The 69,584-nt window shown below is 49.2% G+C and overlaps 3 protein-coding genes across 6 annotated transcripts; 1 reads left to right on the plus strand and 2 right to left on the minus strand.

Moving 5' to 3' along the window:
* Positions 1-1,912: 1,912 nt before the first annotated feature.
* On the minus strand, positions 1,913-30,685 carry LOC118176787. Of its 2 annotated transcripts, XM_035344020.1 has the most exons (11): positions 30,561-30,685; positions 29,236-29,292; positions 26,810-26,877; positions 24,913-25,043; positions 7,043-7,223; positions 5,249-5,436; positions 5,095-5,154; positions 4,546-4,854; positions 3,796-3,871; positions 3,507-3,593; positions 1,913-2,804 (listed from the first exon to the last, which is right to left on the minus strand). In XM_035344020.1, exons 6-11 carry the CDS (start codon positions 5,421-5,423, stop codon positions 2,360-2,362), a joined length of 1,152 nt encoding a protein of 383 aa, XP_035199911.1. In that variant the 5' UTR covers positions 5,424-5,436; positions 7,043-7,223; positions 24,913-25,043; positions 26,810-26,877; positions 29,236-29,292; positions 30,561-30,685; the 3' UTR covers positions 1,913-2,359. The 2 variants fall into 2 exon arrangements, with proteins under 2 accessions (XP_035199911.1, XP_035199910.1); XM_035344019.1 differs by lacking the exons at positions 24,913-25,043; positions 26,810-26,877; positions 29,236-29,292; positions 30,561-30,685 and adding an exon at positions 7,393-7,606 and having other exon boundaries at positions 3,507-3,641.
* Positions 30,686-31,788: 1,103 nt separating this feature from the next.
* On the plus strand, positions 31,789-33,472 carry NPBWR2 (neuropeptides B and W receptor 2). 2 transcript variants are annotated; one of them, XM_035344022.1, is made up of 2 exons: positions 31,789-32,837; positions 32,874-33,472. In XM_035344022.1, the coding sequence occupies exon 1, from the start codon at positions 31,824-31,826 to the stop codon at positions 32,820-32,822; it is 999 nt and encodes a 332-aa protein (XP_035199913.1). In that variant the 5' UTR covers positions 31,789-31,823; the 3' UTR covers positions 32,823-32,837; positions 32,874-33,472. The 2 variants fall into 2 exon arrangements, with proteins under 2 accessions (XP_035199913.1, XP_035199914.1); XM_035344023.1 differs by having other exon boundaries at positions 31,789-32,387; positions 33,092-33,472.
* An 8,296-nt stretch (positions 33,473-41,768) lies between these two features.
* On the minus strand, positions 41,769-60,523 carry OPRL1 (opioid related nociceptin receptor 1). Of its 2 annotated transcripts, none has more exons than XM_035344018.1 (5): positions 60,402-60,523; positions 55,962-56,078; positions 53,222-53,488; positions 45,040-45,395; positions 41,769-44,777 (listed from the first exon to the last, which is right to left on the minus strand). In XM_035344018.1, exons 2-5 carry the CDS (start codon positions 56,006-56,008, stop codon positions 44,254-44,256), a joined length of 1,194 nt encoding a protein of 397 aa, XP_035199909.1. In that variant the 5' UTR covers positions 56,009-56,078; positions 60,402-60,523; the 3' UTR covers positions 41,769-44,253. The 2 variants fall into 2 exon arrangements, with proteins under 2 accessions (XP_035199909.1, XP_035199908.1); XM_035344017.1 differs by having other exon boundaries at positions 53,207-53,488.
* Positions 60,524-69,584: the final 9,061 nt, after the last annotated feature.

Raw genomic sequence — 69,584 nt, forward strand, 5'->3', positions numbered from 1 at the left:
CTCCTCCTCCTCCTCCATCTTCCCTGACCCCTTCATCCCTGAAGGGATGTCACATCCCTGTGCTCTGATCTTCTCTCTCGAGGCCGATTAGCCGGAGCTGGAGTTCAGGGAGTTGTGAGCACCAGCTTCCTCGTGGCGCCGCTTGATCATCGGGGTCTGCGAGTGCTCCCAATTAGCCTGCAAATGCTGCCTCCACTTCACAAATACCTTAAAAATGAAGTTTAACGAAAAGCCACCTGTGTAGCCTTTCTTCAGTGCTCTCTGCCATATCAAAGCCTCTGAAAGCGGCTAAGGACAAGGTTTATTGCCTGGAAGGGTCCATTTGAGCATCAGCTCCTTTGTGCCGAGGCTGCTGCATGGAGTCGGGGAGCAGCCAGCAGCCCGTGCCACCAGCCCTGATTTCAGGGAGCTCTGGCTGAACATCAGTGAGGGCATGGGGCTGTGAAGTTCACCTCCCAGGGAGCCACCAAAGGAACTTTCAAGCAGAAAGGTTGCCTGGCTCGTCTGCTTCCAGAGGAGCTGATTAAAGACTTGTTTCAGGAGCCGTCGGTACCCACATCAAGCCCATCTCTACAGCCTGATTCTCTCTGCTCATGCAGTAATGATCTGCAGCTCGTTGGAGGGGGCTCGCTGGGGGAGGAAGGCAGCAGCCTGCTTCACTAAATGACGTTTGTGAGGCTGCAGCTTTGTGATGGATATGTTGAAAAGCCAGGAGGTTGGATGAAGGCGAAACAAGTGCCCAGGGAAACGGCACATAAACGGCACATAAACGGAGGAGAAATCAGAGTGGGTACAAGGCAGCATCCCCACCATCACGTCTCACTGCCAGGGTGCAGCTGGGGAAACTGGAAACTGACCCTGCAGGGAAGGTCTGCAAAGCCCCAGGGGCTGACACCAAAGCCAGCACAGCAGAATTGAGCCACCTGTGCCTCTACAACCTTCCTTGTGACAAGTCACCATCCAAAGCACCCCCTGGGTGCTTCCCTGAGCACAAACAAAACCACCACGGATACTTCTGCATGGTGGAGGGTTAGGAGGGGCATTTGCATTGGGAAAACAGAAGGAATATCTTCCATTACTGGCTCCAGCAGTCTGGCATGAGTGTTGAACACATCTGATGAAAACAGCGCCAAAAACATTGGCAAGCATATCTGCCACCAAAATCAACATGCTGCACGGTGTTAACCCTGCTTAATGGTTTTGTTTTTTTAATTAGAAATAAGGGGGCAGGGAGGAAAATTCTGCAAATCACACATTTCCTTTTGCTTTTCCAAAGTAGCTCAGTGTTTTTCAGTTCATCCATTTTTCACTATTATTTCTCCTGTAATTGTAAAGAAATTAATTACTTGAAAACAGAGCAAAACATATGAATTAAACCAAACGTTTTGATTAACTCAAAACCAGTGACACTTCCTTTCCTTAACAATTTCAAAATTAAACTTAAAAAAGTCTTATCTGAGAAGCCTCTTTAAAAGGCAATGTTTAGTATTTTGTGGCACTTATGTTAGGTGGACAGCTGCCAGCATGTTACTCTTTCCATGTTAAAAATACTTTTAATGGACGCAAACTCCAGCTCTAAGCTATTTAGAAAGGAAAATAAATAAATAAATAAATAAATAAAAGACAAACAAACATGTTTTTCTAGTCCTTCTCCTTAGACTCTCATACAGAATAAAGCCAGGTTGTACCTGGAAGTTCTTAGCTAAGATATAAATACTGTATTTAAATTATAATGACTGCATTCACAATACGCCTGCTCTTTGAAGGAGAGGCGGAAAGCTGGAGCTGCACTGGGACAAATTTTGTTCTCCCCCTCCTCCCCACCTGAAAACGTACAGGATTTCTCCATGGAGATAATCAAGTGTTGAAAGGAAAATTCATGCCATGTAATTTCCACGGAAGACTTCTTCTCTTCAGCAGATTTTGTTAGTGCAAACGCTTCAACACTTCTTCCATACAACCGCATTAAAACAAGGGGAGGGGAAAAATGAAATAATCCTTCTCTGCAGGTTTTATGGCATTGCTTTAATGAGTCTGCCCTTCTGTTACCCTCAAGCTTTTGAGTGTGTCCACCCAAAAGTCCTGGAGATCATCGTGCAGACAGCACTCTGAGGCTTGCACGCAGACCACAGGGGAAGGGGCTTGTAAAGTGCTAGCAGATGTGCAGAACTCTAGCCAAGCTGGGCAAAATTCCCTCCAGATTAATGCAGACAGACACTTGGGAAAGGTCTGTGCTGTGCTGAGCACCCAGATCTGCCGGGTGGGTTCCTCCAGGGGAATCAGGGGAGCCCTGCATCCACGTCTTCCCTGGGAGGGCTCCTCAGGTGCACCGTGAACAGAGACACCGATCCCCCCCATGTCAGAGGCATTCTGTCTTAAATTTCTGCCTCAGGGCTTTCTGCACGTTCTGTATCTTCTCCGTGATCACCGTGTCGCTGAGGTGATCGCCAAATTTCTGTTTCAACAGCACCCGGATGATTTTGATGCAGCGTTCGTCCATCATGGGCTTCGCCTCCCGGAAAGTGTTGCCCCTCCGCCCCGTGATGGAGTGGCTCTGGATGTAGTCAGAGGTAAAGAGCTTGTAGAGCAGAGTCTTGCAGGCCGTGCTGATTTTCTGGTCGAAGCGGATGGCCTCTTTGAGCTGTTCCTTGGTGTAGCCGTTGAAGAGCTCTACCACCTCGCAGGGCGGCCGGTGGGGCTCCTCCTGGAAGGACAGGGATTCCAGCCGCTGCACCTTCTTCTTCAGAGAGAGGACATCCTGCTGCAGGTCCAAGACCATCCTCTCCAGCTGCTCTACCTTCTCCCTGAAAAATTAAAGCCAGAGTATAAAATGGGCAGAGGGAAGACAGCCCCATGGCTCTTGCTAAACCCAAGCAGCGCTGACATGTGTCCTGCAGGTGGGCCCAGGACAAGGTCTTTGTCAGAATGCCTGGGTGAGGAGCAAAAAATGATGTGTTCAGGGCTTTTCAGAAGCTCAGAAACATTCAGAGTTTAACTCTCAACCCCACCTTGTCATGCGTGCCTGGCAACTTTGATGGCCAATTTTCTTTCCAGTTTTAAGGAAGACACAAGGCCAGTAAGTCCCAGGGGACACTTATCCGTGGTACGAAACAATGGGCATGCAAGAAATGACAATACCAGTGCTGTAACATGATTTTTGGTACATGTTTCTTTGCAGTAAAACCGTCCCTAGTAGCTACTTCATCACTGGGTACTTGTCGTTAAAGTAATGGACAATAAAGCAAGCAACACGCAACCATGTTCAAACACGATAGGTGGCATTTTGATGGTTATAGGCAAGAGCTTTGCGGTTTCTGCACTGTTTTAGAGTCTTCCTGGATCTCTAGCGCTGAGCCCTGCAATCAGAAACACCTGGCTCTGATTACATTGAGATTCAGCAGCTCTTGGCTCTAAGATTGCACCATTTTGTCACCCAGCTGTGGTCTCAGTGTTTTCTGTAGTGAGGAAAATACAGTTAAGAACAAGTGCCTCCTTTTGCTAATTACCTTTCCATTTCACCAGGACAGATTTTTTTCTGAACTCTCCCAAAGTCATCAGTCCCTTGCAAAGCATCCAGCTTTCGCTCTTCACAGCTGGAAGAAACAAGCAAGTTAAGAAGCACTGCCACCAGCTCCACATTCCTGTTGCATTCATTCCTGCTGAGAATTGTCTGGAATTTAAGGGCTGGCAGCAAAGTCAACTCTGGTTTCATTTAGAGCAAACCCAAAACATCACATGAAATGAATTTATATGGCATGAGACAGTCAGGGGCCTCACCATGCCTCCAGGTGTTACCTGTTCAGACAGACGTGTTGCTGGCACTGGGACAAGATGCCATCTGACTTCCTCTTCATTGCCAGGGCAACATAATCTAGAGGCAGGAATGGGGGACAAAATGAACAAGCCTGCTGTTGACCAGGCCAGCACCTGAATCCCTTTGTCTCCAGGACAAATTATCTTAGCCCTCGTGCAGGATTGCATGGCAACACATGGCACATGGTTCCCTTTGCGTAACCAGAATGACCCAAATGTGCTTTCCAGGACTGAATAATGGGGATTTTGTTTTTTAAAAAGGTGGTATCTCGAGGCCCGCTTCTGCTTCCATCTCAAAAAAACTGTGGGCAAGGGAGGAGGAACCAGTGTGTCTCTGACCCTGCTGTTAGTCAGCACACAGAGAATGCACCCATGTATTTCTAGAACTGCTAATTGAGGGACAGGACTTGTGGGTGTCACGGTTATTCAGGCAGGCTGGATTGTTTTTTTTAGCTTACAGGGGAAGAGCTGCTAGCCCAGGAGAATAAGTTGGTGCCTGGCAGAGCAGATACCATTTGCTGTTGCACATGCATCTTCCTGTAGACAACCCTCCGGAAGATCTCACAGGTGGAAAGGATTTCATCTCTGAATTTTTCAGAGAAAAATTTCATCTCTGACCCTTGTGAATCTGGAGCAAAGTGGAGGTGTCCTTGCAGCCACGCAGGTTCCCAGCCCAGCCCACCCAGCAGGAGATGGCTACGAGTCAAGGTCCTCATTTACAGCCCCGTTTACCTCTGGTAGCAGTGCCAGCCCTGTCCTCTTCACCCTGGGATGTCCCCGGCATGGCGAGGGTGACGAAAGTGGCTGGGGGGGTGAAGGCACTGGCTGGGTGGGGTGGCCCCAGGGCACGTCTCTCCTTGATGATGGAGGAGCTGCCAACATCACCGGGCAGGCCGGCCTCGGCTGCCCGTAGCAGCGGCTTGCTGGGGTAACTCCTGTCCCCATATTTCCTGGGGGCATTCCCTGGGGTCCATTTCGGGAAGGTTTTCCTGGATTTTTTTGGCTGGGGTGGCATCACGCTGTGGTTGGCCGGTTCATCTTCTGAAAGCAAAGGGTGACACTCAAGACGTGCAGTTTGGGGTCGGTGCTGTGCATCCCCCACCTCCCGCTCACCCCTGCTCATCCTGATGGTAGGGCTGGGAAGCGTCATGGGACAGCACCACACAGAGCAGCTTCCCAGGAAGCCCCAGGGAAGGTAGAAAGGTGCTATCGTCAACTCGTTTCTCTCCAAACCCATCATCCTGCTGTACTAAAAGCTCCAAAAGCCAGAACACTACTCACTTAACGTCTCCAAGAGCTGTCTGTCTTCCTGCAGCTTCTTCTCCAGGACATCTTTGTGCTCTGCGGGAAGAGAGGAGAGGACTTTTCAGCACCGACCTTGATCCCTCCTGAGCAGCCCCAAGTAGTAGCCTCCAAGGACGGGGCCCTCACTCACCGCTGATGCCCTCCACCATGCCCCAGTAGAGCCCGCTGAAGCCGGGGCAGCGGGCCAGCACCTGCTCGCCCACCGCGTAGAGGTGGAAGGGCTTGCGGGGCTCCTTGATGTTCTCGATGTTGATGACACGGCTGCCGTCGGGCCAGCTGATGAGGACATAGAGCTTGGTCGACATCGGGGCTGCCCACCTAGAGCAGGAGAGCGGGAGGGGAGCATCATAGCACGGCTTCGTGCTTGGAAGGATTCACGAAGGGGGCTCTGCGCCCCATAGATACAAAATATTCCCCCCCAGGTCTTTTCTGCCTGTTGTTTCTCTTTCCCCATCCCTCCCCTGCTGTGCTTGTCTTGTCCTAAATCCTTTCCCTGTGGTGTTGTCCTGATCGGAGCACAGCCCCACGAGCTTTTAGTGTCCCTCGGTTTAATCTGAAGAACTCCAGCCATGCTGGTGTCACCTGGGGTCAGGCAGCGGCTGCTCGAACCTGGGATGTGTTGGGCAGACCCTGGACAAGCCACTGAGCAGGCATAGACTGGTTCCTCTGCCAGCATGGACCAGCACAGCTCAATTGACATCAATGGGGCTATGGCAATTTGCTGCAGAGGGGGATCAGATCTGTGCGATATCAGGGCAGGACAGAGAAGAGACTCGAAAAGACCCAGGTGTGTTCCAGGAAATGCTCTTTCCTTCACCTGTACAGCTATTTCCTTCAGTAAATGTCAAACTGCTTTGCTAAGGAGGGCATCAATTTACCTCTCTTTCACACAAAGGGAAACTGAGGCACGGAGCAGCAAAGAAGACATCTAAGGCAGCCAAATAGTGGGGCTGCAAGGAGCTGGGCCCCTGGGTTCTGGCCCATGGCTCTGCCCACTGAGACACCCTGCTTGGCCCCTTAGAGCTGCAGCTGAAATCAGGGGAGAAATGGGAGTGCTCAGCCCCCAGACAACAGCCAGGCTGGTGGTGGCTTTCAAACCCTCCCGAGCCACAGGGGCAGCTGAGGACCAGGCTCGGTGAGGATTTCTTTCCAGGTTTCATCCCACACATCACAGATGAGCACAAAACCAGGGAGAGAAGCGATAGAGCAGGGACAAGCTGGCCAGACAGGAAGCTATGCCCCAATTTATTGCCATCTCTCATTTTGTATTCATATCCCCATTAAAGTTGAGCCTGGCCATGATTCCCCTCACCTGGGAGGTTCGGTTCACCCTGCACAACTTTCTCCTTCCCCCCTCCACCATCCAGCAGCTGCAGCAAAGCTGCTTGCAGGAGCTGTAACGCTCCCTGAACATGCCAGCCTGCCCTGCTGGCACAGACTCACATCTGGCTTGCTCCAATCGTTTTCCCCTGACCGAGACACGCCGTGCCATTTATTTTTATAAGGCAGCACCATGCAGCAGCTCGCCATGTGCTGACAGCTTGCTCCCCACATCCCGCTGCCAGCCACGGAGGCTGGATGCTCTGCAGCAGGCGGCTGCACCCAGCCCTCTGCATAGCCCCAGGAAGGGTACCGAGACCAAGCAGAGTGGGATATACAGAGAGCTGAGACTTCTCCCTCCCCAAAACACAGCTGTTTTAAAGAGCAAACAACCCCAACACCCAAAATCTCCCTACAGGGGTTTTCCTTTCTGAAACATTTAAAGAAAAAAGCCCTGATCTTCACTGCTGCTGCTGCTCCTTCCTGCCCCGCTTACCAGGTGCTCCCTTACCGAACACAACAAAACTACACAAATGCACAAACAGAGAAAGAGAGAAAGAGAGAGAGAGATCAAAATCCTGATAGCAACAGAGCTCGTCCTTGCCTGGTTAGCACTGCTCCAGGTGTTGAGTCTTGCAAAATGTCTCCTGGCTATGCAGATCTCAGCTGCCTGCTCCAGGAGAGGAGGTGGCCGGACAGTCCTTTGCCTTGGGCTTGTCCCTTCACCACAGTTCCTTCTCAGGTCTCCTTTGTCTGGCTTAGAAAGCTCCCACCTGCTGTCCCCACTGCATTACAAAAAGAAGGGAAAAAAAAAAAAAAAAAAAAAAGGGGAAAAAATAAAAACCCCTTTGCTTTCTTTTTTCTTGATTGCTTTGTTTCAGCATTGTTATTCCTGTTATTTTTCCATATACATATATATTTTTTTCCTTAGCTTGTTTCAGGTCTGTTTCTTACAGGGAGAGAAAGCAGAAGAGAAGAGAAAAAGCCTTGGATTTTTTGGAGCATGAATAAACCTTGCATTTCCATGAGTTATTCATGAATAATTCATGAAAATGCATGATTAATTCAGGTTCATGAATTATTCAGGAATAATTCTCGAACATTCCTGGTTAATTCATGCTCACACAGCGAGTGAGTCAGGCTCTAGGGCTTGGCAAATTCCTTTCTCCCCGAGACAGGAGAAGAGAAGCTTAGAGACGGCTGCATTGTGCACTTCCCATTTGCTGAGCCTGAGAAGCAAACATTCTGCAGGCCCTTTTTTTTGAAACATGGGCTTGAAGAAGAGATCTGAAATGCCTGCAGCCTCCTGGCCACAGAGGAATAACACAGCACCAAAAGGGAGAGAGAGAGAGAGAGAAATTGCTCTTGGAAGGAAGCCTGGCAGCAAGGTTTTTTCCCTTTCAAAGCATCTTTTGGACTGACTGTGCCTTTCCTTCTCCCCCTGCCTCTGGATCTCTCCCTGGTTAAGATGCACACCAGCTGCTTCATTTGTTACCTGCTAGGTACAAAAAAGGACAATACAAGCAATCTCTGCTTGAGGAAGCAGAGGGACTCCCCTTGCCACTCGCCCATCTGTCCCCACACGTGTGTACAAACACGCTCAGCCCCTTGGCTGCTGCAGCCCACGCACGCACGCTGGTGGCAGTCAGCTCTGGGGGGGAACCGTTTTCCCCCATGGTTCATCACAGGCATCAAGCTCGACAGGCATGGCTCAGTCTTTGAGAATTTCTCCCCAAAATGCCACCCCTGCAACACCTGGGGTTTGCTACCACAGGGCTTTTTATCGCTGGTGCATGCAGGGTCACAGCCTGCAGCCAGTGGGGTGGTCCCAGGGCTGGTGAGGGCAATTGAGGCATTGCTGGGGGCTGAGGACAGCCCCACGGCAGCCCAGGTACTTTACTGGGTTGCTCATTAACAATCAGTTATCTCAATAACCAGGAGACAGCCACCACAGCAACCCCAAATCCCACTGACTAGCTCAGCCAGTGGTTTAGTGACACAGGTTTTCAATACCTTGAGCTGCTGGTTCCCAGAAACCCAGCTAAAATATAAGGCATCAGCTCTGTCAGAGCCTGCAGTGAAGAAAAGCTGCCACATGGCATCCAGCCTGCCATGGTCTGGGCTGAACCCCTGCAGGAAAAGGCACAGGGACTGGGACCACCTCAGCCCAGTCCACAAAAGCTGCCATGGCCCCTGCATGACATGGAAATACAGCACATGAGTGAATAATTCAGCTGGGCTGTCTGTCTTGTCTTAGCCAAAAGCAGCTTTGGATGCTGTGGAGACCTCAGATGTTCGGTGAGATATCAGAAAAGGACCTCATACAGAACCACAGGGCAAGAAAATGTCTTTATCCCTGAATGGTAATGTTCACAGCTCAAAGAATACAGCTGTCAGCCCAGGAAAACAAGATATTAAATAGAGATCCAAGATAAGGAAACATATCACTGCAGATAAAACTGTAAAAGCAGTGGTATTTGAATTCTAAGAAGTTCTGAATGATGTTGCTGAAGGAGAATTACACGTGAAGAATTGAAAAAGCAGTGATGAGCAGAAAAATAATAGGCACATGACAATAGATATGAGATTGGATTTCTCTTTTTATGCAGGATGTGGTCCAATAAAATCTGCTTGCAAAGTGGCCTTGCTGAAGCAAATATTGTTCGGTTTGCTTTGAAAACCCATCAGTATGCAAAGCTCAGAGAACGACTAGCCCTGGGGGCAGGAGTGGGCAGGGGTTCCACTGCAAGTGGTGGGAGAGGAAAGGTTGCAGTGACCACAAGAGGAAGACTGTGGTCTCAGCAGATAAACCAAGAGTCCATTTGTAAACATAGCGTTACTGTTGAGTTATTCCAGGAAAATGCAAGCCTGAAGTGAATCCCAAGCGTATGAGTTCATGAAAATTAGCAAGTCCTGATTAGCTTTGCTGTGCTGTGTTTGTCTACAAAATCCATTGCCAGACTCTGGCTGGGAGCTGTACCAGAGCTTCTGTTTTGGGAACCTCCGACTGCATTTCCTGGCTCTTTCAAAAACAATCTCATCCTGGCTCCCCAGGCACCAGCACGTTTCCACCCTGTAAGCCATATGTGGTGAAATTTACATTTCAGCTGTGGCAGAGGGACAGCAACAGTGTCTTTGTAGTCTTGTCTAGAGAGGCACTGAAGGAACCGTGTTCAGCATTTCACAAAACTGAGACCAGTGGCTGTTTGAATGCTGCCCCATCTTTATCAGAATGATCATAATTGATGTTTAATGGGATTTAAATAGCAAAGGTAGGTGTCTTTAATCTCCCTTTGTGTTTTACCTCTGCAATGTTCCTCTTCCTTCAACTTAGCAGCCCAGATGTGTTTCACCACCTCAAAACAGAGCCGTAGTTGGATAATCGAGGGACAAAAGCTGCACAGTTCATGATTCTTATTGCCATAAAGCAACGATGTGGGAACCACAAAGCAGTAGGGTTTGGTGGCAGCAGACCTGAGCACTGCCAGGGCACAAGCTGCAAGAAGGACACAGGCGTTTAGTGAAGCCCCCTTGTTCTCAGTCCCACTTGGGATGGCTGCTAGGGCTGCAGGAGTCATTAGAATGGATCTGGGACGTGATTTTGTGGCCATCTGCATGACAAACACTGTGGCATAAGTCACTGCCTGTACCAGAGAGACCACCTGGTGGCATTCTGCATTTTTAATGACAATAAGTACAAGTCCTGTCTCTGCTGGTGGTACGAGAACACCGAAACATGATCCAGGCTAATCAGGCTGGAATTAAATGCATTTTCATTAAAGACTTGTCTCTTTCTTAATAGACTAGAAACAAGTCACTCAGAAATGGGGAGCAAGGCAATAGTCCCGGGTCAGCAGTCACTTAGTCTGGTACATGTAAATCCTACCACTGCAGTTTGTCAAATGCTTTTCTGGACTCGAGCATTTTGATATTATTCATCATGTGGCAGAGAATAGCAAACAGTGAAAAAAAGCAGGACCAAACACTCAAGGCACAGGTCTGGCTACAGAGGCTGTGTATGCTCCTGCAAGTCCACAGGCCTGGTAGAATATCTTGCAGTTTGGCAAATGTAAAGCCCTTTCTTCTTTTTGTTGCCTTGAATTCATCGGAATATTTTTCTGTGCAGAAAAGAGATTCCCCTTTGTAATTCCATTCAAAAAAAAAAAAAGCCTTTCTTTTCACCTATTCAACTTTGCATCATTCTCCAATGCCTATTTCCTCAGCTGTCTGTATTTATTTGACCTTTGCGCTCTACAACATCTGTTTCCTTATCTGCTTGGCTGGCTGGTTCCCTCGGCTTCTTTTGTGAGCCTGTCAGGGAGAAAGCACAAGTACAGCCTGGCAGGGGGGCATGCAGGGCACGAGCACCCAGGAGGAGGGCAGGGTGGCTGCCTCCAGCCCCCCCCACGGGATCCAGACAAAAGAGAGCTCTTGGCCACAGCTTTGCTCCACTGGGGTCGTTTCCCCCCTTTTCTTCCCCTTTCTGGCAGAAAGCACAAAGTGGGCTCCAAAGAGCAGTTATTTTGGTCAGGGGGCACAGACACAGCACTGCAATGAGGTGCCACGGGGACATCACACCCCCCACTGCAACATCCCCAGGCACAGCATCCTGAACACCAAAACCTGCAAAATCCTCTGCTTTCACTTTACATAACCACAGCTGCTAATTATTCTTCGCAGGGCGCTTAATATTGCTGAATAATTCATCAGATCCCTTCCAACATGTCACAGCGCCGAGTGAAACAGCACCTTGCAGGCCCCGCACAGTTGGTACCATACAGGCCCCAGAGATGCCACCACAAAGGGTCCCAGGGGGGTCCCTCCAAGCACCCCAGACACAGGGGCAAAAAGGGAAAGGGAAATGCCAAACAGGTTTACAGCAAGACACTGTAAAATCAGACAAACAGAGAAATTGTCCTCAGACAGGTGATTCTCTTGGCCTCTTTTGTGAACAATCTGTCAAAATCCATGGCTCTGCTTAGCAAGGAGAACAACCCCACCCCAACCCTGCCTACTCAGTGACATTATTTTGGTACCTGACTACTTAAAAGGTGCAAGCATACTCTCTCTAATTTGCTAAACTGACAAATTTACTCCTCTCAGGAGACATCCTCATCTCCATCTTCACCCTCTTCAGCCTTATACACTCGGTTCAAAACATGAAAAGGTTTTTCCTTAATTTCTTCTCCAGGAAGAGGGAATTGATCTTTTATTTTTAGCATGACAGCCACAGTTTAAATTGACACGTTGACTGCAAAAATCCACTGCTCGTCACATCAAAGGCTGATTCAATAGTACCTATTACTCCGGTAATGGAGGTCTTCTCAGGGAAGAGTGAATTAGTACAAAGAGAAGCACGAGTAGGAGAGAGGAGCTGACAGGACCAAAGTGGATGGGGCCTTCTCTCTAGAGAAGCACATCTGTGTAAGGAGGCAGAGGAAGGAGAAGCTGAGAAGACAGCGGTGGTTTAAATTAGGATATTTCTTGCACAGGGCAAGACAAAACATGACACACTTCTCACCTTGTCAATGGATGCAATTCAATCCTTTCAGCTCCAGCTGGGGAAATGTAGGGCAGGGTCCAGTCCTCACTCGCCTGGTGAAGGACAGAGTCAATCGGAGCTCAGCCCAGCTTTCACCACATGAACTTCACGGCCTTCCACAAGATGCAACTCATGTTTGCAACAAGAATAACATTACCAGTGGCAGGGGAAGGTTTTCCTCTTCATTCTGCCTGCCATGCAGGTAGTTTTCTAGTAAAACACTGTAGTCTGCTCCGCGGGCCTAAGCATAGATGTAGGACTTTGTGTGCTCCAACAAACCAGCAACCAACTCATCCCATGGCTCTGCTGCTCAACACCATGAGTTCTGCACAGAGCAGGCAGCAAACTGGCCTCTGTTTGCATTGCCCATCAGTTTTGGAGTGGGAACTACAGATCACCATCAAACTTCAAGTATTTTCGAGTGTTAAGTGCTCCACATAGCCCCATCTAAATTTTGGACGATGGTTTTCGGTTAATCCAAGGCTGGGTTTTTGGCCCTGTCCATCAGAGCTCAGGTCAACAGGCACCCATCAGTCTGGGGCTTGGCCTCCCTCCAACCAACAGTAAATGAAAAAATCTACCAGGGACGTCATGGAAAACCTACACAAAGCCTCAGGTGCTTGCTAAGGAAAAGCTCACTTCTTGTTTTTTGGGACCAAAAAGGTCTTGTTTGCTCAGCTGAAAAGTGAGACAGTTTGTTTCTCATACCTACTCCACATGGCATCACTGATGTACTTTTGACTCAGAAATCTGCTGATTGTCTTCTCCTAAATAGAGAGCTGTTCCTGCGAGTGACACCGTGGTGCGGGAAATGCAAATAGGCTGTTATTCAAATGCCATTTCTGAAGGGATTGTGCTCTGCTTTCAGATAAGATTAGGAGCTCAGTTACAGTACAGAAAAGGTCTTTCATTAAAAATTCTTTCATTAAATCAAACATAGAACATAATAAGGACAAGTTGCAAAGCTCTTCAGAAGTACATCTGTGCCAGACTGCTGGGTAGCGAGGCCTGACAGAGGGAGCCTCAGCTGTTCCGCCTTCTTTCAAAGAAATGAGTCCCACATATCTCATTTAACTACATTTTTGAGGAAAACACATAACCAAATACCTCTGGGGCACCGAGTTCATTGACTGCATATCTTACATTGGTGGAGAGGACCAGTATAAGCAACTATTCACTCATTTTAGATGTGCAATAGCACGTTCAGATAAATCGAGTAAAGCCCGGGAGCTCTGTTTCCAGTTCCAGCCAGGTAGCAGGAGATCAGGTATAGATTTTAAAGATTTGTTTAAGCCCAGTGTCTAAGGGGAGATGTTGGATAATAACTGGATAATAAGCAGGTGTTGGTGAAAGAATGACCATTCCAATTTGGAGCCCAAAACAGAGATTCATTGAAATTGCCTTTCAGAAGAAATCCCCAAAGCTCATAATCTGTTGAAGAAAGCAGTCACCTGGAAGGGAAGAAACAGCATTTTTCAGCAGGTTTCACAACTTAGGTAACAGCCATCCCCATCAATCATTAGGGTTGTAATTCCCACACCAAAAACCCTTTCCCACACCAAAGATCTCAAAGATCTCAAAAAACTTTCTTGGGACAAGTCTGAAAAGTGATCCACAAAGGCCTAATATTCCCATCAAGGACAGCACAAGGAGAGCATGTGCAGAGCACTTCAAAATTCAGACCTCACAGATGAGAAGGGATTAAATCCCGACAACTGATTATTCAGGAAAGGGATTAAGCCATGAGCGAGGGCTCAACAAACAAGAGTGTTCATAACAAACCTTTAGTAAGTGTACAGGGAGTAAGAGAAAATACGGCTGAACACATCCTGAAGTTCCTCCTTAGGCTGACTCGATGCCTAGTGCATGGGGCAGTGAGTCACGGACACCTGGCTCAAAACATGCCTGGCAGAACCAAAAGGCTACTGATAGCAGTGGAAAGAATTAAAAGCACACATAGAAGTGAGCATGCTGTTTAGGACTGAAAAGGAAAGAAAAAGAGGCTAGACATCATACAATAATTTGTATAATGAAGGTAAAATAGATCCTGCTGTTCGTTATGTACCAAAAGACTGACAGACCATTCAAAGGAACCAGAAAACAATGCACTGCTGTCATTGGAAAGCTGAATCAAAACCAACCTGGAATTATAACCAGCACAGCAGCCTTCAGAGCATCTTTGATCTACAGATTTATCAGCTTACACATAAAGGGTTAGCTATCCATACAGATATCACGATATCCACATCGAGCTGGGCAGTAAAGGATGCAAACTTACGCTTTCTGAGCTACAGAAACCAGAAAAAAATAGGAGAGGGACAGCAAAGAGACAGAGCTCATGCTGGCAGTCTCCTTGCCCACCTCTGCTGGGCTTGGAGGGCATCCAAGAGGACAAGCAGCCTGAGCCCCCTTGCCAGCACTGCGCTGAGCCCCAGAGGAGAAAATCAGCATCAGTCCCAGGGGCAGAGCAGCCCCTGCCTGCCTGCTGGCTGCCTGCCAGGCTCTGCTGCGTAATTACCCCAGCACAGATGGCTAATGACTTCGTCCTCTCCTCACTGATGAGCCGGAGAAGGACTGAACAAGTTTGCTCGTTAGCAGCGTGACCCTTCAGGCTGCCTCGTACAAAGGAAAAGAGGCTCCGGGCACTCCAGCAGCACAAAAAAGATGGACGCTTTCCAAAAAAACATCACTTTGGGGAGCAGACAGGGCATGCTGGGCATCTGTGTTTAGTAGCAAGTCGTGGTTTGGGCTCTGCATCCATCTCCTGTTCACTGACACATCCTGCCCTCAGCCCTCCGCTGCCCTGTTGTGACACCAACACGCTGTGGTGGGAGGGGAGATTTCTGCCTTGCTCAGAGGCAACTGCCAAAAAATAAAATAAAAATCATTCTGCTCTTCCCACGTTGTGTTAGCACACAGCTCCCTGCTCGCCAGCTCCTGCAGAAACATTGACTTTGTGATGTGACCCCAGTGCCGCAGCATCTGGGCACGCACGTGCAAAACTCCACTACAGAAAACATGCATCACCACTCCTCCAAAATGAGGTTGCCTTTTTTTTTTTTTTACCAGCTTTAAACTCCCCCAGAAAACACACAGTGCAGGGCAGCCAGGGAGAACCGACTGATGCCTCTGTGAAATAGTGGGCTGGTTTAAATTCTTCTCATTAGGTTGTTAACTGCTGGTTTAATTAGGCTGCCTACAGACAAAACATAATTGCTTAGTGGCTACTGCACAGTAAATAGCCAGTTGGGTTTATTAACGTTCTCACAGCTCTGAACTTGCCAGATAAATTCTTTTAACTATGCCTTGTAAAGTTTGTTCCTTCTCAAAGAACACGGCAGGTGACCAGTGTTGGGAACGCACCCCCATAAAGGTGTTTTGATGCAGTTTGATGGCACCTCTATGTACTCTGCACTGAGATCCTGTCCCCAAAATCCAGGTAAATCTTTCTCATCTGGGGCTCTTAGACATCTCTGGGGAGTTATAACTTTAGCATTCATTTCACAGGAGCTTTTATAGCCCAAGAGTCAAGGCCAAGGCCATAAAACTCTGCTCAAGCCCTGAGCTGCCTGAAGCTGCTGGGCACTCAGATCTGCAGGTCTGTTCGGAGCCAGGTCTACAAAGTCCTCTTCAGTAGAAGCCCGTTTTAAACCTTGGCTCATGCTAAAGACAGCCCCTTAGCTTAATTTACTTAAATGTTCCCCTTAAACTGACATAATTTATAATTGCTCTGCTCAAACTCATGGCTCATCCACTCTTAATTTACTCTGCCTATTTGCAGGCGAGCGAGTTATAGCAGCCCTCAGCACATCCGCACTCCTGCCACACTTTGATAGCTCCCATTTAACTTATTACTATGCAGACACACATTAGATTCAAGTTTACCTGAATGAGAGCTTTATCCAGATCCTGCAGGAGCTAATAGAGAAGATATTTCAGTATATTCAGTGTGGCTATTATCTCAGAGAGGGGAGAAAAAAAAAAAAAAAAAAAAAAAAAGGATCTTGCTCAAATAAGAATAAAACTTCTGCCCGAATGAGTATAAGACTATTCCTTTGTTTCACCTAACCATTCAGTAAAAGCCCCCACTCAACATCTTCTTATATTATTTCTAGCGTTCACTACATAGCCTATTATTAGAAGAGCTGTGGACCTGTGCTGCAGTTAATAATGGTCTCTGGCACTTTTTTTAACGCCTTTTTTTTTCCTCCCCTCTCCACATTTTCTTCAACAATAGCTGACTAGGTGCCTTCCTATCTTTTTATCTCCTGTTTAATCGATTTGCTCTTGTCTTCCCATGGCACAGCGCACGATGTTTCTCCAGCACACCCTGCTCAGGAGCAGGCACTGGTTGCTATTTTATGATTCACCCACCGCAGCCTCTGGCTTCCCACCTCTTCAGCTTCCCCTGGGTAGGGGAGAACCAAGGTCAGCCAGATGCAAATGACGTATTTGAAGCTGAAGTGTGATTGGGGAGTGGGGGGGTGTTTTGCTTCATGAGCAGAAGATGAGAGAAAGGTCTTGGCTGTGCCTCATTTATTAAATCACCCTCGGTTGTGCAGGGAAAATTAAGGACAGAGCAATGATGTACCTTTGACCAGCTTCCCGCTGTCATCGTTACTGTCATTAAGGCAAAGACAGGCACATCCTCTTAGTCTGACTCCTGCTGTGATGAAAACATTGCAAAAAATAATAATAAATCTGGGATTTTCATCACATGAGCTCTGCCTTTCCAGCCCTCATACAAAGGGGGCAAAGAAACGAGAAGGATCCTCAAATTCTCCAAAATACCATTATTATTATTTTTTTCTGTATAAGCTTTGGCAGCCTAAGCAAAGTGGGTTGGTTTTTCAGATCCTTTCCCCGCACACGTCTCACAGGGGTGCCTGATCCCACCGCCCAAGCACCCCAAAGCAAAACCCCATGGTGCAGCTGACCCAGCCCCAAACCCCGAGGAGCTGCCGCCATCCCACCAAGCCTGTGCGCCTCCAGCAAGCATCTCTCTGCCAATCTGAGCCAGATCGTCCCCGAAATAATGTGACTGATGTGTCATGGAAATGGAGGATAACCGTATTCCTGTCCTTGCAAGGAGACTCATTGCTTCACACCTATAATATTCACATCAAGGCTTTTTCCCACCAGAGTTGTCCAAATACGTGGGCAGCTTAAAGGCATCTCCGTGAGATGGGACTGACCCAAGAGAGCTTCTCAGCCCCTTGCAAGAGCTGGCTGAGGCAGGCAGTAATGAATTAATTGATACGCATGTAACTGACACATAACAACCACAAGGCAAGTGGGATTCAGAAAATGAAAGGAATACAAGAAAATAATAATAATAATAATAAAAGGTCAGGAAAGCACATCACTCCAACAGGATGGAAAATTAAGGTAAACAATTTAAAGAAACATGGGGGAAAAAAGAATAACAAAAACACCAGCAACTAACAAATAGCAAGCATGATGCCCAGAGCAGAAACAAGCCCACAGAGATGATAATGAAAGAGCTGAGCATGCGCTGTAAGCAACACGAGAAGTGAAGGGAGTTTGAGTGAGAGGGGAGCAAGAGGAAGAGGCAGCCTGAGGAATACCTCCACCTTTCCTAAGTACCTAATCCATTCCCTGCCCATTGTTTTTGTAGGTTTTGTGTTTTGTTTGGTTTGTTTTATTCATAGGTTCTTGTATTACAAGGTAGAAATCAAGAAGAATAAGAGTAAAGATGAGGAGAGGTGTGGCTTATTAAGAATAATCCTGCACGGTACACAAGGCAAAACCTTGTGCAACAGCAGGGCTGTATCTGAGAGACACAGTATCTCAGAGATGACATAAAAAGTAATAGAAAACAGGAAATAGAAAGAAAATAAATCTCAAAACCAAGGTAAAACCCCCAAAACCTGGGAAAGAGAAAGCCAGCAACTGTCACGGGGGCAATTTGCTGCCCACTGGCTCAGCCCTTCGTGCTCACAGCAGGTCAGGGACACGCTGCGCTCTGAGGCTCTCAAGGCAGCAGTCTCGTCTCCAAGTGCTGAGGCTAACAATGCAAATAATCCCAAGCAGAGCTCACGTCTTTAATTGCCTCTTTCCCTCTTCCCAGGAAGCCCAGTCGCCCTGGTTACTACAAGCCCTATTTCCTTTCCCTCCCTGCCAAAGAACAAGCCCCCTCTTGGCGAGCGCTCCTGGGGTAACCTCGCACTCATCACACCCATGCTCCGAGGAAGGCAGCAAGTTCATTTGTCAGTAATTACACTGATTAACTTCCACAGCCGCCAAGTTCAAGAGCCATGGAGTGCCTCGGGTTACAAATGAGACTGCAGGAGGAAAAAGCTCCTCTGGATTATGCTGTGGATGCAGCAGTCCTGGCAAAAGCACCCGGCCACTCCTTGCCTGCTCAGTGCCAACATCCAAAAGTTGGGGTAAACACGGCCCAGCACCATTTGATCCACCGTACAAAACAACCCGGGATATTTGCAATTCTCCTCTCAAAGGCAGCATCTCAGGAAAACAAAGTGTTTGTTCCTCCCAGAACTAAAAGCATACCACGCTTACCAACAGCCTCAAAAATATCTTTCTATTAAACATCTGCATTTTTCATAGAAAGGAGCACACCGAGCCTTTTTTTGGTCTCTTCAAAATCAACCGGAGCTCTTCAGAAAAGGCTGCCACCCCACCTTCTTATTTTTCCCCATTTGGTGGAACGTTTTCTTTCTGTTGTTGTTTGTACCGGTGTATTTATACAGCTGGCTGAGGCTGCTTAAAATAGTACGACGAGATACCAGGGTGGCAGGGCTGGCAAATTCTGTGCTTACACATCCAGTGTTTCTGCTGTTGGAAGCCTTAAATCCACCCCTCTGGTGGGATGAAATAGATGCTACTAATCCAATTTCTAAAATATCAGGCATCAAGATGACACTATTTTAGGACTGAAAACAGCCAGTTTAATCAAACCTCTGCTATTTTCTCTTATTTTTTTTCTGTTTCACAATTTATGATGGCACACAGGAGGGGGAGATTGTTTTGGGAACGATGTTTTCAGACCTCTAAAAATAATATTAAACTGCTCTGCCACGTTCTGAGCTGTTACACCCACAGCCCTAACACACACTCCATCACCTCGTGCTCCTGTTTGCTTGAAGCACTGCAGAATAAGGTTTGTCCTTTTTCTTTTGTTTGTCCTTTTGTGTTTATTCAGCTATATCACACTGTTTGGATAGCTACAGTGACAGAGGTAACAAGAAGCCAGATGCAGGGTGAGGACAAAGCAGAAAATAAATTGAGGGTGGTGAATAATTATGTTATTATTTTAATTATAAGTATTATTATTATAATTATTTCAGCTGTTTTCACTACTGACTATGAGAAAGCGCATTGGTGTTTCTAATACATGGAACTGGAAGCCGACTGAAAGCACAGTCCTGAGTCTGTGATCTGTGAGGGAGGCTGCTCATCCCTCCCAGGAGGATGGATTGGTTTGACACCCTCTGTTCTCCAGCCTTCCCCCGTGCCTTTGTCCCAGTGCTCATCCCGCACATTCTGACTCCATGCACAGACCAGTACTGGGAGCATCACAGCAGCTTTCAGACCCTGAGTCTGATCCTCCTTAAGGGAGGATTGTACTTATCTAAGTGACAGGGAGGTGGAACAACAATCCAGGAATATGATTTCTCTATGCCCAACTTCATCCACTTGCATGAACAATTGCACACAGGAATAAGGGAGTTGAAGGAACCCAAAATGCTTCACCGTATACAAATAAAGTCCTGTTCGTGGGCAGAAAAAAAATCTTGCAGACTGAAAACCTCCAGTGAAACCTGAGGGGACCCTGAGCTCTATCACAATGCTGGGGCTGAAGATGCTCAGGACTTTCCATGGATACTCAGCAGCCAAAAGGACTGGGCCTGAATCCACCTCAGGAAACAACATCGGTGCTGTGGGGATGATTTATAACACAGCAAGGTTGTGCAAGAGGCTTCCAGCAGGAGCTGGTGGTGTACAGGAGCAGGGGAATGCCAGATCCAGCCACCCGATGCGCCTCTTTCACCCCAACACAGCTGCAGCTCGCTGCTGCTCATCACTTTTTATATTTCTCCTGTCAGGTTTCTTTTTGAACAGCTGGTAAATGTGGCTTTCTCGCTTATCCCACAGGAATCAGCCGTACACAGTCTGCAATACCCACACAGCTAGTGCTAACAAAAACCTCCTTTTTATATATTTTTTTTTAAAGAAACAACCAGTGAAGTTTACAATGCCAAACTCAAGAAAAGGTAAACCAGGCCTGACTTACCCTAAGTGACTTTTGGCAGGGTTTAGCTGCATCCCCAGCACAGGTGGGCTCAGGTCCACCAGTACACTTGCAGCCCCATCCTCCTCTCCAAATACAGAAACGTGGGTCAGCATACAGACAAAAACAGCAAGAAAAATGAGACAGCGTTAATCAGCTCAGCGAGCAGGGAGAGATCACCACACCATCTGCCCCTCTGCTTTTATTAATCTTAGGCACCATGACACAAACCTGGGCTGTCATTTCCCCTTTGATTTTCTTATACTAGTTGCCATCCTCCAGCCTCATTTCCTGCTTATCTAGCTCGCTGTCATTCAGCCTGGGCAGAAAGGATTTTCTCCTCTTCACCAGGTGCCAGAACACCCACTTTCTGGCCCCATGAAATGTGGTTTTCCACCAAAAAAGTCCTCACACCCACCTGGCCCAGCCACCATTTCCCACCCTTGCAGCAATCTGGGCACCCTCTGTACAGAGCAGAAATCAACCTGAAACAAAATCTCTAGGTCTTCTCATCCACAACAAACATGGGTCGCACAGGTTTGCTCCTGGATTATGTGTGACGTTTATTAGTAGGTTCAGGACTTCAATATTGTTCCCAGCTAAGCTGCGCAGATAATATTTCAGAGCAATTGAGATCAGCACAGCTCCTGTAACGTGCAGGAAGAATTATCAGATCTGGTTATTCAGGCCATGCAAACTGATGCTTTTTCACCTTTGTGCAAAGATAATTATTAGTCTGTCACTGACATGGCCAACAGCCCCTCCTGCCTGGCCCTTGGGGGTCACACCCCAGTCCCGGCTCCCAGTCGGTCCTTGGCAAAGAGTGGCACGAGGCACTTCAACCCTGCTCTCCTGGAGCCTTCTCCTCCCAGATGTCTCCTGACAGGCTGTGTGGGCACTGCCAGACGAGCCGACAGCAGCAGCATTAAAGTGTCACCTTGTTGACACTGAGGTGCATGTCACCATGTCACATCAAGTCCCACGCAGCCTCACAGGGACGCACACGGCTGCGACTCCAGCACAGGCGAACCCAGCCAGGGGCACCCAAGGGGTGAGGTGGGACCCATGGGACCCAGCCTGAACACGGGGCAAGAGCTGGGCTCTGGGGTCCCTGCCCCACTGCCACTTCTCCCAGGAAATATTTTCAAGCATCGGAATGGAAACCGGTCAGCATGCAAGGAATTTGTGAGCAGATTAAAGAGACCAAATCCACAAGTTTTTCATCATGAGCTGTTTGCCCAGAGGTGCAGCTCCTTCCTGAGCCCTGCAACACCACAGCACAATGAACAGCCAATAAATTACTTTACATTGTGCTTCCCTTCCTCATCACTGCTGCAGGGTAGCTCACGGGTGATAAATGCCCACTGACCAAGGAAGATCATCCATTCACTGCTGAGCCCCACATGCTGTTACCGAGAACAAATGGGAGGGCAAAAGCTTGCTGGCACCAAAGGTGCTGGGCAATGCTGTGTCCTCAGTCCCTGTGTGGCAGGGAGGTGGCATCTGCTGGGGACAATGCTGTAGCTTAACACTGACTTAAATACTGGAAGATAAAATTCATTTTATTTTCTGTATAAGGCAGTGGACATTAAGGATAGGGAAATCAAAGGCTGGATTTTCCAACCATTGGACAAAATTCACCAAGTTACCCCTGGCAAACTCCTTCGCTTCACCTGTATGCCATCACTGAACTGGAGCTAGCAAGTCACTGGGTGCACAGCAGCTCTCCATCCACCTCCTCTTGTTGATGGCCAGGAGTCCCTCCTCATTCCCAGCCTGAATGCCCAGCTATTCCCAGCCATCCTTCAGCAAACAGTGCTTTTCATGCTTAATTTGCTCTCTCCCTGGGATGCATCTGTATACACAGGGTGCCAAGGCACAGACACTTCCATGGCTGTGAGTTATGTCATTTCTCCTTGCTATTTCCCTCCAAGATCATTGCATGGTTTGGTTCTGGCTCAGCACTTGGAGCCTTGATACCACAGAGTCAACAGCAGCTTTCCCATCGATTTCCAGAGGCTTTGGATTGAGGCCATAGAAAGGAAAATACAGCAAAGAAATTCCAAGCAGAGGCTCTAGGAAAGTTAATAAAATGCCTCATGCCTGTGCTTGCTGCAGGGAAGGATCAGCTTTCCTGTTTAGTGCTGCTTATTAAGTCATTACAAACAATTAAAGCAGCAGAGAGGGGGAAGACAGAGCTGTCGTCTCCAGCTCCCCAGCCTGCCTCTCTGCCCCCGGCATGAATTTCATGAGACACAAATCTCCCAGCGGGAACCTCTCAGCAATCGATTTCCTGCTTGTGAAATCCAGCAGGAAGACATCCTGGTTTTCCTGACAAAAAAAAAAAAAAAAAAAAAAAAAAAAAAAGGACATGAAAGGGGAAAATTTGCCTCGATTTTTTCTTTCCAAGCAGCACAGCTGCGGTGACAAACCTGCCCACTCAGGAGGCCCTGGCAGGAAAAAACCACAGCACCCACGGGACCCCAGAGGGCAGGAGCTCATCCAAACACATATTTTCTCTGCCATTTCCTCCAAACAGGTGATCTCCCAGCCCATTTTTCTCTTCAGCTATTCCACCTTTCTCAAAAGCTGGGTGCCTGGGATTGCTTGGGCGTGAGTCAACAGCTCCATCACAGCTCGGGAAGCAGCAATTTGAGCAAAACACCCAACAGCCAAGACAACGCAGAGCCACTTATCAACCCATTCTGACATCTCCTGGACTCACCTGAATGCCCAAGAGAGTTAAAAGAGCCAACCTGTTTTCTAAGAACAGGCTGCGTGATGGCAACGTGGCAGCCTGGGACGTGCAGCAGCGATAAAAGCCTGGTGCACAGGGAAGGAGCCAGCACAGCAGCACATCAGAGCAGCTCCATTACTGACAATGCTGCCAGCTCAATTGCTGCTGGCTCGCCATTTGGGTCACTTTTGTTGCTTTTACGTTAACTATGTATCATGCACCGTAATTGTGTTTTCCCTCCCCATGACCACATGAAAAGCATCTGCCGATTGCCTGTCTGTCTCCTACCTTATGTTTTCCTCCCTATAAAATGGGTAAAATTGAGCTTGCTTTCACACTGGAAACAAGCCTGTAAGCTTCTCAATACAAAAATAAATAAATAAATAAATAAATCCATTATTCAGGTGCCCCAGGGCAGCAAGGAAAGGAAAAGGGGGGACGGGAACACCAAGAGCAGCAGCCTCAAAGAACAACGTGATGGAAAGTGCAGGCTGATAAAAAGCCCCAAGGCTTATTTTCCTTCATCACCGTGGAGTGAGAGACTAGAAATAATTGAGGAAAGCCTTAGTCCCCAGACACAAGCCTTAGTCCCCAGACACAACCTGTGTGCAGTTGCTCCCTGCAGTCAGGCGCATGGCACTTCCCTGGCTTTTTTTCCTCCTCTCCCTTCCTGCAGAACTGCTGGAGGGCCAAAGGTCTGCTGCAGAGAGCAAATACCTGAGAGCCAACTGCACCACGAAACGAGAGGACAGCTCCCTTCGAGGAGCTTCCTACAGCAGGGTTTTTCTCCTAACGGCTTCACAAGTGGCTGCTGGCAGCCTCCCAGGCAAACTGGTCCCCGTGCTGCAGCTGAGCTTTACCCGCTGAAGTTTTCTTGCATCAACTGAGCCTCCTGGGTGCTAACTCCAAGCACACAATGGCATGTCTTGTCCCACGTAAGTTTTTGTTTGTTTGTTTTTTAAACCATGGTTTGCATGAGTTTGCTATCCCTTGTGCTTAGAGGGAGCAGCAGGCACACTCGGTTAGCCCAGCTGCTAAGCCTGCAGCCCAGACAAGCTGGCATTCACACCACAAGGACTGATGGTTTGCATCTCACACCAGTTTCCCTCCAGCCCAGGACATTCCCCCAGCCCTTTCAGCGCTGTGGCAGGATCCTACCAGCTCCACATCATGTGGAGCAGACCAAGGAGTGCTGCAAAGCTGCACAAAAAATTAGAAGAGATGTTATTGCAGACCTACAGCTTCCTCACCTTCACTCCTGGCCACACGTCAGGGACGCTCAGTCTCAACCCCCCAGAAAGCAGCACGCAGAGGTTGCCAAAACCTCTATTCCTGCTCAGTCCCAGCTGCTGCACGGTTCTGCTGAACCCACGAACCTGCCAGGGAGCAGCACTGCTAGCGAGGAGTTCATCGCATCCTCCTGGTAAATTGGGATGTTCTGGAGGACAGAGGAGTAATTGATTGCTAAGTAACCTGCAGAGACATGGAACCGCTCAGCAGTTATCTAGTACTCACTAAGCAACACAAAAAGGTTATTGAAGCAGTTGGGGAGTGTTTCTGTACGGCGTGCGCTCCCGTTAACTCCTGACATCCGAGGCAGAGAAACGCATCACTTAGCATTTACAAGCAGCAAGCAATTCTTATTACAAAAAATCAGCCTCCCGGCAAGGAGCCTCGGTGAGAGCCTGCAGAAACCAGTGGGAATGGATGGTTTACAAGGAAAACCTTTTTGTTCACCTTCAAGGGAAATTGAGGAGCCAGGTCTCACAAAGCTCACATGCGGTCTGTGCCAGTATGATGACCCTCCGATATTACTGAGGGACACCAGTATTGTGAGTGGAAAGATTTATTCGGTCCTAACACAGCCCTTCAACACAGAATGCCTCCTCCTGCTCCATCAGCTTGTCTGGAATTACTCACCTGGCAGGAGGCCTGGCCCCAGGGAGCTCCGTGCTTCAGAAATTGTTCTCTATGGAAGAGAGATTTGGTGGTTTTTCCCCCCATTGCTTCGCCTCCACAAGAATCTGAAACACCTTCTGTGATTTGATTGCCTAGAATTCAAGTTGCATCAATAGGATTTCAGTCTGGGAGCAGTTTCCCCCCCCCACACACAGCGTGCAAACACCATGCTGTAACCTGGCAGCCTCATTTCCCCGGGGAATTTGATTTTAGTGGGGGGTTGCTTTGTGGCTGCCTGGGATTTGGGGTCCAAACCAGGTTTAAAGGGAGATGAATCAGGTCCTACTGATTTATGTTTGCCGCTTTTTTGGTTATTTCTGGCACACATACTAAAACCATCCTTATCTTCATTTTCTTGGAGCCAAATGCCATTACATCCATGCCCATAGGGTGCACATGAGGAGGGTGAAGCAACCTGAAACCTCAATCCGCAGCAATGCCTTTGGGTGTTTTGTGGTTTTTTTTTGGCATTTCACAACACACCGTTTCCTACCGAGGCTCGCCTCTATTACACAACTTTCATTTGCTCCATCTCATGCTGAAACTCAACAAGGATCACGCTTTCAAGAACTGAATTATCATTAGCAGGTATTTGCCTACACGAATTGCGATGCCCTAGTGAGGCAGGCACAAGCTGCAAAAGTGAGCTGTAATAAATGATTTTCGTTCAAAGCCATAGAGTAATGTTTGGCTACGCTCAAATCCAGCCTCCTGCTTTCCCCCGTCCCCCCCCCCCCCCCCAAGAATAATTGATGGTATCATAAACTCATAACCTGCTATCTTGGTTGGCCTGAAGAGCCTTCGTAGAAAGGTGCCAGCTCTGTGCAATCACCCTGGAATACATTGTGCCAGAAGACAGATTTCACGTTTTTAAAAAAAAATCTGAACAATGAACATTGTACAAAATATTAAAACATTTCTCTAAAACATGGTATTAACATGGAGATGAGTCATTTCACTGTCATAACACCAGTGGGGAAGGGGAGCTGGAGCGAACAAAGCAAATTCATTCAGAGGCAATTTGCACTCCATAACCCTCCGATGATTAGCCTTTTAGGCTGGACGAGCTCCGCTACTTAAGCGGAAGAGGTGACACATTTCACTGTTGCTTAGAGATATTGGAATATATTGCACAGAGCCTGCTCCCCAGCGAGCATCCCCAAAGAGCTCTGTGCTGGCTTTCTGCGGACGCATTAACCCCATTGCAACGCTTGGGCTTGCGGTCGCGCAGCTCTCAAAGCAAGACCAGCAGTGACAGAGGGTGACCTCCCAGAAGTGACATTTTAGATGTATTTTAAAAAGTCAAGGCAGCAACTTGTACCACCTGAAAGCGGCTCAGAGGCACCGAGTGCCATTAGCAGCTCTGCAATAAGTAGTTTAATAGCAAGTAAATGAGGTACAGTTCCTGCGCGGGGTGCTGGTGTGCAGTGCGGTACCAGCCAGCACGTGTCCCACTGAACCCCAGGGCTGCCAGCAGCAGGGCACCAGAAAGTGCCTCGTGGATGAGGAGCCAGGAGAAGAACAGCAAAACTCCACCTGCTCACACCCATTTCTTTTCCAGCCATACTTAGGGCAGTTAGCCTCCTTTTATTTCTCCTTCTGAAGTGGGATTCTAGTCCTTTTAAAGTAGGGTTGATTAAAGTAGGGTCCTTGCGCCTTGCTCACTACCTCTGCAAACCAAACGGTGCTGGAGAATCCCCAGATATGCCAAGCTGGGAGGAAAACGTAATCCTGTTAACATTTCAGTGGTAATTGATAGGTTCAAGGGTTAACAGCATTCCAAGATGACTGCGAAAGCGAGGAATTAGCTGTACCCTGGAGCACCCCGGCACAAGGCACTGTCACACGGTGTTTTTACCTCGCAGGTACAGGTCCTGAAGCCAGATTGCATGAGAGCCACGACTCACATGGGCTGACGGAGGAAACCTGATAGGGAACAGCGAGAGCTCAAAGCCCAGAAGATAACTCCCGTCCTGCAGAAGATTTGGGGTTTATCAAGAGCCGTGAGGAAGCTCCTGGCCACGACAGCCCCGCAGGAAGGAGCGGGCAGCTCCAGCCGCCCACCACCTCCCAGTTCTGTGCCTTTTATCCCCCGTCACCGCTGGCCTGAGGAAATTACTCACACAGCATTTATCTTAATCGCTCCCCTGCGGAGGCAGCTATGGAGCAGTTATCGATAGATCCCTCACCTGACAAGAACAGGCCATTTATAGGACTCATTACTCCTTTTATTTTTTCAAAACACCTCCAGTAGTACTTTGCAGCTGCCTGGATGTCAGCAGCTGCTGGATCAGTCACAATTGTATCACCATTCAGAGGCAAGTCCTTGACCCCCAGCTCACCAGTTTCCCGATGGAGATGCCTGCTCCATCCCCCAGCAGAACCAGCACCCTCCACATAGCTTCCCAGGGGCATCCCATGAGGTGGGCACCATCACCCAGCCAAGCCAACCTGATTCATTTGGGCACAGAAGGGATGGGAAGCTGCTGCAGATGTCCTGGCTCACGGTCAAGGGCAGAAACACCCAGCATGTGAGTGACAAATAAGCCTGGATTTCTCCTTTTCAGCTCACTCTAGCACTCACCAATTGCTCCTCTGCCAAGCCAGTGCCACGCCGAGGAGGAGCAGGAGCTTACTGGGGATAATGGTGCCCAAACCCCACAAACACCCAGGCAGGGACCAGTGCAGCTCAGGACAAGCAGCTCCAAGGTGTCCTGCAATAAATAACCTCACACTGTCCTGGCTCAGCAGAAGCCATCGCTTACAGATGGTTTGACATAGCCATGTTTGGGATATTAACCTGCAGTGCCACAGCACCTCATACAAATAAATCACCCTAATAACCAGCGTCTGCAAGACAGTCAGCAGAGAACATTTTGTTTTGGTGAGCAGCGTATTGATTGCACATTTGTGTCCTTGAGATGAACTTGGCTCTTTGAAAGCAGCCGGAGCCCAGTGGAACAGGATCCTGTCCCCAGCAGTCCCTCAGAGGGGAATTGAATCCACCTTATCAGGTCAGGAGCAGTTCCAGGACTCCTGGTGGCTGCAGGAGCTCCAGTCTCACCCCAGGGCTGCTGTTGGGCAGACGCCGAGCCCAGCACTGCACAAGCCCTCCTCTTCCAGAGCTGGGAAGTGAAGACGAGGGGGGAAGCAATCCCTTCAGGTGTCCAGGAAAGCAGGAATGATCCAAATCCCCATCTGGTCTGTGTGACTACACCTACCTTGCAAGCCCCATCTTTTCAGACATTTTCTTCATCACATCTTCGTAACTTTCTTTCCCTTTGCACTGCCGACTCAAGCTGCACACTACCAACACGAGTTTCAAAAGGCCAAGCCCGTCTCCACCACATGGATCTAACAGGGCAGAAACCCTGTCCCTCTTGCACCATGGGCAAGATGATGGGGCTCTTTGCACAAGGATGCGTGCAAAGAGCTCAGAGGGACCATGCAGCTTGCATCCTTTGTAGCAGCAACTTGAAACTGGTGCTTGGTTTCAGAGAACAAGCCAATTCCAAGGTAAGAGTGAGGGGATTGAAAGAATGGCCCCTCAGCTCTCCCAGATCCCCGTGCTTCGTGCTGGAAAATCGAAGGATTTTTATTGCAAACACAATCTTCTGCCCCGAGGAACAGATCAGGATCTCAATACTTCTGCCTTTCTATAGCAACAAGCAATACCTCTGTCCTCACATCTCTCTGCATCACCTTAAGGTACAATTTGCAAGAAGGAAGGAAATTTCACCAGCCTCTTCCCCCCGTGGGATGTGGTCTGTGTGTAAGGGACACCCTGACCGTGCACTTTGCAAACAGCTGCTCTCAGGTCAGACGGATAGCAAGCACAAGATCCCCCATATGGATTTTGCTTTGAAAGGCTTGTTCAGACTGCCAGCCTCTTTTCTGGGAATGAATTTGGAGGCAAACAAGTCACACCCAATAAGAAGAGACGGTGACACTGCCAGAGCTGCATCAGCTCCTCCATTCCCCTCTGCCTCCCAGCACTCATGGGGCTCCCCCGTGTCTTCATCCAGAGAGAATTATTCCTCAAAGCGTTGGAAATGAAGTGAGCCATAACTCGTAAAGCAGCAGCAGGTGCTCTCTAATGAGGGAACCGTGTGTCACAAGAAAGTTCAAGGTCAGAATCCAAGGAGTGGGACCAGGCTCATCCCCAGGATGCTCCCAGGCAGCCTGGCAGTGTGGGTAAATCCAGCCCCAGGTGACATTCCCACAGTGACAGGCTCACCCAAACATCAGCAGCACCTGCAGGAGCCCTGGGCATCCTGCCCTTACCTGCCTGCACACACTGAGCTCAGATCTGGACTAGTTTCTGACAAGCTCAGGTTCCTCCTGTTAGAAGTGTTTTTCCCCAGAGAACCTCTGTGCAAACAGCAAATTTGACATCTCATTCTCCTGAAATTCTGTCTTCCAGTATTTCTTTTTCCTTGACAATGACAACCGATTCCGCCAATTAATGCCTTCCCACTGCAGACCCATCCAAACCCAGCTTCCCTTACAACTACTTACAAAAACTTCCCCAAGAGAACATGAGGGCAGCTCTAGGGGTTTATTATCAGAAGTAACACCCCTATCATTCCCATGGATATTTTGTGAACCAACTTCATTTTGTTTAATTTTGCCAGGCTCTAATGGCTGGTGGGATTTTGGTAGAGATCCAGAAAACATCTGCAAGAGCTGTACACCAGGCAAGGAAAAAAAAAAAAATCAGTCTGCTGAAAAGTCGGTCATACCCACGGCCTTTAAGGAGGTACTTCTGAGCACAAAGTGTTTTGTTCATCCCAGTTACTGCTGCACAGGAGTCTTGCCAGGAGAGGGTAAACACCCACATAAAAAGGAACAAAGTCAAACACAGCCCTTGGCTGCAGGGCTCACTGAACCAGTGACCGCCTGGTTCAGGAAGGACACCGCACGCTGGCAGGCACAGCCCGGCTGGATGCCTGCATTTCCTCTCCCCTGGTTCTAAAACAAAGCTCAGGCTGCCTCCAGCTGGGTGCTGAATTTAAAAGGCTAAAGGAGAGCCAAGATGACCCCCTATTTCCTTTTTACGAGGACATGAAAAGGAAGGGATCTTATGCTGTTCCTGGCTTTATTTAACCTGAGTGTGTTTCTGCCGGGCTTTGCAGGACCCCTGCACCTCACCGAGCACATCCCAGGATTTAGCTGCTTTCCCAAGCAATGGACCCAGCTGGGGAAAGTCAGCTGAGCTCCCCCAGAGCAGCTGAAGCCAGCAGGGATCTGGCAAGGTACGTCTGTTTATTTGTTCATTATGAGCTCCGTAATGGTGTGTACCCTCCTCCCACTCCCTCCCTCCACACACATTTGTGCATCTTCCCTGGTTAAAAACAGCCAGTGCTCCCTGGTGAAACATTTTAACACACACACACACACCAGCACTTCACACATCCCTCACTCAAACAGCCACAGCGTGACAGCCCCCGGGTGCTGCCTGTGCACCCCAACCTCTCCCCCATTCCCGAGGAGAGCCGCCCTGGCGCAACAGCTGCTTGCCAGCATCTCCCTCATTCCCTATTTAAACAGCCCAGCACGGACAGAACTTTCTCCCCCTCCTTCCCTTGGTGAGAAGGAGCGCTAATTACTCCGACGTGCGATGCACACACAGGCACCATGTCGATATGATTGCAAGGACTGGTAACGTCAGCATCCCGGGGACCCTCCTCCGGCTGGGAGCAGAGGGAAGAGGCTCAGCCGTGCGGAGCAGCAGGTGCCGGAGGAGGCAGCCGGAGCCGCTCGCCAGGTAAGGGGCACTCCGAGCCCACCGCTGCTCTTCCTGGCTCAGTTTCTTGCCGTGCCGCTACTAGTGGAGCGAGGCACTTCTCCCTGCAGAGCCTGGGGACCAGTTGCCAAACCTTTGATCGTGGCAGGGGGTCGGCTGTTTGCTCGCTTCCCTGCGGAGGAATTCTCGGAAGCGTGGGTCAGGCGATAGCGGTGGAGGTGTAAACAGAGAGGGGGATTCTTGCTTTGACTCTAAAGACGACTTGCTTGCAGGGTGCTACCCCCCCTTTTCAGTCTGGGTAGCCCTGAACTTTGGAGATTCACAGGTCTGCCCGTGCGTGCCAAGTTTCGTGTGCTGCCACAAATGCATGCAGTGAGCATGGTCTGATATCATAACCTATGCTTGAGCTAAAAAGTTACTTTAAACGTACACTAAGCCTCTCTAAATTAGTTTTGGAAATATTCCTTCAACTCTATTTTTCCCCCCCTTCCTTCTCTTGCTAGGGGACCCCTGGTGTGAGGAGCAGCCACACCAGAAACTCCCTCCCTGTGTGTGCAGTCTCAGCTGGAGAAACAAGTTTGAGGTCCCCAGCACAAAGAGAGCCATTAATTAAATACAGCACTGCTTCTGCTCTGACATGGAAAAGAAAGCCCTGCAAGTGGGAGAGCAGCCAGCCCTCAAGTCCTCCAAGGGCTGAGAGAAGCCGGCCAGGCACAAAGCTCCCTCCCTGCCCTCCTCACTCCTGCAAGCCCCAGGACCTGAGCTGCAGATGGCTGAGCAGGAGCCACTTCACCTCCCCAGCAGAGAAAAGCCACGGCTCACCTGCATGCCCTCCAAGAGAGGAGTTGTTCGACTTGCATAGGGAGATACAATCCTTATTTGCTTTGTTCATGGAGCCCTCTGCATCATCCATATTTTTTTTTCCCTGCTCATTGCAAAAAATCTGACTTCTCCCATGGTGGCAAACAGAGGTAAGTGAGGTTAGCCACGCTGCCTCAACTCGCTTTTTGGAAATAACCTGATCCTAGATGATACAGCAGCCTTTTACCACACAGGAAAAAAGGTTCTCCCTCCTGGGCTAGCAAAGCTTTCAGTGACTTTGGAGGGCAGCCTGTGACCGGCAGGCATGGGGAACAGCTCTCTGTGGGATGGTCTGAACAGCACGTGCAGCAACACAGGCAACAGCTGCTACCTGGACAGCAGCATGAGGTTCAATTTTTCCTTCCAAGAGCAAGCAGCCGATTTCTATGTTGTCCTCCCTGTGATTTACTCTGTGATTTGTGCTGTTGGGCTCACAGGCAACACCGCTGTTATCTACGTGATCCTCAAGGCTCCTAAGATGAAGACTGTGACAAACATGTTCATCCTGAACCTTGCCATAGCTGACGACTTGTTCACACTCGTCCTGCCCATTAATATCGCTGAACACCTCCTGCACTACTGGCCCTTTGGAGAAGTCCTCTGCAAGGTCATCTTGTCCATAGACCACTACAACATCTTCTCTAGTATTTATTTCTTAACAGTCATGAGCATAGACCGCTATCTGGTCGTCCTGGCCACAGTCAAGTCCAAGAGGATGCCACATCGTACATACCGAGCAGCCAGGATCGTCAGTTTGTGCATCTGGATCCTAGTCACCATCATAGTTCTCCCCTTCATCATCTTTGCTAACGTCTACGTAGATGACCTGGAGATTAAGAGTTGTGGTCTAAATTTCCCCAAGCCCGAAAGGTTTTGGTTCAAAGCCAGCAGGATCTATACCCTCATCCTTGGCTTCGCCATTCCAGTATCCACCATCTGCATCCTCTACACCATGATGCTGTACAAGCTGAGGAACATGCACTTGAACTCTAACGCTAAAGCCCTGGACAAAGCCAAGAAGAAAGTCACTATCATGGTCTTCATCGTCCTGGCCGTGTGTCTCTTCTGCTGGACCCCCTTCCACTTGGCCACCATCGTGGCTTTGACCACTGACTTGCCCCAGACCTCCATGGTCATTGGCATATCCTACTTCATCACCAGCCTAAGCTATGCCAACTCCTGCCTGAATCCCTTCTTGTACGCCTTCCTGGATGACAGCTTTCGGAAAAGTTTCCGGAAGATGCTGGAATGCAGAACTTCTTAAGCACGGGGCTGGGGCTCGCAGATCCCTCCCCTCCCTTGGCTCTGCAGGGGTAACTTTGCAAACTTAGGGGAACACTTCATGAATGCACAACCCTTCTCTTTAGTTTACATGTCACACGTGTATGTCTATCATCACTCCCACATTTTGTCCTGCTTACCTGCAAGTCTTGCATCTTCCCCCTCCCTGCATCCCCAAACATCTCAGAATCGCATCGCTATGTTCTTATTTTTAATCACACTCCCCAAAGCACTAAGGACAGAGCTTCCCTTTTAACGGTTTGTTTCTGCTCCATGGCAGTCCTTTATTGCCACCTACTGTACAGCACAGAGAAGCTAAAGAGCAGCTCTCAGATTAAGGGGTTGTTCGCTTCTCAAGAGCTGTTATCTGGGGGAAGGCTTGATGCAGAGCCAACACGCACTTTGTGTCATATCACCAAAACAGACAGAGGACACAAGATGAGTATTTGCAAGAGTATTTCATGTCCATGTGTGCACAGGTGTTATGGCCTTGGTTTTGACTGAGGGATGTCTATTCCAATCCCACAGCCAGATTTCTTTTTCCCTGAACTGGTAACACAAGATAAATTTAAACCAAAAAGCAAAACCTGTGTCTTAAAAGTGGCATTCAACACCATATAAATATTTCAACAACTGTAGTTATTTGTGTCAGAAATTATTTTTAAACTAATTGTTTCTGTTAAATGTCAAATATATATTTATTTAAGAGTGACTGATGAAATAAACTTCATGGGGAAAAAACTGCTCCTTCTTTCTCTGAAGAAACCCTGTGCTACTTGTCCCAAGACACCCTATATGTATTGCATTTTATCTACTCTAAGTCACCAATTTGTAACAAATCAGGTGTTTTGTAAGCCACAAGCAGATCAGATGTTTCGCTTCCCTCACCATGGCTTTCCTCCAACCAGCTCAAAGCACGGGTGAATATCTATCCATATAATATTAAATACCTATAAATAGGTACCTCACTTGCCCCAAAATACCTGTGACCTCTTATCTAGACCCACGCACGAGCTTACAGAAAAGTTTTTATGCACGTTTGTGACCAGCTTCCAGCACTCACACTGCTTCAGTGTTTCCCCTACTTAGGGGGTGAGGGCGGCGACCCACAGGACCACGGTACAAGGGAGCAGCGGTGCAGCCACCAGAGCACCTCATTAAGTGGAAGTGGAAGTTTTCAGCCAAAGCAATACTGAAAACACACTGCACTCATCACTACCCTAAAAAACACCTGATACCAGCCCTTGTGCTAGGCACAGCACTCACTGTCCTGCAGTAAGGGGACTGCCTGGGGCAAGCTAGGTCTCACACCCCTTAACAGCCATAGGGATCTGTATTAACTGGCTTAAGTTAAAACTTGCAAAATAAGTTCTTCTAAATAAAAATAAAAAATCTGGTCTCATTTGTAACAAGACACACTTAAGCTTTTTCTCCTCAGCTTTTCCTCACTTTCCCATCTTCAGCTTGGGACAGGGAAAGCTCCCCAGTTCTACAGGCAACAGGCTGGGCTCTGACCTGTCTGCACCCCACCAGGAAGGGAAAAACGGGTGAAGCAAAAGAACAGGGGCCAGAGACAAGCTACAACACACCTACCTGAGCCCATCCACAAGAAAAGATACCAAGAACATAGGTCTTTCCAGAAACCAAGGACAAAGAGGAGGCTGCATCCCCAGGTCCATCCAGGAGACCACACTACAAAGGGAGGGCTCTGGTGGCAGCACCCAGCTTAAAAGGGCTCCTGGAGGGGGTGGGGGCTTGGGGCAGCCCCCAGGTGAGGCCGCTCAGGGTGATTCAGGCCTATGAGTGCCCTCAGGGCTCTGGCACCAAAATTAGCACCCTTTGATACATCATAAAGGCAATTCCGCGTTTCCCTTGTAGAAAACTGAAATACATTTGTGAACGTAAAATCGTTGGTGTTATTGAACATATTAAAAGTGTTAATTTTGGAAAAATTTGGAGGGTTGGGGTGTTGCAGGCAGCTGATTGTGGGCAGAAAGCCGGGGGCCGTGTCCCGACCACCTCCCGAGGGCAGGAGGTGGGTGCTGGCAGCAGCAGGGTGCTGGGGTGCCCCATGGCCCCTCGGAGCAGAGACAGGGCACCACAAGAACCTGGGCTGCGACAGGCGCCCACCGCTTCAGCACGGCTGCCATCTGCTGGCAACAGGCTCCAGAGGGGGGAAAAGCCTGGGGGTCCCCAAAGCTGGCTCCTGGGGTGCCACCGAGCACCTGGATTGTCTGTTTCAGTTTCAAATATCTCCAGTTTCAAATATCTCCAAGCATGGAGAAGCCACAGCCTCTCTGGTTACTGCACCACCCTCGCAGCAGGGTTTCTTTTTCCTTTACTTGAGCAGAATTTCCTGTATTTCAGTCTGCACCTTAGCCTCCTGTCTGAGCGCCACCAACAAAGATCCCATCTTCTCCGCATCCTCCAGCAGATATTTGGCTGAGTGGTCCCAGCGGCCCCATGCTGTCACCAGCATCCTGCCTGCAGCCCTGCTTTTCTCCATCAAACGCTCAAGGCAGGAGCCTGAGCTCCTCTTTGCTTCCATGGGGTGCCCCAGGGGAGGAAGGGGTTGCTCTGGCCGAGGTCTCCCATATGTTCAGAGGATGTCCAGCTGCCACGGGTGCAGGAGATGGTGGTGTGCCTGCCAAACAGCGCCCTGTGCTGCAGCAGCCCCGCGGCACTAAGCGGCACTCTCCGCTTCTTTTTGCAGCTCCGGCAGCTCCGCAGCACTGCTGGGCTGCACGCAAGGGAGCTGCCGTGCTCGGGCAGAGCCTCTGAGCACGCACCCGGAGCCTGGCTGCTGCTGCTGCTGCTGCTGGGAGAGCAGAAATCAGGGTGGAGGGGATGCTTCCCTGCTCTTTGCACTAGTTCACCCTGCAGGAAACCCTAATTCATTCGTCTGAATCACATCAGGCTGGTTTGCTGCAGACGAGCATTAGCTGTGCCTCAAACACTGGAGGCAGGGAAATAAATGCCTTTAAGTCACCTAATAAATCCCTGGCTATCACTCTGCTAACCCAAGCATCCCTCCCGGGGTCCCCAGGGTCACAGGGGTCTCCATCAGCGACCCTCCCTCCCTTCCAGCCCCTTCCAGCTGGCCGTGCATCAAGCAGGGCAGCCGGCTCAGCCCCAAAGCCGAAGATGAGCTTCCTTATGGGATGCCTGAATGAGTGCGAAGGCGCTGGGCAACCTCGCAGCTCCCTGCCTACAGCAGGAGCTGGGGGCTTTCGGGTTGATCCTGCGTGCTGCAGCAGGTGGGGAAAGGCAGGGGCTCCTGCCTGTCCCCCACTGGGGGACATCACCCGCCCCTTGGGGACTGGGGGACTGTGCTTCATCAGCCTCAAAAGATGGAAAAAGAGCCATTTTCCACCCCAGAAACAGGAATTAGGGCTCATATTCCCACCACAGCCGTTAAGTGCAGGCACCTGAGACGTGGAGCGGGGATCGGAAATCGCTGTTGCTTTTTAAGCCTTCATGCTGCAGCAAGAAATTCTGTTTGTCTCGGTCAATTGTGCTCGCTGGAGTTGTGCTGTAGCTCGTTCCCCCGCGAAGCTGTAATCCCCTGGTACCTGAGCAGTCTCGCGCTGTCTCCTCTGCTGCCGGTCACGATTATTTTGGGTGAGAAACGAAACAATTCTCCAGCGAGGAATGAAGGCCCGGCTCTCAAGCATATTTAGATGAAAAATTTAAATAAAAAAAAAAAAAAAAAAAAGAAAAAAAAAAACTGAGAAGAGAAATTAAAAATGGATGAGCGAAAACTCAATATAGAGGAATACAGAAGATATGAAGCAGAAGGGCCTGTAGATGATACTGTTAAAAGCCAGCTGAGGGAGATAATTTGTCCCTTTTCTGTACAGCCTGGTTTGTCCAAAGCATTTGCATTGTCACCCACAGGATCCTGGGGGCTCCTGGGGGACATCTGGGTAGGGACAAAAGGTGCTGATGTGCCACCAGCCCCCACTTCTCCCACTGCAAACCCAAGGAACCAGTGAGCCCCCCACGTCTGCTGCTAGTTTGGGGAAAAACGAGCCTAGTTTGATGCCTTCAGAGGGTCCCAGCTCCTCGAAGCCTGGCATTCCCACCCTCGGCTCACTTGTGCTGGGAGGAAGGACAGGAGGGAAAGAAAAACACCAAGTGCAGTGGCAGTAAATATTGCCAGGAGTTAGTCGCTGGCATTTGCTTTTGGTAAGTAAAGATGCAGAGAGAAAGATCAAAGCTGTCTGAATAGCTTTTAATTACGAGCCTCAATTGCTCTATTTTCTCTCAGAAAAGTATTACAATTATCTAACAAAGCTCTTCGAGTGGAATTAGGCACTAGCCCGAAGCTTCAAGAGCTGTTTAGCGGCTATTTTCCCTTTAAAAAAAATAATATTTGATGTCTAGATAAAAAACAGGCACTCCTATAAGTGCCTAAAGCCAAATCCAGTGCTCACTGCATAAAGAGGCAGCTGGAAAGCTTTCCCAGAGTGGAGGTGATCGTGGCTCTGGAAAGCCACCACCCCCCGCCCGTGTCCCCTCAGCACCTTCCGCATGAGCACAGGGAGTCCCCAGGGAGGGCAAAACAAACCACAGCTTTGTCCCAGCAAAAGACCTTTGACAGCTCCCAGCAGGGACATTCCCCTCCCCATTTTCAGCTCCTCGAGCTGTAATTTATTTTTCCCTCTTTCACCAGGGCTTCTGTACATCATCATCTGCCCCTGCTCTGCAGCCTTCCCCGGACAGCTCACGGCTGAAGAACAAGGCAGCTCGGGAGTTTCTAAAGCCCAAAACATCCCCCGGACAAAATTCAATAAGACAGATGAACAAGGAACGCGGAAAAAAATAAGGATTCGATTTCATAAACTTAACCTTCAAATGAGATCAGAGGCTGGTAATTAATAAAGTCAGATTTCAATGCAATGAAGTGTCCCAAGGGACCCAGCCTGCTGCTGCCTCATATCGATGCGATGGATGCGGGTGTAATTACATTTCTCTGCGCCGTGGAGAAGGAGGGCAGCTCTGTGCAGTGGGCTGAGCTCAGCAAAGCTCCTTCCTTCCAGGCTGAGCAGGAACCAGGCAGAGGAGGCTGGAGGAGCAGGCATGAGACAGGTCAGAGCCCCGCCAGGCTCACTTCCATCCCGCAAGGTGGTTTTCCAGGCAAACACATTCAAGCTAAACCCCAGAGAAGATGCCAAAGCAAACTGTGGGGAGAGCAGCCCTGCTCGGCTTTCCATCCCCACCGCCGCAGGAATGCAGGGAGCAGGGATAAGTGCTAGCGCCAGAGGTTGGGCTCGATTTCTGCTCTTTTAAGCTTAATCCCCGGAGGCGAGTGATTATCTCCAGGAATTTTCTCTGTGGTTAAGCAAAGCAAGAGCAGCGCAATGCCAGATGAGGGGAAGTCCAAAATACGCGAACAAATGACCTGTGCACGTGGAGAAGTTGCCATTAATGCCTAAAATTGAGCAAACGTTAAACAGCCGAGTCACAACTCAGGATTCATTTCGCATGGGGGAAAGTAGGCTGAAAAGCCATTAATCTTGATTACCTATCGACTGCATGGCTTGTGTTTTTGTTCCTCATTGCTGAATGAATCAGCATGGCACGGTCCTTTCGGAGCACTTACTGCACATGGCAGACTGAAAACACACACAAAAATCGATGTTTATGGCCTGGGTAGAGCTGCTGCAAACTTTGCCGGGTCTCCTCTCTGCTGCCAGCAGAAAGGTGAGCTGATGCAACCAAGGAGCGGATTGTGGGAACGTGCTAATTCTGCCAGCGGTTTCCTTGGGAAAAAATAAAAAATAAAAATCAAGCTTCCTGCTTAGATTCTTGCCAATTCATCCTTCACCTCACCATGCTCAAACTCTGCTGTTTGGCAGGGCTGGTGCTGCTCGGCTCTTGGCTCCTGAGCACGCTGCCAGGCTGGATGCCAGTGGTGGATGCACACAGGCAGGAGGGCTCCTCGCAGCCCCCCAGCCCCACGGGAGCCACAGCCCCTTGGCACCGGTAACATGCACCAGAGGAAAAATGCCTTTTGCTGCATTAATGGGCTGGCCTGCACAGGTCGAGTGCTCCCAGAAACTGGTGCCAGCATGGTCTCCGCAGATCGGATTTGCCACCCAGCTCCTATATACCGCAGGAGGAGGCAAGGATTGGGGAGTAAAGCAGGAACAAGCAGTGAGGACATGCATAACACCATAATGGAGCCACAAACGATCCAGCCTGCTCATTGCTCAGGAGCATCCCAAGCAGTGACAGCACTGAGCAAGGGGATTTGTTTCCAGAGGCCCAACCAGCAGCTCAAGGACAGCAAATACCCTGAAAACCAAACAGGAGAGGCGTTCTCCTAGGGTGAAGGTGGTCCTAGCTGGTTTGGGGTATTATTGTGCATTTTCTACTCCAAGGAGTGAGTTTTTTAGGTTGCTGAAGCAGAAACCTTGCCTGCAGTCGGAGAGGCAGCGGCTGCTCATAGAGCAAGGCAGGGGAAAAGGCGGTCTGGGTGCCCCAGGCTGCAGAGAGCCCCCATCACTCCTCTGCAGACAGCTGGGACTGCGCTGCTTTAAGGGAGAGAGAGAGCAAAGTCAGCTTACATGGCTGATTAACATCATCGTTGCCAAGATACTTAACGGTGTTTTTCTATTTATTGATCATTTCATTCTGTCGTGCAATTTATCCAGGGTTCGGGGTGGTGAGGAAAGGAAAAAAGGGAGTTCAGGAGCTGTGGGGCTCTTCTTGAAGTGTACCCACCCCGTTAGCAGTCCTTCCGCATGTCTCAGTGCTCAGAAAAATCCTGAAAGTCCTTCTTTTGGAATGAGTCCTGGCCTTGACCTGTATGTTATTATGTGTTTTAAGCAAAGGAGGCATGTAGCTCCGGTTTAATGGGAAAGCCTGGGGCATGCAGCCACTCAAAATGGATATGCATCAGTTCAGACATAGCAAGGAGGGGCTACAAATCCTCTAACATCACCTCCCACCCCCAAAAACCCTATGCCCAACACCAGTTGGCATCACAGCTCTTATTTCTTATAGCCCTTATATTTCTGCTCCTCACACAGCACCGTGACTCTCGGTTTACCGGCCGATGCTGAAACCTCCAGACCTCATTTCATTTTTTCGCCCTTATTCCAGCCTCGGGGCACGGCTCAGAAGGGTCAAGTCGGGGATGTGAAATGCCCCGGAGGAAGAGGAGTGAGTCCTGCAGCGCTGAGTGCCAGCACTGCTCGTTCTGCACAGTCACGGTGACGGATCCGCAGGGGAACACGGCGTGGTGGGGAATGCACCATCAGGGTACAGCCCGGGAGCCTTCCAGAGGAGGTTCTCCTTGCTGGGGGAAGGAGAATTCTGCTCAGACATAAATACCCACAAAAATAGCTGAAGGGAAGCACGGGGAAATGAGTGGGAAAGCAAAGCATAGCGTTTCTGGCAGAGGCTGCTTTGCTGCCAGGCTTTTCTTCTGAGCAGGTAGCAAGGGCTGCGCCAGCACCAGCTGCTTCTGCAGCCCCCTGGCATTAAAACAAGGAGGTTCCAGCAGCACAGCACACCCACCTCCCTACAGAGCAGCACGGGATGGGGGGCATCCTGCTCCAAGCACCCAGCCACGGCACCCCAAGTACCCAGCGAGAGATCAGAGCCCAGCTCCAGCTCCTTAAGGAGCTAACAAATCTTCCTCCGGAGGGGGAAAATAAAGAAATAAGTAAAGAGAGAGACGTATTTACAGCCTAGCTCCTCACAAAAACATTTCGGAAATATAGCCTCGGCAACCTCACAGCATTAGATAACGTCTTTATCGGGGCAAGAGTTGCAGATGCCGAAGGGCTTTGTGGCTCCCAGGGGCAGTGGGCATTAGGAGGGTGACTTCAAGTGAACACTTACCTGACCCAGAGACCCTCAGTCTAATCTGCAGCTCAGTAAAAGGCAGCTCTGCCCCTCCCCAGGTAAGTTCTTCCCACGGCATAAAACCACCTGAACTGAAGCGAGGTGCAGATTCGGCACCTTATTGCTGCTTTTAGAAATCGTGGCTCGTACTGGGGGAAAGTCGTCAGCAGAACAGCGTAGGCAGAGGCAAAAGGAGACGTGGCGCCGGCACAGCGAAGCATCCCTCAAAAGCCAGAGCTCTGCCCGGAGGTGCCGGTGCCGTGAGCCAAGGGGAGTCCTTGGGGAGAGCTCAGCTCATCCCTCCCTGGGCCTCCACAGCCAGCAGCAGCAGGGAGAATGCTTAGGACGTTAATAAATTCCACGATACTGCATAAAGTGTTTTATTTTATGGCTTTGCCATAAGAACTCACCCCTGGGTACTTATAATTAACTGAACTAGAAAAGCAATAAAGATTTCAGTTTTTTTTTTTTTTCCTCACCGATTTTCTCCTTTTTAAAAAAATAAAAAAAATAAAAAAAAAATCCCCACTGTTAATAAAGAAACCTCTGCTGATATTTACCTGCCCGGGTAGGAATATTGATCTCCATGCAGAGAAGACACTTTCCTTATTGCACATCTCACTAGATAATCCATCTTTGCAGGCTGCCGAATATTGCTTTGGCTTTGTTTTCAGAGCGGTGTTGTAATTCCCCAGTCTGCACGGTCCTGCCCAGCCCTGTAAACCCAGAGAAGAGGCAGCAGGGGGTTGGGAAGGGCTCGTTCCAGCCCTGAACCCTAACAGTCGGTGCCCTGTGGGACCTGTCTGCACTGGGACCCAGAGACTGCGGGGTGTGGGCAGCTCACGTCCCTCTCCAACCACCCTTTTTGTAGCTTCTTCACATCTTCGTCTGCCTCCAAACAAAGCCAGCGTAATAAACATCCACACTGACCTCAGTAAAAAGGGACTGGGCGCTTCGGTGGTGTCGCATGCCCTCAGCAGTGGTTTGGGCTGGAGGAATAAGCTCAGGTGCAGGCACCCCAGCAAGCAGCCCGCTGATCAGCTCAGGCTTCCAGACTCCTCATCGTTCCAAGTACATGGGGTTTTATATTCCTTTATTAAAGCACACAAGCAGCCACCTAGGAAATTGTCACTTACACTGCGGTAATTGTAAAATCATATCAACACAACCATTTCAGAGGGGAATTAAAGAGCCTGTGCTCCAGCCGGCCGGCCGATCACAAGCCTTTAACTCTGTAGGCACAGTACAATAAAGCTTTTGCTTCCAGGTTTTGTTGTTCATATAACAAACTCCACTGAGCATTGAACAGAATGCCTAAACACATTCACTGCAAGGGCCACAGAATTACCCAAAAGCTCAGTAAACACACATTTATTGGGTACTTGATTACGCGGGATTGTTGCAGCATAGTCATTATAACAAAACCCTTATAAAAAATGCCCAACACTGGGATATCTTCAGAGGACATAAATCTATTTAAAAACGCAACCAGGAATTACAAAGAGAGCATGGCTGCTGCTGAGCCTGAACTAAGGAGCTCCCTCCTGCTCCTTCACGGCTCTGCAGGAGAAGCCCAGCAGCCTTGTCCCAGCTCCACGTGCACCCAGCACCCCGTGCCAAGGTGATGCTCGATGCTCACTTTGCCGCAGGCAGAGCAGCGTGGTCGTGGGCAGTCTCCTTTACATGCCCGGGGGCTGTACGAGATTTCCTGGCGAGTGCAAGGGGACAAACATCCATCGCAAAGTGCTTAAAGTGCCCAGAGCTCCTCCTCTCCCTAGGTTATTCAGGGGAAGTGCTACTTGTAAAGTTTTCTCTGGTACCCCTCCAGATTCCCAATCAAGCAGTAAACAGCGTGAAAATCCTTCCAGCTTGCACAATTTGCAAGGGGTCTGGGTCCTATCCATGGGACACTGGAATTGCATCTATAATTTATATTTTAAGCCCAACCATAGGGGAAACACTCTACATAGAAATATAACATTGGATTCTTTTGTACAGCATATATAAAGAACATGACAGCATCAAAATATTGGCAAATCAATACATTAAAAATACAGAATCTCATAGACCAGAGCACAAGAAATATACATTCAGGTGAAATCTGTACAGTTTGGCCGATGCTGCCGTTTCTCGTGTTGGGGCTGACCTCCCCTCTCCATGCAGAGGTTGCTGCTTCACTCCCCCATCAGCACCACCAGCCACCTCTCCTGAAGGCTCCCCGGGGCTGTTGTGCTACAAAAACACAAGTCTGCTGTCCCTGCCAGAGCAGAGGGCGTTCAGTGGTTAAACTCTTCGGGAGTATTTCCTGAATTTCATTTTACACCAGGCTTTGGGAGAGGAAAATCAGTCTGGTTGGCAGGAGGGGTGGTGCCTCGGCAGCGTTTCCCCAACTCTCTCAGCATCACGTATGTCATTTTGATAAAAATAATAATAATAATAATAAACTAACTGCTTTTTGTATGGTCTGTACACTGTTTATCTGACACGGAGCAGGTGGGACTGTTTTAGGCTGCCCTTCACACCAGAAACACCCCTGTCTCCTGGAGGAGCTGCCGGTCTGATGCTCTGAACTTGCTTTTCCCAATACATAAGTACATGTATATATAGGCCACTTCATTCCTCCCCCCTCTCAGCGAGGAGGGTCACCAAGGCATGCTTGGCAAGCCAAAATCCTATGCCATAGCTGCACCCATAGCAATACAGAGATGCTTACACGTATATACAGACATTCTGTCCATTATTACAATGGAAATACAGTGCTAAAAAAAAAGAAAAAAAAAAGTGATAGCAGCATGTGTGTTTATTTCATCTGTCTTTTCTTCCTCCTCTTCTGAGCTGTGCTCGTCAGCTTTGACAGCCCCTCCTCATCGTCCCGTTCGGGCAGAGGGTTTTGCCGCAGAGCTCCGTCCCCAGGAGCTGCTCTTGTCCACCCGAGGCTTCGAGCCCCGGCTCCTGGCAGCTTGAATTTCCCTTTCTGCCAGCTCTGCTCCCTCCTCTCCCTCCCTGCAGCCTTCCCCTCATGGTGACTCATCCTGGAGATGATTTTGGGTTTGCTCCGACAGCCGTTGCCCACTTTGGCTTCAGCGAAGTCTCATTTCAGAGCAGTGCCACAGGAATAAAACTGCACACGAGCTACCTGGTGAGCCACACGAGCCGATAGTCTCAACTCAGGGAGGAGAAAAAGAAATGGAATAGTCTGCATTTTGTCTGTCTCCCAGCAGCAGAAGCGTAAGATGCAGGAGCAATGCCTGTTTTAAACCCTTAAATCCTGAATTCTCCATAGCGTAGCACACCATCAGGGTTTCACAGGAATCAAAAGGCTGAGTTTAAAGATGTTCCTCAGTGCAGCGTGCACTGGAATTAAAAATACATCAAACCGCCTTTTTTTTTTGCATGCTCTTGCAGTGTCCAATTTTCCCAACCCCCAAAATTATTTCCTTGGTTTCTTGCCTCTCAGTTCCGAGGCCCTGCTAAAGGGCCGTTATCTGAGTTAGCTCTGACGTGGGGGTGGTTGGACTCTGCTGGGCGACAGCCACCATGGGAATTTCCATGCCTAGTCAGGCCGGATTGTTAGTCCCCTCCGAGTTCTTGCAGGCATAAGCCACATCCTTGGCGATGCTGCACATCCTGTTGGACATCTGCAGCTCCGTCCTGAAGGCGCTGGGGAAGCAGAACTTCTTGAAGCACGCCTTGAAGTTCTCATCCAAGAAGGCGTAGAGGACGGGGTTCAGGCTGCTGTTGGCGTAGCCCAGTGCCGTGCAGAAGCAGGAGATGGCCAGCTCGAGCTCACTCTCTGCCTTGGCACCCAAGCACTGGACCAGCACAAAAATCTGGATGGGAGTCCAGCAGATTATGAAGACGGCCACCACCACCAGGACCATTCGGGTGATGCGCCTCAGGTTTCGGTCCTTCTCCTTGGAGCCTGAGAGCACGCGGACGTTCTTGAGCCGTCGGATCATGAGGCTGTAGCAAATGGTGATGATCAACACGGGGATCATAAAGGAGAAGAGAAAGACACAGATACCAAACACTGGATCCCAGTAATCCACGGGTGAAGGGAGCTTAATTAGACAATCGATTTCTGCAAGGGGAAAGTAGAAAGGAGAGAAAGATCGGCAAACCCATGTCAAGAACAGAAACATCTGCACTTTCTGTTTGGTTAGGCATGCTTAAAACAGAAAAACAAAAAATAGCAATGAGGCAAAGACAAAGAGGCAAGGGATAAAATGGCTGTACAGCAAGGAGCTTAGTCCACTGATTGCCCCTCTCAAATGGCTCCCCGACCCGTGGCCTCTGTGCCCACTGCCATCAAAATCTCCCACCGCGGATGCCTTTTGACTGACCGTTGTTTTCATTCTCTGCAGATCCCATCACCATCGCCGGGATGCCGAAGACAGAAGCCAGCGCCCAGATGCAGACGTTCACCACCTTGGCCTTGTGGGGAGTGCGGATGTCCAGGGCTTTGATCGGGTGGCAGATGGCGATGTAGCGGTCAACGCTCATCATTGTCAGGGTGAAGGTGCTGGTGAACATGTTGTAGTAGTCTATAGAGATGGCAATCTTGCAGAGGACATTGCCAAAGGGCCAGAAGCCCAGGAATGTGTCCGTACCCTGGAAGGGTAAGGTCATCAGACACAAGGTATCAGCCAGAGCGAGGTTAAAGATGTAAATGTTGGTTGCTGTCTTCATCTTGGTGAATCTGAAATGTAGAAGCGAGCAATGGTTAGAGCTCCAGCTGCCCTTGATGAGCAATGGGTAAGGCACCGCAGTCTGATGAAGAGGGCGTTCTGCCATGGTAGGAAGAAGATGCTGTATTTTTCTAACCAAAAATAAAAAAAAAAAATAAATAAATAAAATGGAAGAGAGATTGAACATTGCCCCTTCCTTTCTACCTCCCATGAGCTCATTCCCAGTTTCTGCAGTGACAAAAATGGTGCTTCCAACACAGTCTCATGAGCAGGAAAAGCTTATTCCCATAGATCGCATGGAAGGACAATGAAAGCCTGAGGCTTTCAACTCCTATCATGCTTTTTGAAAAATGACTTCAATAACACTAATCTAGAATTTCATCACATATGGCTTCATTACCTTAAATACTGGTGAGAGCTTTAGCCAGTAAGCTGGTTTGAAAGGCGTCATATGGCCCAGGGATAAGTTGATTAGCCATTTTGTATAGGCTCGTAGCCAAAGACGATGGCTAACATGAGCTGTAAGACCTGGGTGAGATGGCCAGCGCTGGTGAGGAATGAGATTTGTATCAGACATCAAAGTATCACTGTGGATCTTCCTAAGGAAAGAGACAGTGTGGAGATATAGATATGAGCCAAACTCCAAAGGGTTTTTGTCAGTATTATATTGCTTTTATCGCATGAACTGACGGCCCCAAAAGCTTCACCTTGCTCTAGTGTTGGTCATCTCCTTTTCACACATGGGAAGTGATGCTGGGAAAGATGTGATCAGCTGCCCAAGGATGCATGCAGAGCGTGCAGCTGTGACTGAGCCTAACCTTACAGCTCCAGGATGCTCCTCTCATGGACACGGAGAGCCAAAGCGCTGGCATTATTTTAAAACTTCAGTTCATCTATCATTTACTATACTAATGGCCTTTGCACAAGTGTTGCCAGACATGGCAGGCAATGATATGTTATTAATAGAGGGCAAGTTCATTCGGGAGCAACACTGAAACCCATAAAGTACTGCACTATCTCCACTTTGCTAGGCAGTAGAATATTATGGGGTCTGATCTGACCTGAAAAGCTTTTGGTCAAATTAAGTCAGGACAGCAAAGCCAAGGAGCAAAGGAGCCCACCTCTGACCCTGAAAGCCAAAGGAAGGTTCTGGAGCGGGTGAACATTGGCAGAAGCACCTGATGGCCCCACGTGAGCCTGAATCAGGCTCTTCCTGGCCCAGAAATCACAGCCACCAAGCAAGTGATGGGTTCTTAGAAAGCCTCTGCAGATCAGAATAATTTATATAACCAAAAGCAGCAAAGGAAAAATACCAGTGTCTTTCCAGTCTCGACGGGATGACCGAGCAATACACTTCGCAAAACCAGTTCAACCTGGAAGCTGCATAAAAGTGTTGTCAGCTCAGGCTTCAGGAAATTATTCAGTCACCTAAGACTGGCTTAGCAAATGACTCCTGGGAGCTGTAGACTGCCCCTTTGCCCTCGGACCAGGCTGATCTTGACTTCCCAAAGGTCAATCTTGTTCCAGTCCATCCTTCCAGGATGCAAGGACAGAGGCAATTCATCACCATGCCTCTAACTCTGGCTTCTTTCACTGATGTTATAACTTACGGGAATAACAACTGCATTAAAAAAATAATAATAATGAAAAAAAATGGCCCACTTAATCACATAGAGGGAAAAAAATAAGAAAGGGAATTCTGAGAAACCTGAGAAACAAGCAACAATCCCCTTACATCTAAGGGGGGATGTGCTGGGGCAGCTGGCCCACCATTTGCCTCCTTCAGTTGACCTTCAAGTGGATTCTGAGCCCATTTTTTTGCTTTTAACAGGTGGAGAAATTAATTTACACCTAATTAATTACTTCTAGCTCTGCTTCTCTCTGCACGCTGAGAGCCAACAGCCATCATCCCAACAAACCAATGTTCCCAAACATTTCCAGAATGTTCAGTACAAACAAAAATCAATTAATCATTTCTCTGTGGATTAACCTTCCTTTTCTTTCCCCCCTGGGAACTGAGTGTGTTCTCTTTCTTAATCTGCACAAAAAAAAAAAAAAAAAAAAAAAAAAATAAAACTCTCAGGCTGTAGGAGGCATCTAAGACCCCCCCAGAGCACACCCTGAACTCGAAAAGCCCCCGGTCCCACCCCCCCCCCCCCCCCCTCCCCGAGGACATCACCTCCCTGCTGAGCCACTTTCTTGCTCTTGGTCACAGAGGTAATTTCCTAATGGAGCATCTCCCGCAGGGCAGCCCTGCCAGTTCTCAGCTCTCCATCCTGCTCCGCTTTTGCTGCAGACATAATCCCTTTTGCTCTGCTCTCATGTTCTCCCAGCTACCGAAGCCTAGGAGGAAAAGCGTGGGGACAGCAGCTCAGCGCTTGGTTTCCCCCTGCTTTTTGCTAAGTGGGCCCCAAGCAGCACACGAGGCAAATACTTCACGGTAGGGAACCTGCAGCTTGGGGAGAGGAGGAGGTGGGGAGGCAGCAGCTCTTCTACGTGCTGGGCTTTGAGGTCTTGCTTTTGGCAGGGATGGATGGATTCTGCCCCGGCTGAGCCTCAGGGCAAGCTGCAAAGCTGTTGTTTTGGCATCGCTCCTCCTGTCCACCCAGCTACCACAGAACAAGCTGCTCTAGATGCCCCAGGGGTAAGCACCAACCCATTGCACCAACCCCAGAAGCTGAAATGGGGCTGCAGACACCAGGGTAGAGGGGACAGAGCAAAGCCTTCGAGCCCAGGGGAGCCATGAGCATCACCTCCATGCGCCCTCTGCCTCTTCGAGCCTTTTGGTGGTGATGCTCCAACTCCGGCTCATTGGGATGCAGACAGTGCTGTTCCCTCGAGCAGCTCCCTCTGTCCCTACCAGCCTTCACTGCCCTTCCCGGACACGCAGAGATCTGCAGAGAAGCAGGGAAGCAAAACACAGCAGAAGAGGCTCAGGAGGGTTTTTGCAGAGCTGCTCCAACCATGATGGTGGAAAACAGCACCAGTCCAGTGACATCTTTCCTCCCAGCCTGCCCATAGCCCATAGGTTGTACAAAGCTGGTATTTGATCTGGCATGGACCATCCTGGTGCACACCCACACGGTGCCCTGCACGTCCCTGCCACTCCAATCACTGCTTCAGAGCCAGCTCATCCTGAAATTCTTCCCCAGTCTAAGCCTGATTGCTCCTACTGGTTCAACAGGCCACAAACAGACAGCAAATTTATGAAGCGAGCTTAAAGCATTTTGGGCTACGAAGCCAGATGCTCCCACAAAAGCAGCCAGCACCACTGGCACATAAAAGCTTATTAATTACCTGGCAGGATGGTGACTGACGAGCAGGGGTTAAGGAGGCTGCCGCCAGCACCACGGCTTTGGGACGGGCGATTTTCTTGCCCTTTGAGTCTCAGCACAGAGTCTGGGTGACAGCTTTGACAAATGAGCGGTGCTCCCCTCCAGGAGCCTCTGGGGAATGGTGTCAGGAGCCAGCACAGACGGGGACAGGGACACTGCGTGGCCCCGACTGGTGCCATGCTGAGGGCAGAGGCTGGGCTGCTGCTGCAAAAAACCTCTGCAGCTGACCCAGGGTCTCACAGGGGGGCTCGGGGCAGCCTTTGGTTTCAGGAGGGTGTTTGCCAATGCCTGCTCTGCAGCAGGATGCTCTCAACCCTGTGTACACATGCTGGATCCACCCCTGCTGAATTGCTCCAGCCCTAAATGCCGTCCCTGCTCCTGGGAGTTGCTCAGCCCCTAAAAGCGCTAGGAACCAAGTCCCAAATTAAGCATCACTCAATTACTGTTGCACATGGGTGACTCCCTTCATCTCATCCTGCCAAAGCCAGGCGAAAACAACAGCATGGGCCTCGGAGCTGCAAGCAGGAGACAGGCAGGGCTGCCACAAGCCTTGTGGCCAAGCCCCTGGCCCAGGGGGCAACTTGCCCAGGTCCGTGGGGACCTGCAAGGCAGGGGACCACACATCCATCCCCCACAGCCTCTCCCTCCCACTGTTATCATTCTGTACAGACCCCTTGGCATGGGTTTCCCTTCTCTACATAGTGCAACAATTGTCTCGGTTTTGTTTAACCAGGGAAAACTAAAAAGAGGCAGATCCAGAGCGAGCAGAGGTCTCAGATGGCCTCGCTGGCATCCGCTGGCTCCGCACCGCATTAAACACTCACTCAATTTCAGCTCCGAGACATGCAGCTGGTCAACGTTCTCCCATTAGAAAGCTTTCTATTAAGAAATCAGCATCTCTGAAACCTCCTAATTAACTCCATTTTCCCAGACTCATCACAGCCAGCTGCCCTCACCCCCCATTCACAGGAATCGATGCAGGTTTCCAGCAGAAGGACGGATGGTGCAGCCCTGTCCGTGCTCCTCAGCATCCTGCAGCATCCCGGCCCTCCTTCTGCAGCCTCACCCGCAAGCAGTGAATAAAGGGAAGGGGTCTGACAGCCCCAACCTGCCTAAAGAGCTGCCTGAACTGCTCTGAAACCATGTTCATCATCAGGGAGAGCTGAGCAGCCCCAGTGCTTTGCCAAGGGCTCTGGGCCCTGCTGCACCAGGAGGGAGCCCTGGCACAGAGGGAGGCAGCTGTCCTCCTCCATCCCATGAAGAACCCATGGCAAAAAGCCCCAGAAATGAAGCATCCCTCCCAGGGAGGTTGTCCCAGCTGAGCAGATCCAGCACCGAGGAAGGGAGTCCTCCAGATGATCACTGCTGAGCCTTGCAGCATTGGGATGGAGAAGGGACAGGAGGGCTTCCCAAGCCAGCAGCTCTGTGGTGGCCCTGCTCCCCTTCCCTGGCACACCAGGGGCCGTGGAGGCTTGGGGTCTTAGTCCCTGCATTGCAATGCTGTGGTTGTCCTCATGCCCCTCGAGATGCTGGGCAGCTAGCTGGGTCTGCATCGCCCCCAACCCATGGCCCAGCCTCAGCAGCACCACTGTGAGAACAACGCATCTCCCTCTTTTGGAGTCATCTCCCTTTTTTCTTCCTGAAAACAAAGATCTTGAGCATCCAACATAGCACAATTCACTCATAAGGGATTCCAGCAGCCTGTTTTCCCCCACTCTCTCCCCAAAACCCTCCCCGTGTCGTGCTGTTCAACTCCTCGTTGCACGTTCATTAAAAGCAGCACAGGAAATATATGCAGAAGAGAGCAGACAAACAGCAGAAGAAGGGAGGGAGGCGAGGCATTATCTCAACTGGCAAGAAGCTCCACAATGAGCGAGCAGAACAAAGCCGCAGACGAGGCAGATTTCCACAATAGGCCCTTTACTGTCCAGGAAATTGTGCTCCTGACAAGGGCCCTTCTCGGTCTTATCCAATTAGTTCTTGAAGCACTAGGAGGGGATTGGCAGTCACATGGTGACTGTCACTACAAATTAATCATTCCAAATGTTAAACGACTCCAAATATAATAGAGATGTAGGTTGGCTTCTACAACAGAGGGGAAAACCCAGAGGAGGCTTTGAGTTCTTATTTTTGTCTGAAATACCAGGAGATTTTAAACTTTTCCCTGAGCTGCAAAAGCCTCATTCAAGAGGAACAAACAAGCCTTCCTGAAGGCTCCAATTTTCTTGAGTGCTGATATTAGACTCTGTGTTCCCCTACTCCATAAAAAACAGGAAACGATTACTGCCTACATCACCAAATCATTCCTTTTTTTGTGGAAGATAGCACACCAGTTTCTTACAGCTTGGGTATTGTCTTGAATCTTGTTATCCCTGGTGAAAGGAAGGATGAAAACAGTATTTGTAGGATCCACCATAGTGGGTTTGCCATTTTTTCCCATTAATGGAAGAGAAGATATTTTTGAGAATCCCCAAATCCCACGTTGGCTTGCCAGCAACCAGCTTTCAAGCCCACAGAAAAAGATGCAATTTAAATCATGAAGCCCAGGAGCACTCAGGCTCCAGTCCTGGGAGAAAACCTGTGCTGGAGAAGTCAGCAGGGCCAGCAGCAGCCCCACGTGTCCGCTAATTTGGCAGCTACATATGAATTTACATACTTGCACATGGTCAGGTTTGAGATACAGAGTTTGGTCTATCACATCTGCTCCAAGGGTAAGGGCAAGGAAAAAATCCTTGGCAGGGATGACCAGAAGTGGCAATTACTCACTGAACCAAGAAGGGTCATTTTCCTGGGTGCAACTCAGTGTTAGCCTCAGCCAGGGTTGAGCTCCAGGTGACACCGATGGGGAGAGCCAGAGGGAAACAGCAGCTTCACCTACAGATGCTTTAGTTCAGCTATAACCTCTCCAGTACACATTATTCAAGTGGTCCTTTCAAGGACCACATAGAAATATTGGGGGAAAAAACACAGATCAATACAAAAAAAAAAAAAAAAAAAAAAAAAAAAGAGTAAATGAACAGTTAAGTCTGTATATACAGGATTTTACTAGGTAAAAGGGAACAGGGAGAAAGGGAAGAGGGTTGGGTGGATGGGGGCTGATGCTTGTCTTGAGTTTTCTATTGTTTAAAATGAGTAAAAACTGAGGTCAGAAGTTCCAGGGGAAATTCTGGGGCTAAATCCTGCTTTTTCTTGGTTCCATTTATCCACCTGCAAGGTATCCAAGCCACGAGGATCAAACCTGAAGCCAGCATTTTGAAAGCGTGGCCCTGCACAGGCACAGCACACGTCCGCCCTGACCAGAGTTCCCTCGCCCATTCCCTACTGACTGCTCTCACGTGTGCCCACAAACACTGTGCCCACTCAGATGACTTTACTACAGAAAACAGCTACAAACTACCCAGACGTGGCATGGCTGCACTGCCAGCCTCGTCTGTTCAATGTGAGCCCTTCTCCCTGCCGTGAGCTCGTCCCCAGGAGGAGCTGACAGGCAGCCTGATGAACAGAAACGTCCCCTTGCCCTTGTAGCAGAGATTTAGCCTCCATCCGCTGACCTGCGATAATCTTTGTGAAGGAGAAAACAAGTTTACCCTGTCCTTGTTGTGCTGGCAGCATCCACCTGCACCAGGAACCTGCTAAGATGTCTATTTAGGATGGAAGCTGGTTCCTTAGCATACAGGGCACGGAGATCAGAGAAGGGTTGCTGGCGTTTGATATAATCATAGCCCTGACAGTTGCAGGAACTCCTTTTGCACTTACAGGGGGGAAGAGGGTTTCTGATCCCAGGGCAAGGAGAGTTAAGGTGCCAGGAGCATGCAGGGAGGTCAGCCAGTGATGCTGGAGCCCCTTGCTCCATCCCTCTGCAAAGGTCCCTGCTCTACCAGCTCCGGAGCAAGGAGCCCATCTGAGCCAGGAACCGTCCTCATCTCTGCAGCATCCTGACACGCTTATTTTCCCAAAGAGTTGGAAGAGCTACATCTATTGTTTTCTCCCCTGTAAGAGCAAGACTGAGCCTCCCATCAAGTCCTTTCCCTTGGAATTAAATTCAGCTTTGGGAAAGGGCAGCTCCCAGATGGAGCAGCACCTGCAGCTGGGTGCCAGACACCACGCAGGAGGGAGGTGTCCCCTCGAGGACCAGGCACATCCCAGCAGCTGGATGCTCCCAGCACTTTGCCCTCCCCGGGGACTTGCAGCTCCCTGCCCGGCAGCTTGCAAAAAGCCCCACTTTTTGAGCAGATCTGAACGCTCTGTTCCATTCTCTGGCTTAAACTTTAGGAGGCACCAAAGGGCAGCTGAAAGCTGGTGGGAACCTTCATCACGCCTGGGAAGGGAGAAAAACAAAATAAAACCAAAACATTGCAACAAACGCCACATCATTGCCCCTGAAGCACATTGCAATTACCGGGGAAGCACCTGTCTGCTTCCCCCCTCGCCCCCAGCACGGATTCAGAGGGGGGAGATGTGCCCCAGCGGCTCCCTGCGGGTCCTACCTGACGATCACGTACATGACGGAGCAGTTGCCCACCAGCCCCACGATGCACACGATGGAGTAGACGACCACGATGGTGATCTTGATGCTCAGCGGCAGGAAGCTGTCCCCCGTGCTGTTGTTGAACCAGTTCGTGGGGAGGAAGCTCAGGTTCAGCATGGAGGAGTCATTCAGCAGCTTTCGCAGGTCGGGGTCTTCCAAAATGTGGGCAGGGAAGAGCGGGTCCATCCTGAGCCTCCAGCCCGTGCCAAGGACCTGGAGCACCGGAGAGACAGCGTGAAGTCTGATGATGAAATACAGGATCACAGATACGGGAGAGGGATGATGTATTTATCGCTGGGGAGGGCACGGCCCCCCTCTGACCTCCCCAAGAGCATTTTAAGGGGTTGCAGCCCCCGGAGCTCGGCGCACCCTGAGCACCCGTGTACCTCCACACCGCCGGCGCAGGGGACTGCACCATGCCAGCCCTCCCAGATCTGCATGCTCCAAACCTGCCTCCCCCAAAGCAACTGGGGCTGGGAGACCCCACAGGCAGCTTGCCCCCCCCCCCCCCCTACCTCCCTCTTTGAGCCACCGCAGCCTCCAACCGGGGCTGGGGGCTCCCCCCAGCATCCCCCCGACCCCTGCCTGCTGCAGCCCTGCGGCATCCCCTGCAAAGCGGCAGGAAAAGCTCAAAGTTGGGGGAAATAAAAATAATAAAATAGAATTCCAAGCCCCCCGCTGGCTGCTTACCTGCGTGCGGGTTTCCCCTTTACCGCATCCAGGCACCCCGGGGGGGTTGGGGGGGGGGGGGAACAAAGCCGGGCTGGGCACAGCCGCAGGGGGCTGCTCGGTGCAGGCAGGGCTGCTGCCAGCGCAGGGGGCTGCACCCCCGGAGCCCCCGTTTTTAAGGAACAGGGAGGGATGGGGGGAGAGAAAGAGGGAGGGAGGGAAGGAGGGAGGACGGCGGCTGGGCAGAGCCAGCCCCGGCTGCCTGGCTGCTGCCACTGCGTAAAACCAATGCGGGGGGGGTGGGGGGTGGAAGGGGGGGGAAAAAAAAAAAAAAAGAGGAAAAAAAAAAAAAAAAAAAGGAAAAAGCCAAACCCAGCAAAGGCAAAGCGAGCCCACACCTGCGTCCTCTCCCTGCCGCTTGGAGCTGCTCACCATCCCCCCCCCCTCCCCGGACCCCGCAGCCTTATCTAGGGTGGGATCCCGCAGCCGGGCGATCCGGCAAATTGCCCCCTGCCCTGCACCCTGAATGCTGTGCTAAGGGGGAGGTGGGAGGCAGGATGGGGAATTTGTCCTAAAGTCTGACAAAAATGCAAGGAGGGCTGGGGACCGTGGGGGAAGGGGTGTGTGTGGGGGGGGGTAGCGTGTTAGGATCCAGCATCCTGCGAGCGGTGTTCCCTAAAGGGCGTTTGTGACCCACAGCATCCTGCTCATGGGATCCCAGCTCGGAAGGATGCGGTCCTGAAGAAGCTGCAGTGGTGGGATCAGCGTGTAAAGGTGGGGGGAGCCATGCGGACCCTGCCCCCAAATCTGTCCCTGAGGGATCAGCACCAACAGCCTCAGGTCCGAGCCAAGCTCTGCCACCCCACAAGCAGGGCACAAAAGGGGTTTGGGGTCTGGTCCCAGAGCAGGGACAGGCTGACCGTAAGGACTAGAGCCTCACGGTCTGGTGCCTCACCCTCCGGTTCGGTCAGCATATTTCCCTGCAGAAGCCATTTCCCAGCAGTTTATTTTGGGGGTGCAGTGATACAGGGGTCAGACCCAATTCAGGGCATGTCGCTACTGCCCACAAGGAGATGGAGAACAGGAAAATGAGCTCCTGGGGCAGCAAATGCTGCTTCTCTTCCAGAGCCCACAGAGAGCCCAACACAGAGGTGCTTGTGCCCAGCAGACATTGCCCTTCCTGCTCTAATTCCTTTTTAAAGCTTGTCTGGGGATATTTAGCACAGAAGCTGCACCTTCCTGACGAGTACTGTAATGGTGAGGGACCGCATGGTAATTTTCCTGACTGCTTCCCTGAAAGCAGGTCCCTGCTCTGACAAGGAACCTGATGGGAAAAGCACGAACCAGAGACACAGCCCTCCTGTGAGATACAGGAGTGTTTGAAGAAAAGGCTTTTTGGTCAGTCCATTAATGAGAGTGTGAAATAAATACTAGACCAGACATTACTTTTATTGTTAATGGATTGATTTTCAGAGGCTGAAGGAAGGACAGCAGTAAATCAGTGCGAGCGCCTGGCTGGACAGCCCAGGAATCTGTGGGAAACAAGTGCTTGTAAATTCAGCTCTGCTCTGCTGGCTCCCTCCCCAACGAGTGCACTTAGCCCTTCTCATTTTATGCTAATCCAGTGCAGCAAAGACGGCATGTTTATTTGTTGTGGGGCTTATTTTGACCTCACAAGCCTAGTGTTCTGGGATAAGGGCTGTAAAAGAGGATCAGGATTGCCACCTCAGACTACTGAGAGCCAAGATGTGTTTTGTGTCTGGGACAAAAGCCTTCCAAAATCATTCTCCTCCCTCACTCTGTTCAGCCACGTCCTCTCACTCAGGAAAGCCCAGGATATTCGTGCTGCACCTCCAGTCCCAACCCCTCTGTTCCACTTGATTTGACCCCAATCTTAACTCAATCCTGAGGAGTGGGATTTCCAAACACCTCGCTGTATCTTGTCTTCTTGTCTCAGCACCCCTGGGATGAGGGGGGCAGGCACCATCTCAAGAGCAGGAGACTCGAGAGATTTCTTCCTCATCAGAAATCTTCCCCACACCCACCTGGGACTCTGCACCAGGGCTGAGAAGGAAGGCCACCGGGATTTCATCTGTGACCCAAAAGGACTTCTCCCAGCCTATTTCTTGGAAAAAGCCATCAGCTCTTCTGCTTGAGGGTTTCTATGCAGACAGGAAGGTAACAAAAGCCAAAAAAAAAAAAAAAAAAAAAAAAAAAAGGCCAAAAATGCAACCCTTCTTCCAGGTGATAATTGCCCAGAAAGTGCACATGAAGGCAGCAGATGACGCTACGAACAGATGCTGGATCTACAGAAAGCATCCAGAACATCAACATGCAGTTCAAAAACACATTCACACTGCAAATACTGATTTTTCCCCTCCAAATTTCCACTGAATACCTGCAAAATAAGACTCAAACCAAGACCATACATAAACTTGGCGATGAATTGGGTAAATAATTTGAATATCCATAGCAGATTAGAACTGCTCTAGAAATGACCTTTGTGCAGATTCAGTTTGTTTGCTGATTTCCAGAGGCTTATAGATGCACAGCCAGGGCCCAGGCATGCCTGTTCTCTGCTTGTTTGGTGGACACGTGCTGGTGGAGGCAAAACCCCGGGATTTCCCTGCACACCTACAACACCTGCTTCAAAACTCCCAGCCCACCCATAGCCTACCCAGCCGTGGGCAAACAAATCTCATCTGTTCCAACCGAATCTAGCCCAAGTGCCAATATTTGCAGTCACTGTTGTTTCAACTGGGTTAACTTTGCACACTGTTCCTCATCACGGAGGATTTTTGCTGCTTTTGCACAAAACAGCCCACGGCCACCTGCACTTCGTAATAGCATCAGCCCACAGCTTTTTGCCTTCCCTTTCAGGAGGTGAAGATATCTGTGTCAAAGCTGTTTTGCCACCTTCGGCACAGTTTGCTGATCTGTTTAATCAAGGCCATCATGAGCAGAGAATTAACTTTGCAAGATGTGAAATCATTTCTCACAAAAAGAAGAGCCTGGGCTGGAGAGGCGAGGCAGGGGGCAGGCAGAGTGCCCTGGACCAGCCCGAAAGCAGAGGTTCAGAAATCCATCCACCACTCCTGGGAAGATGGGCACCTGCCAAGGACCTGCCAGAAGCTAATTAGCAAAGTTTGCACCCTAACCATTAATGGTGGGTGAAATTTGTCCTTTGGACATTAATCATTCCATAGAAATTAGGCAACCACCACCGGCAAGCACCACACACCCTTCTCCCATCGAAGGGGATGGCACTGGCAGCACATTTCCCTTGGGCATGCCACTTGCTTCAGTCATCATAAAACTGGGCTCAAGCTGTTTGGTGGGATGAGAAGCAGATGTGACAGGCAGGTAGATTTCTTCTCTGCCATTAAATATTTGTAAGGCCAAAAGGTCTTATTTTGTGGATCAAGTATTCATGTTTTTCAGTAGTCAGCTGCTCAGAAGTCCCAAATTCATCCCTCCAGCAAGATTGCATCCCAGAAGCATTCCCTCTTGCTCCTTATCCCATCCTCATCAGTCTTGCCCCTGCAAGTATTTCCCTGAGCTCCCTGCTCACGCCCTCCTGCTTTTTGCTGTTCCTGAACAAAAGATGAGCCCAAGGCCAGCATCGTCAGGGAGCACTGGAAGGTCTCTGAGCATCACTGCTCCCTTCGCATGGTCAGTCTTGAGCAGGGACATCACTGTGCCTGCAGCTGAGATGGGAGAGCAGCTCCAGCAGGCACCGCAGCATTCAGCGAAACACCCAACACCAAGGAGAAAAACAGGCCAGGTTCTGGGGTTTAGTGTAAAAAAATATTGCATGACAGCTAGAAGGTAGAGCAAGAATTTTCCAGAGCAGGAAAACCTGCAAGTAAATACAGAAAATACCTAGAGTGGCTGAGCCATGGAAGAGCACAGGGAAGTCACCGCTTGCCCCTGCACAGGTTGCACAAGAGATGCTGGGTTCAGTTATGAACAGACTGCTTTATATAATGTCACAGATCTATGGCAAACAGCCCCAGTGTTGCTGGCAGGACGTAATGAATGAAAAGTCAGGGCAGAATGAAAAAAATTGCTTCAGGCCCCAGAACACCTCCCCAGAGTCCCTTCTACATGGGGATTCAGCATTTCTTCAGAGGTGGTGCTGACAAATTCTCTTCCTTTGGCTATGTTATAAATCATGTAACAATGCGAGGCGAGAAAGATTCCAGAAGTGGATTATCTACCTTCCATTGCTGATGGACTAGTCTGAAGCATGAGAAATAGCATCTATTAAAAAAGGGGGACATTGACTTCTTCAATATTTGCAATAATATGTATTCATTGCAGCTTCTGTACTTGCTCCATTAGACTCCTTTTGGAGGTGGCAGAAGTCTCTGCAGACCCTTTTTAGCAATGCTAAACATCAAAACTAATATATTAAAAAGAAATATCTTTTTGCAAGGTGCAAACAAGGGCCTGGAAACAAACACCATGGAAAATATATATATATATATATTCCTTCTGACTTCAACTTGCATTGGGATGCTCCTTAAAGCCCACCAAGGGGAACAGGAGCAGAAGGATGTCCCCAGCCATGCCCCCACCATGACAGACTCCCAGTGAGAGCACATTTGAAATGATCTCAGGACACCCAGCGGGATGATGGTGGGAGCCCAGTCCATTGCACAGACACCTGATCCCAGTACATCCCACCTACTCTTGGACCTAGCCATAAACAGCCCTTATTTTGAAGCCTAGCAGCCACCCATATTTTGAAGAATAGCATGTGTAGTGGGGAGCCTGATCCTCGCTGCTTACAAATAATTCGAGTGGATCACGCTTTTACCAAAAATTCATTTAGAGCAAAATCCCTGAAGCTCTAACAGGAAAAAGAGTACACGATGCTACCCACTTCACTGATATTTTATTGTTTGCTATCATTATTTGCAATTTTCCAGGGACTGATCATTTCAGGTGATTGTGAATGAGGCCATTAACAACCCTCTCTGCAACATTATATTCCTTTTTACAGCCTCATTCCTTTTTCCATCTCAGACCCATCAACTTTGAAGTGAGCAAAACCCTCCAATCTTGTAACAGAAACCCTCCTTCCTCCTGCTGTTCCCTCACCTGGGAGGTCGCTGGTGTTTCTCACCATTCTGGGTATGGAGACCCAGCCTCCAGGGCTCATTGTTGTGGTCCCCAGCCCAGATGCCAGTAGAGGAAGGGTTTAGGAAAAGGAAATGACCGCCATATGATTTACACAGGTACACAGTAAGTCAGAAGCAGATGACAAATGCAGATCCTCCAAGCCTCATCCCCAGATTTTAGCCTCTTGTCCCTTAGGGAAAAATACATCTCTGTTCTCAGGTGGCAATCTTCACCAAGTCCTTCTGAGCAAGGACCTGCTTGTCACCTCTGCACTGAAGTCATTTTACACAGTGAGCAACAAATTGACCGAAGGAAAAAAAATAAGTCTAGCATCAAGGTATTCAGCATCCATTTGCTTCCTTCTGAGCTTGCTTTCCTCAAGGTAGTGTCACTCAGGTTGTTGCTGTTATTTGGATCAATAGCAAGAGATGCCTGATAACTTGCTTTTGGGCAGTTTGCTTTCGCAGTTCTGACCCACCTGAGCAGTGTCAGAAGTGCTCCCTTGCCCCTTTTTCTAAGGAGAGGAAGCTATGGATGTTTACTGAAAATTCCAAGCAACTGCAGAGGGAAATATATTCTCATCAGTTTTTGAGAGCTTTGAATTATCTGCCTTGAAAACACTCCAGTCTCTAACAGATTCATAACTAAGAAGGAAAAAAAAAAAAAAATGAAAGGGAAGACAAATGCCTTTGAACCATCAGCTAGGTACAGAATATGTATGTAAATAATATGCAACAAGCAGCAGATCCGCAATGCCTTGTCCCATATGCTATTTATGTGACTGTCATGCTGACTCTGAGGATGTCATGCAAAGAGCCATGCCAGCAGTGCTGTGCATATGCTCCGGCTCCCCATAATTTTATGTGGGATTGAGAGGCAACTGCTCTGCCGGGATAAGTCAGTTCCAGCAGAGCCATGCTGCTTTGCAGAAGCCAAAAAAACAGGGCCTCAGGGTTTGACAGAAGAGGAAAGCGCTTCTGAATTGTGTCACAGAGACACCAGCCATGGCTGCAGGACCCACGCATGGAGTGGACAGAGGCACAGGACTGGAGCAGGGCCAGAGCTCAGTGGGCCCCCAGGATGAAGCAGGGCCCCCCAGGAGCAGACATGCCCCCCGTGCTTAGGAGCTATACAAGCCCCATGCTCATAGCACCGCAAAGCCTAATCCCCTGCATAGCAGAGCCCAGCCCACTTTCTGAAAAATAATCAGCTGCCTTTTGGCAAACAACCTCCCCATTGATCTACCATTGTCTGCTGCTCAGGCACCCCTCCCAGAAAAAAAAATTATATTACTACCCCAAAAAAGTGATAACCTGCAGCAGGAGCCTCTCCTGCCTTTCTCCCAGCCAAAACCTTACCTACAAATGGCTTAGTCCCAGCACAGCTGCCCCATTTCCACACAACTCTCACCCACCAAACCTTCCCCCAGCCTACACAGCCCTTTTATCCCTCACCTGCCCATCCCAGCGCTGGGACCAAGTGGTGGCACCTGGGGCTGCTCTTCCCCAGGGGCTCCCCCAGCCTCAGAGGGCTTCTTGTGCAAGGGGGGCGGCCTGGGAGCTGGGAGAGGTTTGGGGATCTGGTTCAGCAGAAGCACCAATGCTGGGACCGAGTGCTGTGATTAAGCCAGGCCTTTGAACGTGAAAAATTGTGTGAAAAGTCCCCGATAAACAGATATCCTACTACAATTGCCACTTCCGAATGTGAAAAATAGCGTGAAAAGTCTGTAAGAAATAGATACCCTACAGCAGTTTTCACTGTTGGGCTCTCAGGCACACAACGGGAAGACGTTAACAACAGCCCTTAAACAGCAGGACAGCTCTTTGTTTTCCAACCAGGAGGCATAAGGCTCCTGACAGACCCCTGGCGATGGGGCAGCGTGGTCCAGGTCAGGCTGGGGGAGAAAATCACGGAAACAAAGGGTGTGACGGGAACCCCTCAGTGCTGGTGCCCCTCAGCCCGAGTTTCTGGGCCCCCTGTTACATGCCACAGAGCACCCACAAGACCATTTAGCTTCATATTTCTCCGTTTTCCAGGCCTGCGGCCTCCATCGCCTTCAATGAGGCGGTGAGCACTGCCACGAGCATCCTGCTGCCCGTTCATCACATCCCCTCGTGGCACAACCTCTCCTGGCATTTTGCTTGCTCTGTTCCAGACCGTCCAGCTCCAGTCCAAACCAGATCAGATTTCACCTGGAAACCAGCCCAGATTGCTGAGAAATTCAGATAGCATCCGCAAATGCTAACGCCTTCTCAGCCCACAGCCGTGCCCAGATATCATGTTGCTCAGCTCTCAGCAGCAGCTCTCAGCAGCAGCAAGGAGTGGTGCCGCTGTGACACAGGAAACTGGGAAATTTCACACGCTTTTGTGAAATCTTCCTATTATTTGGGTTACTTTACACTACCTGGAAGTGTAAAGTAAGGAAGGGAGTTTTTCTAAAGTAAGTAAGGGATTTTTTAAAAGGGAGTTTTTCTAACCATTCAGCAATTTATGTGGGACAGGAAAATTATTTCTTCCCCACATTTCATCTAGTCATCTGAACTCCAAACCTCTGTGCTTTGGAGTGATGAAGTAATGACAGAGCTGCCTTGGAGAACTTAGAAACAGCCGCAGACATCTAATTCCTCTGGGGGCTCACTGAACTATTTCTGAGGACACTTTGGGAGACCTTTGCCACATCTCTCCTTGTTGTTGTTGTTGTTATTACTGTACACGTTGACCACTTCCAGCTACCAGCCCAGATATGTGATTAAAGCTTTCCAGTTCTAACGTAATAAAAACTGCACGAGTCAGGGACAACCCTGGGAACAATTTCTCCTCTCTGACCCAACACCCTTTGTCTGATGGCTTCTGAGCTGCCCGAGCTTTCACTGCACATTCATATATCTCAGTATTTCCCCAGGACTGGCTATTCCAGGAAAATGTTCCTAAGAGTTCTTCCCAAGGTTTCCCCATGGCTGAGGTTTGGTACAGATGAATTAGATCCCTGTTCTACATTGAGGGTCAGTCCAGGTGAGAGGACAGGCTCGGGTGCAAAAGAATCTCCCAGTTGGTCTTTAAATTAAAAAATAATAACAATAAAATAATAATAAAAAACTGCCCCAAAATTATAGGGCTCTGTTGAGAGCTTTTCTTTGTATGAGATGAACTGATGAGTTGGAGCAACACCTCATGTTATCAACTGGTTTTATGAAAATCTAAATGAAGGCTGAGGAAAGGGGAGGGAAAGAGAAGGGAAATGGCATTTTTAATATTGCTCCTGGAGCTCAGGGTCAGTCGTGCTTCTGGAGGTTTGGGTGTGTGCTTTCCTGCAGACTTGTATCTTTCACAGAAGATAGACTAGGTTATACAATGTACTTGGAGTCGCCTCCGCTAACTTTAAGCTAAATACTGCAGCAGTTCAGTGCCGCAGTCACCAAGGGTGGGGTTAGGTTAGGTTTTGCACAGGATGCCTTTTATTGCCTCCTCATTGTGAATCTGGGAGTGTAACAGTAACATTTAAATGATTTAACAGTTCTGCCTTATTCCGGTCCTCCTTGGCCTTGTTTTTCTGTCATTTATGCCTTCAGGTGATGAGCCATTATGGAGCAGCACCTACACATCCCATTAAAAATCCCCAAACCTGCAAAAATGGGTTACTTTGATCCTCCAGCCCAACACCTCATGAGCACTTCCATCAGTTTTGCAAATCCCATTGGAACCAGCAGATGATGCTGAAGCAGAAAACATGGAGTTCATTCTGCCTTCTATTAGGCTTTTATTTTCCTTCCATAAAACTCAAAAGTGAGAAAAATACTGTGATCTTGGTGGGGGATTTAGAAAGTGTAGGATATAAATGATGACATGTAGCATATGGCTTTGTTCTCACTATCTAGTCAACTCTGCTATCCCTGCAAATACACATGGGAATTTTCACACCTACCATGGAGTGAGGACACCTGAAAGAAAACAGGGAGGTTCCTCTCGTGGAAGGTTAGTGGGGTCTAAGCTTTCCTTGAACTGGTGTCCTCACAGCACTTGCACTTCCCTGACCTCGCTGTGACATTCCTGGTGCCTGGCAGACACCACATTTCCCCTTGCAAGTCTGCAGGTGTTGGAGCATCTTTGCAGAAAGCAGCTGTGTTAGGGAAAGAGACTCGTGTTCAGCATATTCCTAGTTTCTAGTGCACTCCTCCGCAAACATAAGGCAGCACGGCAGATGACCCTGTCTCAGGCAAGAAATGGTGGCTCTTTCTTTTCCAAGGCATGCATCAGCAGCAGTTTGTGGGGGTCAGCTGATCTGCAAGGGTCACTGAAAAATCATCCTGATGGTCTTCCCTTGAAGCCTGAATATTGCAAGGGTTGGCAGCGCTAAAGATGCATCTCTCTGGGACTTCCATTTGCTTTTACTGCTTGAGTTAATTCTGCATCTAAATATTTCAGCTGAGGTCTCTGCCTGTGCACAAGATCATATATATTAGATAAAAGGAGAAGAGATATCATCAGTAAATGTCACGAAAAGCCCCTGCTATTTCCAGCATCCCCTGAGAGCTAGAAATGCTCCAACATCCCTCTCCAGCACCCACACACAGGGGCACCCACACACACTGGCACACATCGCTGGTCAGTCCTGGCCACCTCCAGACATCCAGCCACCGCATTTCCCAGCTGGCTGACAGCCACCAGCTGCCACCAAGGGCAGCACAACCCAGCTGGTGTGGTAGCACCTCGTCCTGCAGACATTCACTGCTGGAATTGGGGCAGTCCCCGTCCCAATGCCCTGCTTGCTGCCATGTGCAACATGGGAACACCTGGACTAAATGGCTTTTGCCTAGAGTTGGTCTGCCGATGTAGCCCCAGGAGGAAAATTTATTCTATTTTCCAGCCTGTGCCTTGGTTTTCCTTTCAGTGGCAGCTCAGGCATGTGACGTGTGCTAATTTTGTTCAGACAAAATCAAAAAATCATATTAGTAGATTTACCAGAAACATTACACTGTGGGGAAGAGACACTTGATAGGCAGCCTCCACTCCAGGGGATGGGAAACACAAAAAATCTTCCTGACAGGCAATGACATTTGCAAGTGTTGCCAAACTTCAGTAGCTGGAGGGGAAGCAATAATCTTGGGTACTTCGAGGGAAGATTTAGACACCTTCAGTCCTGTCCTGTTTGCTACCAAGGCCAAAACCCAAATGCTCAAGGGAACGTGGAGGTGGGCACCAGCAAAGTGGCCGGTGGCTCCCAGCACCCCAGTTTCTATGTATTTGCCACTCTGCTTGTAATTGGGAACTGGGGAGCTGCAATGCACTGGTTTGAGCACGTGTATGCACACAGATGGGTGTGTAAAGAGTGTGCACACACGTCTTCATCCAGTCCCGCCGGATCCGATGGACAGGGCGTGTTTTGCTCCCTGCATCCCTCATTGAGTTTCCTGCCCAAATCCCAAATGCCCTCTGTTAAGGAAGTTCATCACTGTACCCAGCCACTTTCCACATAACTCTAACAGTAAAATCTGATCGTTGGGATCTGTAGGATACTTTTATTTCTAGCATTGAAATGTACTGGGCTTAATGGTTTTGCTTGATGAATATAGTTGTCAAGGTTTTATTTCCTTTTATTTTCCTTCCTCTGAGGATTTAGTTCAGTTGAAGTGCACTGATTTCTCTGAAAGCACGTACATTGCAAGGATACAAACAGAACAAAGAAAGAACCCAAGTTCAAAGAGAATTTTCACATTCCCTTGTCATGTCTTGGTCAATCCTAGATGAATTTCACCCAATTTTATATGTAGTTTCAGTCAAACTTATACAGACTTTTTCCTAGAAAGACTTGATGCCACAAACATTTTCTTGAAATCTCCGACTAATAAGAACCAAAACCTGGGTAAGAGACACAGTGACCTTGATGGAAAGCGAAAAAAAGAAATGTGAAACAGAAACATCCAAAGTCCTCTGTGGCATCCTTCTGTGACGTTGGCTATCTCAGCTGCAGAAAGTGTCACCTCTGGCAAGCAGATGGCATGATGGAAAACTAATTTCTAGGAAAAAGAGCGAGAGAGAGAGAAGGAAGGAAGGAAGGAAGGAAGGAAGGAAGGAAGGAAGGAAGGAAGGAAGGAAGGAAGGAAGGAAAGAAGGAAGGAAAGAAAGAAAGAAAGAAAGAAAGAAAGAAAGAAAGAAAGAAAGAAAGAAAGAAAGAAAGAAAGAAAGAAATGCACACCGTGGCCTTGCACGATGGCCGAGGGCTCTCGAGAGGCAGCCACAGGGTTGGGAGTGCTGAAACCATTTCTGGCAGCTGCAGAGGCCAGCAGTAAACACGTGCCGTGTTAAAAATGAGCCCTGCTAGCACTGCAATAAACACGCACAGCAGTGACCTCCAGCTTCTTCCCCCTGCAAGTCTACACTCATCCACCTCTTCCCAGCCCGCGTGCAGCCCCCGCTCGCTTTGTGCAGCAGGGTCTGCCAGTGCCATCCTGCCTCTTCCTCCCACCCCAAAATGACACAAGGGCCTTCGTCATCCTCAGCAGCCCCCCTGCCACTCCTGAGCCTCCGCCAGGGGTGCACCCATGTCCCAGCTGGCTCTCTGCTTCTTCCCAGCTCTCGGTGATGGGGTGTATTAAAAGGCACGGGAGAGCTCAAGGAAGGCAAATTGGTAACACCAGCCACACACAACCAGGCTGGGCCAGGCTCACCCCTTCTGACATCCTGAAGCCTGCCCTAAGATGCAAGCTCCAAACCTTGGAGCTCCCCCTTAAAATTTTGCAAGGGCAGAATCTACTCGTTAGCCCTAGCTTGCTACCACGGAGCTCACCTACCCCTAGAGAAGAGCACCGATTTACCCAGGATGTCTCCAAAGGCTTCAGGGAGGGTTGCAGATGCCTAGCATTGTATGTCCTGGGGCCACACACTGCCCCCAGCCCTGCTGAGGGACATCTCGCAGTTTTCCCAGCCCAGCCAGGCAGCCGCTGCTTTCCCTCACCTTGTTATCCTTCCCTTCAAGGGCATTATGTGCTTGAAAAGTGCCATGCATTTTTTTTTTCTTTTTCTTTTTTTTTCCTGGGTAACTCCAGGTTTTGTCTTTTATGTGCGAAGTGAATCTCGCCCAGCTCTGAATCATCGACTCCTGCTCTCCCTCCCAAATTCCTGTCTTTCAGCAAGAGCAGTGCACATGTCTCAAGGTTATTCTTCAGAGCACACATTTGTTTGGCTATGGGCTGAATATTTAGATGGACTGTTCAGAGGATTTCATCCTTAGATGTTTACATGCAACTGCATAAATACAGCTCCTATTTTTTTCACTTCTTTTCTTTTTTATTTTTTTTTTAATGAAAACCGTAATTTCTGGGGACAGCTGTTGTCCCTACGACTGACCCATTTTGAGAGTACAGCTGTATTTTTCTGGCCTCTGTTCTTTTTTTCCTCCCCATGCAATATTTGTTTCCTGAGAGAAAACAACAGATCAATTTTGCTTCATTATGTTCACTGTACATTTTTAGAGATTTCTTATGAAATTCACCACACTGTTCCACCCTGTTTATCCGAAAGGTTGCAGGAACTTTAAGCATCATTAGATCCTTGACAGGAATTATTTTTTTTGCCTGTAATTTACCAGCCCTGCTTGGAGAAAAGCCTGGAATCAAAGGCAGATGAGCTGCCCTGGAGCTTGTTAGTGGTGTGAGCCTAAGCCCTCTGTGCACATCACACCACCAAAACCTCCTGGTGTGTTGTGAAAGAAACTCCCCGTCCAAGCTGTGCTACAGGACACTCCTTGCTTTGTCACCAAAGTCTGCTCCAGACCATGCTTCCCAGCTCACACCAGGCAGTTTTTTTTCCAGCACCAAAGTCCTGGTGGTAAAATCTTTCCTTCACCTCTTGGCACACTCCATGTTTTACATAAAAGGTCCCCAAACCCAACTGGATGTGAGCACTTCCAGTACCAATGCTGAAAATAATGGATCCTATTTTGCATTGATTCCTCATTTCCCCAATCCTCTCCCTTTTGCTTTAATTTCAGGCTCTCTGAGGCACGTCCCCCTGCTCAGTTTGTCTTTGTACAGCATCCCTCATGGGGTGGCAGGGGATGGCCTTCTGGATGCTACCACACCATAAAAAAAACACAGGGAGCTGTGTTCCAGCACCTTGGCTGCCAGCAGCACTTCACCCTTCCCTCCAAGGGGAACAGCTTGAAAACACCACGCTTGGTAATTTCTTCCGCTTGGCCAGAACATGTCACTGAAACACGTTTCCCTTTTCTTTGTAATATGTTCTTTAAGAGAGAGCACTCAGGCATTAAAATCATCAGCTACCACGGACTAAAATATCTCCTGTTTGTCATCTTGGAAGAAATGACCTTAAAAGACTCGTTCATTGATTCACTCCTACTACCACTGGGTCACTGCCAAAACAGCATTTAACCTGAAATAATGTTACATGGGAAACCGGAGGGAAGATAAACCAGACCACTCTTTTTACGTTGTGTTATAACTAGGTTTAACTTGAGAAATTAATTAAGATCCTTGGAAGCCCACAGAAATGTCACGAGCACTTGGTTGCACACCCAGAAGGGTCGAAGCCTGCTCCCCAGTCCCGGCTCCTCCTGGCACAGGTCTCTTCAGCTTCTCCCCATACCTTGCTCTCCCCATCTTCATGGTCAGGCCATGAAGGGCTTCTCCACCCTGTAGGGACAGCCCCCAGAAAATTCAGGTGAGGTCTCTGGTCACCAGCTGAGGAGAGTTGGCCAACTTCTTGCTATCATTGAGCCTGTGTGCCACGAGCAGCTCCTCAGCATGGGGCCATGGGGTCAGGTGTGCCCTGAGCTGAGCACCTCCAAGGTGGCAGGAGCCTCTCTGGGCCACCCCCAGTGGGAATAACAAACCCTCAGGTGTTTCAGGCCTGCCTAATAACCGTGACTAAGCTAACGAATTCAGACTTCTAAAGACTTAAGTTTCAAAGACCCGTTAGTTTTATTCCTAGCCTTGAATTCTTCATCAGTTGAATTCCCTTTCACCTGTTCTATTATTTTGTCCATGATTACTAGCCTGTAGTTATCTGGGACATAATAACAGCCTTTTTAAAATATAAACTAGCCTTTTCCCAGCTTTTCTGTTGTTGATTAAAAATGAACATCTGCAGACCTCAATCTTCTAAGCCAGCTCTTCTGAGACTCTCAAATACAAGTTATATAGACACTGATTTCTAAGTGTACCCCCTGACAACACAGATATAATTTACTACTCTGCTGATTAAGGATAGAATGGGAAAGATTTTACTGCCCATTAGAGATATAAAGCACTTTGTTCTGTCTTTCCAAGTGCCACAAAGAAATACTGACCGAATATTATTGCACTGATTGAACTGTGTCATCCAGTGATAAGCCCACCAGCTGGTACCTTTTCTTCATCTTCAAGGGTATTTAAAGTTTTTGTCCTTACCCTTGATAGCCACAGTTTCCATGTTCTTCTAATACCTGTCCTTCATCAGCTGGCTAAGCTTCGTAATTTCTAATACACGTAATTTGCTATCTAGTCCCTTTTTCAGACCACTGCTTTTCTCTTATCTTTTTAATATCTGCTCTGACTTGGCTCCTGAATCTGGGAAATCTCTAGGCAAAGGCTTCTTTGTGATGAAATCCAAGGGCTTGCACACGTGATGATCTCCACCTAAAAATTCCCAACATTTGCCCACCCTTCCTGCCCAGACCTTTGCTCCAAGCAGAGTTTCCCCGGCCCTGCAGAGATCGGCCCTTTGGAAGCAGCCGTGGGACCATATGGCTGTAACAATGACGATATCGATGAAAATGCACGTGAAGCTGCCCTTTGTCAGCCTGGATTGGATGTAATCAGGCTCTGATCAGCAGTTCCTAGGCAACCACAAAAATCCTGTCCAACACCGAGGTCCAGAACAGGCTTGGGGCTTGTATTGGTCAAAATACCTCTTGTGTTAGAAAATTATTAGCTATTGTTATGGGAAATCCTGATGGTGTTTTAATTACTGGATGCACAGGACATCCAGAAGAAGTCACCCTCAGCACCCCTGCAATGATGGTGTATTTCTTTCTGCAGATCAGCAGCCAGATCAACAGAACCTCTGCATCTGTGGGGCACAGGACCCCTCGCTCAGGCATCCTCGCCAGGTTTGTTAGGCAGTATATGAACGCATGCTCATTCTTCACACCTCCAGCGTGACACTGGGGATCTCACAAACCTGCAGCAAAAGCAGCCCCTGCTGCTGGAGATGGCGATCTCCCTTCCCAAGCAAGTGGTTCCCAAATTTCCTGCTTCCCAGCATTTCCCATCACGTTTCTGAGCAAGTGTTTGTTCACAGGAGTTGGATCTCCAGAGGTTTCTGCACCAATCTGCCTGTCTTAAGCCATCTGTAATTAAATCCAAACAAGGAATTTTTCAGTGCCTGCTGCTTTTTCAGCCCAACAGGCAAAAAACAGAAAAAAGTACCCCTGCTATATCCCCATTGAACCAAAATTCTGTGTGGTATTCCAGGTAGGTGACAAGTCCCAAAGTCCTTTGCACCCTAAACATCCCATAGCTTTGTCTGCTTGTAAAGGACTCAGT

This window comes from Oxyura jamaicensis, chromosome 20 (genome assembly GCF_011077185.1).
Source record: "Oxyura jamaicensis isolate SHBP4307 breed ruddy duck chromosome 20, BPBGC_Ojam_1.0, whole genome shotgun sequence".
In the NCBI taxonomy this organism is placed as follows: Eukaryota; Metazoa; Chordata; class Aves; order Anseriformes; family Anatidae; genus Oxyura; species Oxyura jamaicensis.

Coding starts and splice junctions, on each gene's coding strand:
- NPBWR2 (XM_035344022.1), top strand. CDS start 31,824: ATGGGGAACAGCTCTCTGTGGGATGGTCTGAACAGCACGTGCAGCAAC.
- OPRL1 (XM_035344017.1), bottom strand. CDS start 56,008: ATGAAATCCCGGTGGCCTTCCTTCTCAGCCCTGGTGCAGAGTCCCAG. Junction 53,489..55,961: donor GCCCTGGTGCAGAGTCCCAG/GTGGGTGTGGGG, acceptor TTTCATCATCAG/ACTTCACGCTGTCTCTCCGG. Junction 45,396..53,206: donor GTCATGTACGTGATCGTCAG/GTAGGACCCGCA, acceptor TCTACATTTCAG/ATTCACCAAGATGAAGACAG.
- LOC118176787 (XM_035344019.1), bottom strand. CDS start 5,423: ATGTCGACCAAGCTCTATGTCCTCATCAGCTGGCCCGACGGCAGCCGT. Junction 5,155..5,248: donor CATGGTGGAGGGCATCAGCG/GTGAGTGAGGGC, acceptor CTCTTCCCGCAG/AGCACAAAGATGTCCTGGAG. Junction 3,872..4,545: donor GGCTGGCACTGCTACCAGAG/GTAAACGGGGCT, acceptor TCCTGCCTCTAG/ATTATGTTGCCCTGGCAATG.